Here is a 72,089-nt window from a genome sequence, read left to right as displayed (position 1 = left end):
TGATGAAATCTAATAAACTTGACTAAATGTAAGTGCCTTCCCACTTACACTAAATGAAAACAGTTGTAACAGATTCTTCCTGTAATTTATAAGGCCCCTATTTGGGCAGACCGTCTTTCTGAGAAGTGGCTGATATTCTTTTGTAAGCAATGCGAGTCACCGCCCCTCTGAAACGGGGAAGGAATGTACAGGGTGGCAGACAAAATGGTTCAAATGGCTCTGAGCATTATGGGACTTACATCTGAGGTCATCAGTCCCCTAGAACTTAGAACTACTTAAACCTAACTAACCTAAGGACATCTCACACATCCATGCCCGAGGCAGGATTCGAACCTGCGACCGTAGCAGTCGCGCGGTTCCAGACTGAAGCGCCTAGAACCGCTCGGCCACACCGGCCGGCCGTGGCAGACAGTCAAGGAGTATTCTAGGGAATTGGTTAAAAAAATTATTTCAAAGGTCACAGTCAAATCTTTACAAGTTTCCTCCCAGATCAACTTCCGATGTGCCTACATGACAGAAGTTGCTTGTCTTTCAGAAACGTGGCAGTCCTGTCTAGTTAAAGCTGCTGACAGAGGACGCCTTCAGCCTTCTGCCGAAATTGCTAGCGAATTGACGCCATCGGTTTTGACCAATAGCGTGCGTGGAAGGCGAGTCATGTGTGTGGGCTCTGGAGGGGTCTATAATGCAGAACACAGCTACTACTCTCTTTTGTGATCCAGATTTCTAGTAGAACAGATGTCTTTCTTGGGAGGCAAAGCCTCTGGCTCTGTACCCCGTGACCGGCCACCAACAGAATTTTAACATGAACCGCATCCCTTCCCATTGCCTACTTTAGTTGTTCGACCTCCAAAACTAGCCTACACCTGGTAACTTCTTCGATAGGTGCGACCTTTGTATTTCGTACACTGAAATATATTCTCTTTATTTGACCTGAGTTCCTGTTTTATCATTTAACGCCAGCCCTGGGCGCTCACTCAAAGGTCCGGAGGGCTCGACTTCCTGTACAGCTGTATGACGTCATTGTAAAATTCTGATGCCTCCACCCAAATATACTTTACGTGTAGCACAGCGTTACAAAAACATTCCTCTAGAGATAGGCGAGCAGTATCTGCAACAACCCCTGTCCAAACCACCTCACAGACTGGACTGCAGATCACCCCCCTCACATTCCGACGAACGCCGATGATCGCCGACGCAGTGTACAGCAATTGTTGCAGATGGTTCTCAGCACTGATGGTCGAGAGATTTCGCGCTCCCGGAAATAGAGACAAACGTTCCAAGTCGTAGCAGGAAATACCAAAAACAGTTCCAAACACACACACCTCTCCCTCCTGTATTCGCCATATACTGCCGATACGGTATAGTCGTCCGATCGTGGCCACAAGGCTGCAAACGGGAGAGATCAACTTATCTGTCTAACACTATACCAGACCATCTATCCCAGACGTGGCAGAGAAATTTGCAAGTATACGTATGAGTAAGCACCTCCGATCTAATAGCTGACACAAATGACGCTCATAGAGATGGCGTCCTGCCACAACAAAACCTGTCGTAACCTGTCTTCGCCTTTGCAGATAAACACTGCTGCCAAGTACTCCCCTCTCCATCCCTCGCTACCTTCACTATGGAACACCCAGACAAACATGTTGTAACTTGCAGACTCCTTTGCGAATAAACGTTGCTAACAGTTTAATCGCCAATTACATCCCTCCCAACCACTCTTTCTATCTCAACAAACCGACCGTCATGCTTTTAAAACTAGCGTTTCAGCTAGGAGGTGTCCCTGGTAGAAAGAAGACTCTTAAGAAAATAGATCCTACAAGCATAAGCGACAGTACCATAACCCTATACATTAACCTCAGGGTTATCCAATTATGGTAATTAATTTCGACTGGCACACGTGTTGGACAGCTAGCACACTGCTGTATTTGCCACGAAAACTGATACACTCCTGGAAATTGAAATAAGAACACCGTGAATTCATTGTCCCAGGAAGGGGAAACTTTATTGACACATTCCTGGGGTCAGATACATCACATGATCACACTGACAGAACCACAGGCACATAGACACAGGCAACAGAGCATGCACAATGTCGGCACTAGTACAGTGTATATCCACCTTTCGCAGCAATGCAGGCTGCTATTCTCCCATGGAGACGATCGTAGAGATGCTGGATGTAGTCCTGTGGAACGGCTTGCCATGCCATTTCCACCTGGCGCCTCAGTTGGACCAGCGTTCGTGCTGGACGTGCAGACCGCGTGAGACGACGCTTCATCCAGTCCCAAACATGCTCAATGGGGGACAGATCCGGAGATCTTTCTGGCCAGGGTAGTTGACTTACACCTTCTAGAGCACGTTGGGTGGCATGGGATACATGCGGACGTGCATTGTCCTGTTGGAACAGCAAGTTCCCTTGCCGGTCTAGGAATGGTAGAACGATGGGTTCGATGACGGTTTGGATGTACCGTGCACTATTCAGTGTCCCCTCGACGATCACCAGTGGTGTACGGCCAGTGTAGGAGATCGCTCCCCACACCATGATGCCGGGTGTTGGCCCTGTGTGCCTCGGTCTTATGCAGTCCTGATTGTGGCGCTCACCTGCACGGCGCCAAACACGCATACCACCATCATTGGCACCAAGGCAGAAGCGACTCTCATCGCTGAAGACGATACGTCTCCATTCGTCCCTCCATTCACGCCTGTCGCGACACCACTGGAGGCGGGCTGCACGACGTTGGGGCGAGAGCGGAAGACGGCCTAACGGTGTGCGGGACCGTAGCCCAGCTTCGTGGAGACGGTTGCGAATGGTCCTCGCCGATACCCCAGGAACAACAGTGTCCCTAATTTGCTGGGAAGTGGCGGTGCGGTCCCCTACGGCACTGCGTAGGATCCTACGGTCTTGGCGTGCATCCGTGCGTCGCTGCGGTCCGGTCCCAGGTCGACGGGCACGTGCAACTTCCGCCGACCACTGACGACAACATCGATGTACTGTGGAGATCTCACGCCCCACGTGTTGAGCAATTCGGCGGTACGTCCACCCGGCCTCCCGTATGCCCACTATACGCCCTCGCTCAAAGTCCGTCAACTGCACATACGGTTCACGTCCACGCTGTCGTGGCATGCTACCAGTGTTAAAGACTGCGATGGAGCTCCGTATGCCACGGCAAACTGGCTGACACTGACGGCGGCGGTGCACAAATGCTGCGCAGCTAGCGCCATTCGACGGCCAACACCGCGGTTCCTGGTGTGTCCGCTGTGCCGTGCGTGTGATCATTGCTTGTACAGCCCTCTCGCAGTGTCCGGAGCAAGTATGGTGGGTCTGACACACCGGTGTCAATGTGTTCTTTTTTCCATTTCCAGGAGTGTATATGCATCAACAGTGAGTACCCCTTAAAAGTGAGCAGGACTGGTGCAACAGACATTCCCTGTACTACACATGAACGACTAGCGGGAATTTAGCGACAAAATGCAATCCTAGGTCCACGTCGATGTGGGTCTAGATCTACAAGACATCAAACTCTAGCAATATTACGTCACTATAAGACTCGTAAATAGATGCGGAAATAATAATTATACGACATTGTCACATGCAAAACAAGGCTGAGAGATGGGCGCAGTGCAGCAAAAGATAAATAAATAAATAAATAAAATAAAAATAAATAAATAAATAAACTCTTCCTACACACAAAGTCATAGACTCGCAGACGTTGCGTTACTATAAAATGTGACCTTAGAGACTCAGAATCGTCTACCGATAAACTGATTCTCCAAAGACCAATTACCAACGTGATTCAATGATCGCTGTAAAAGCGAGTTGCACATATTTATGACGAGATACTGCTCATATGCGTCACCGCTACAGATCTAGGATGCACCAGGGCCGACATGTCCACTGTGAGCTTGCACACAGAGTGCAACCCATCCCAATACATTCAACCACCAGTCACAGAGAAGAGCGATCTCACTAGCCCCAAGTGAGCGCGCAAAGCTAATACGTGAAGGGGAATCACCGAGGAGTAACGATCCAGAATTCTTTTCCAGCGGCTTTCTTCTGATGGTTGGAACTGCCCTGGTCGCATAGTGACCGTTTAACTGAGGATCGCCCACGCGCTGGCAGTAACCTCCAGTGGTCTGCCTGATAAAGCTATCATCGCAACGCCTATAGAAAAAGAAGCAGACAGCAGAGACTGTCAGAATAAAAATGTTCTAAAATTAATTTTTATTACACATCTGTGAGTTGCTGCATACAGTCTTATTCACAGAAAAAGCAAATATTTACTAGCAGTAACTCTTGTACTGGTTGCAATACTATCAGCAGGTGTGGAATGTTAAGATTCTATTACGAATCCATCTCATATGTCGTTAGAGCTCCAAACACATTGCTTCGTCGTCGTCGGCGAGTCTACCTGCACAGCGAGATTTTATTGAGTTGATTTAGGAGAAAAACGTTCTGAGACAAATATGTTGTAAGTTGTGTCGTGTGTGCTAGCGTCATGGGACTGATTAAAAAAAGGCGATCTGACAACGTATGTAGTGTTACATTACGACTGATATATCACAAGACAGACTCACACACTGTTTTCTCTGAAGAAGAAGAAAAAGAGCTATGATCAACCAACGTGTTTTATAATATTGCTGGTCACACTTGGTTGCAGTGACTCTTTGCCGGTGTAGCACACTCCTTACTAAGCGGATGACTTCTCCAAAAAGCAGTAGAGTAATGCTGGATTTGTTACTAGTACGCTGAATCAGCACGCTCGAAAATATTATTGAGAACCAACAATCACGGCCAACGTAATATAAAGGAAAACAGACATTGTATAGATAGACACTTTCCTCTCTCTAGCTCTGGTTGTAGTGAGTGGCACATGGTACCATAAGGAATATGTGTCTGTTTGTATGCTGAAAATAAAAAAAAATTTGGAGGATACGTCGTGGTTGAATGATGCTTTTATAAGCGACCTAGATTTAGGATAACCATTAAAAAAACACAATCGTAACACGTCTGGAAAGAGTATGGATCTGCCATCCATAGCTGCGAGGGCATAATAAAGCACGGTTCCAGTCTTGGGTCTATAGGAAATAACACAGCAGATGAAATTATTTTCAGTCATCTGGCAGAGTAACTTGAATTCCCCCATAAGTTCGGCTGCCATATAGCTGAAATCGATTTCCGTCTTAAACTGTATGTATACACTACATTGTTTTATAACCATTATAAGACTGTCGTTTCTTTAAGTAGAGCATCGAGGTATTGCATCATACCATTTCCAAATAATCCATTGCACTACACACCGGAAGCAGCTACTAGGGTAGCAGAGTACGTGTGGCGTGCACACGGGGGTTTTTTAGGTTAGAGGGACCCCCCCCCCCCCTGGGCGAAACGATAAAATACCTGATGACTTACCAGAGAGGACATTATCATCGTTGATAAAGAACGTCCGTCCTCAGAGGCCAAAAACAGGAAAAGTTAACGTAATATTGGTAAACTGCAGGAGTATCCAGGGCAAGGTTCCTGAATTAGTATCTCTTATTGAAGGAAATAGTGCGCATATAGTATTAGGAACGGAAAGTTGGTTAAAACCGGAAGTGAACAGTAACGAAATCCTAGACACAGAATGGAATATATACCGCAAGGATAGGATAAACGCCAATGGTGGAGGAGTATTTATAGCAGTAAAGAATTCAATAATATCCAGTGAAGTTATTAGCGAATGCGAATGTGAAATAATCTGGGTTAAGCTAAGTATCAAAGGTGGGTCAGATATGATAGTCGGATGCTTCTATAGACCACCTGCATCAGCAACCGTAGTAGTTGAGCGCCTCAGAGAGAACCTGCAGAACGTCGTGAAGAAGTTTCGTGATCATACTATTGTAATAGGGGGAGACTTCAATCTACCAGGTATAGAATGGGATAGTCACACAATCAGAACTGGAGCCAGGGACAGAGACTCTTGTGACATTATCCTGACTGCCTTGTCCGAGAATTACTTCGAGCAGATAGTTAGAGAACCAACTCGTGAAGCTAACGTTTTAGACCTCATAGCAACAAATAGACCGGAACTTTTCGACTCCGTGAATGTAGAAGAGGGTATCAGTGATCATAAGTCAGTGGTTGCATCAATGACTACAAGTGTAATAAGAAATGCCAAGAAAGGAAGGAAAATATATTTGCTTAACAAGAGTGATAGGGCACAAATCGCAGAATATCTGAGTGACCACCATCAAACGTTCATTTCTGCGGAAGAGGATGTGGAACAAAAATGGAAAAAATTCAGAAACATCGTCCAGTACGCCTTAGATAAGTTCGTACCGACTAAGGTCCAAAGCGAGGGGAAAGATCCACCGTGGTATAACAATCATGTACGAAAGGTACTACGGAAACAAAGAAAGCTTCATCATAGGTTTAAGAGTAGTCGAATCATAGCTGATAAGGAAAAGCTGAACGAAGCGAAAAAGAGCGTAAAGAGAGCAATGAGAGAAGCATTCAACGAATTCGAACGTAAAACATTGGCAAACAATCTAAACAAGAACCCTAAAAAGTTTTGGTCATATGTAAAATCGGTAAGCGGATCTAAATCCCCTATTCAGTCACTCGTTGACCACGATGGCACCGAAACAGAGGACGACCGAAGAAAGGCAGAAATACTGAATTCAGTGTTCCGAAACTGTTTCACTGCGGAAAATCGTAACACGGTCCCTGACTTCAGCCGTCGCACGGACGCCAAAATGGAAAATATTGAAATAAACGATATCGGAATTGAAAAACAACTGCTATCACTTAGTAGCGGAAAAGCATCCGGACCATACGAGATACCCTTAAGATTCTACAGTGATTATGCTAAAGAACTTGCCCCCTTTCTATCAGCAATTTATCGTAGATCGCTGGAAGAACGTAAAGTACCTAGCGACTGGAAGAAAGCGCAGGTCGTTCCCATTTTCAAGAAGGGTCATAAATCAGATGCGAATAATTATAGGCCTATTTCGCTTACGTCAATCTGTTGTAGAATAATGGAACATGTTTTGTGTTCTCGTATTATGACGTTCTTAGATAATACAAATCTCCTTCATCATAACCAACATGGATTCCGCAAACAGAGATCATGTGAAACTCAGCTCGCCCTATTTGCCCAAGAAATTCACAGTGCCGTAGACACTGGCGAGCAGATTGATGCCGTATTCCTGGACTTCAGGAAGGCATTTGATACGGTTCCGCACTTACGTTTAGTGAAAAAAATACGAGCTTACGGAATATCGGACCAGGTTTGTGATTGGATTCAGGATTTCCTAGAAGAAAGAACACAACATGTCATTCTTAACGGTTCAAAATCTGCAGATGTAGAGGTAATTTCGGGAGTACCGCAAGGAAGCGTGATAGGACCTTTATTGTTTACAATATACATAAATGACTTAGTTGACAACATCGGTAGCTCCGTGAGGCTATTTGCAGATGACACGGTTGTCTACAAGAAAGTAGCAACATCAGAAGACTCGTACGTACTCCAGGAAGACCTGCAGAGGATTAATGCATGGTGCGACAGCTGGCAGCTTTCCCTAAACGTAGATAAATGTAATATAATGCGCATACATAGGGGCAGAAATCCATTCCAGTACGATTATACCATAGGTGGTAAATCATTGGAAGCGGTAACGACCGTAAAATACTTAGGAGATACTATCCGGAGCGATCTGAAGTGGAATGATCACATAAAACAAATAGTGGGAAAAGCAGGCGCCAGGTTGAGATTCATAGGAAGAATTCTAAGAAAATGTGACTCATCGACGAAAGAAGTAGCTTACAAAACGCTTGTTCGTCCGATTCTTGAGTATTGCTCATCAGTATGGGACCCTTACCAGGTTGGATTAATAGAAGAGATAGACATGATCCAGCGAAAAGCAGCGCGATTCGTCATGGGGACATTTAGTCAGCGCGAGAGCGTTACGGAGATGCTGAACAAGCTCCAGTGGCGGACACTTCAAGAAAGGCGTTACGCAATACGGAGAGGTTTATTATCGAAATTACGAGAGAGCACATTCCGGGAAGAGATGGGCAACATATTACTACCGCCCACATATATCTCGCGTAATGATCACAACGAAAAGATCCGAGAAATTAGAGCAAATACGGAGACTTACAAGCAGTCGTTCTTCCCACGCACAATTCGTGAATGGAACAGGGAAGGGGGGATCAGATAGTGGTACAATAAGTACCCTCCGCCACACACCGTAAGGTGGCTCGCGGAGTATAGATGTAGATGTAGAAGTACAATCTTCCGCAGCAAGTACACAACCACGTAAAAACACCGTCTGTGGATGGTTATTGCACATTGACATCGATCATAGGAGGTGGTCACATTATTGTGACTGGATCATGCGTTAAGCCCCCGGAGGACATGGACGAAACAGGGAGAAGACGTTGCCTGAGGTCTTCCAAGCGTGCACAGAAAGCAGGACATCATATGCAGCTCAGCGTGACTATAGCGGCAAACGGAGCTGGCTTCACAACACGAAGCAGTTGAAGGAAGGGGAAAAGACGGTGTGAGTCAATCAGTGAGCGGTTACGTTGCACTCTGGTGGTGTTTTCTATTACAACATAACCGAAGGCAACGTATGGAAGACTTCACATGAGGAAAGTGGATACAACTGGCGGGCCTAGAAGGATTCGATCTTACATTCCACAGTGGCAGGGCGACTTCATAGTGGGGTGGTCTCTTTGATCAATCACTAGTATTCTGCATTCCGAGGACACCCGTACACCGGAAATATCGTTTAAAATATTGTCGAGAGTACAGAGACAGGAATAACGAGAAGAGTGGTCGCGGGCTTTTCTCAGATGAGAGCAGATTCAGCTTGAGTAGTGATTCCGGAGGTCTTCTCTTATGGCGATATGTGGGAACACTTCATACTCTCAGCAGTATTGTCGAACATGATCGTTATGGTAGTCCATGTGTTATGCAGTGGTGAGGAATAACGTTGCATGGGCAATTTGTCATCTATTTATTTGAACATGGACAAAATTAGTGTGACACAGTACCCCTTCCCCAATGCGTGTCTCTTCAGGGGTGCATTCTGGTTTGGCATCACTTTTAAGGATTACAATGTAAGATCCCATCGAACAGCGTAGGTGGAGAAGCTCTTCTAACAAGGTGATATTCGAGAAATGAATTGTAACCACCTCCCCCCCCCCTCCCCCAGCTTAAATCCCATAGAGTAAATGTAGTATGAGTTTGGGAGACGTACTGCATCAAGTCTACATGCACATACATCAGTTGTCAACAGCGCTGATGGAGAAATGGAATGCATTACCAGAAGAATTTCTTGTCAGACTTGTGCCCAGCATGAGAGCACGTTACAGAGCACGCGTTTCCTGTCAGTCTGTGTTAGGGTTCGTAAAAGTGCAGGACAAACACTGGACTGCGTCATAACATAGCAGTATGACCACCAGCAGCACATGCTTCTTACTGATTGTGATTATTCACTGTAGTAGCAAAATACTATCTGGTGTAGGTCATGATGGAGACACTTCCAGTCAGATGAACTTCGAAATGCGATTGAACTCACACTATATTGTGTGTGATGAGATGTGGATGTCCAGGAGTCATGTTGTGGGGGTGTGGAGTCCAGCAACGGTGAGCGACACACATAGTAGCAAACACGACTCAACTTAAAGCATGTTTGTGTCAGAACATTTTTCTCCTAGTACAATTGACTCAATAAAATCTCGCTGTGCAGGTAGACTCTGCTACCGGACATTCCAGAAGTGTTAGGCTCCCGATCTGCAATTCGTCAACGACGAAATTGTGTTGTGGGAGCTCTAACGATATGGTAGAAGTGGCTTCTTGGTAGAATCTTAACGTCCAATACCTGATGATAATAGCCAGTGCATGTATGTAGTGTTATTGCTAATAAATAATGTTTTTTTGTTGATAAGACTGCATAACAACTCACAGGGGTGTAATAAAAATTACACTACTGGCCATTAAAATTGCTACACCAAGAAGAAATGCAGATGATAAACGAGTATTCATTGGACAAATATATTACACCAGAACTGATATGTGAGTATATTTTCACGCAATTTGGGTGCATAGATCCTGAGAAATCAGTACCCAGAACAAACACCTCTGGCCGTTATAACGGCCTTGATACGCCTGGGCATTGAGTCAAACAGAGATTGGATGGCGTGCAGAGGTACAGCTGCCCACGCAGCTTCAACACCATACCACAGTTCGTCAAGAGTAGTGACTGGTGTATTGTGACGAGCCAGTTGCTCGGCCACCATTGGCCAGACGATTTCAATTGGTGAGAGATCTGGAGAATGTGCTGGCCAGGGCAGCAGTCGAACATTTTCTGTATCCAGAAAGGCCCACACAGGACCTGCAACATGCGGTCGTGCATTATCCTGCTGAAGTGTAGGGTGTCGCAGCGATCGAATGAAGGGTAGAGCCAGGGGTCGTAACGCATCTGAAATGTAACGTCCACTGTTCAAAGTGCCGTCAATGCGAACAAGAGGTGACCGAGACGTGTAACCAATGGCACCCCGTACCATCACGCCGGGTGATACGCCAGTATGGCGATGACGAATACACGCTTCCAATGTGCGTTCTCCGCGATGTCGCCAAACACGGATGATACTGTAAACAGAAACTGGATTCATCCGAAAAAATGACGTTTTGCCATTCGTGCACCCAGGTTCGTCGTTGAGTACACCATCGCAGGTGCTCCTGTCTGTGATGCAGCGTCAAGGGTAACCGCACCCATGGTCTCCGAGTTTGCTGCTGCAAACGTCGTCGAACTGTTCGTGCAGATGGTTGTTGTCTTGCAAATGTCTCCATCTGCTGACTCGGGGATCGAGACGTGGCTGCACTAATGATACGAGGCCGTTGGGATGCATCACGGCGTTCCGTATTACCCTCCTGAACCCACCGATTCCATACAGTCATTGGATCTCGACCAACGTGAGCAGCAACCCCGCGATACGATAAACCACAATCGCGATAGGCTACAATCAGACCTTTATCAAAGTCGGAAACGTGGTGGTACGCATTTCTCCTCCTTAGACGAGACATCACAACGTTTCACCAGGCAACGCCGGTCAACTGCTGTTTGTGTATGAGAAATCGGTTGGAAATTTTCCTCATGTCAGCACGTTGTAGGTGTCGCCACCGGCGCCAACCTTATGTGAATGCTCTGAAAAGCTAATCATTTGCATATCACAGCATCTTCTTCCTGTCGGTTAAATTTCGTGTCTGTAGCACGTCATCTTCGCGGTGTAGCAATTTTAATGGCCAGTAGTGTAATTTTAGAACGTTTTAATTCTGCAGTCTCTGCTGTTTGCTTCACATTCAACAGGCGATACGCTGGTAGCTTCATCAAGCAGGCCTCTGGAGATTAGCAGCAGTAAGTAGGCGACCTTCGACTCAGCTGCCGCATCGTGACCGAGGGGGTGCGATTTATCAGACGAAAGCCGCTAGTAAAGAATTCTGGACCGCTACTCCTCAGTGAATCGCCTCCATATGTCAGCTTTGCACAGACCCTCAACACCCTTACTTGATGCCAATGAGATAGCTCTTCCCCCTGACTGGTTGAAGCATGTATGGGGATATGTTCAACAGTTGTCTGTAGGCTCACAGTGGAGATGTTAGCCCTCATGCTTCCTAGATCTGTAGTGCTGACATATACGAACATATCGTCATAAGAATGGTGTTGACGGCGCTGTTATCGGGTATGTGCAACTCACTTTTTCAGCGGTAATTGTGCGTGTATTGCTCACATTTTTAATGAGGTTGCTAACTGGTCCATGGAGCTTGGTTTATCTACACACATCAAAAAATTTTGCATCACCCCGGTTCCCAGAACTCCTGAAGATAGACGTTGACTGTGGTTATTGTATCACACACACAGTCCCTTTGACTGTCCAGAGGTGTCACTAAACCCGCCTAAAGATGTAAAAAAACCATACATGAGCAGCACCTATTAGACGGAGGGGGTGCGACAGCCTATCAATTCCAGTCATTCCACCTCGTAGTAGATACACGGCTCGAGTTGTCTATAGTTCAGCCACGCCTAGGCGGTCAATTCCGCGGTTCGATCGCGTCCGCATTGTTACAAGGTGTACAACTTTGCTTCCGCCGTTTTTTCCTCAACATTTGAGGCTTTAATGAAACAAATTGGTTACACATGTATCATTCAAAGTATTTTCCATCGCTGTCCACTACTTTCTTACATCTTTCGGGCAGTGTATGAATCCCGCGTCGAAAAAATTGTTCATCTTTTGAAGCGATCCACGAATCGATCCAATTTGTGACTTCTTCACGACATCGGAAGTGTTGGTCAGCCAAGCCATGCACCATTGACCTAAACAGGTGATAGTCAGTGGGAGAAATGTCTGCAGAATACGGCGGGTGGAATAAGACTTCCCATTTTAACGTTTCAAAGTACGTTTTGACCTCTTTTGCAACGTGGGGTCGAGCGTTGTGCTGCAAAGTCATTTTATTGTGCCTCTCGCTGTATTGCGGCCTTTTGTCTTTTAATGCCCTGTTCAAACGCATTAAGTGCGTTTGATAACGAGCACCTGTGATTGTTTCACTTGGTTTTAACACCTCATAGCACACGACACCGAGTTGGTCCCGCCAAATGCAGAGCAAGCTCTTGGAGCCGTGAATATTCGGTTTGGCCGTCAACGTGGAAGCATGGCCGGGATATCCCAATGATTTTTTTGCGTTTAGGGTTATCGTAATGAATCCATTTTTCGCCCCCGGTCACAATGCGATGCAGAAATCCCTTCCGTGTTTGCCTCTGAAGCAACTGTTCGCAAACGCCATTCAACGTCTCTTGGTTTCAGCTCACACGGGACCCAAGTTCTTTCTTTCTGAATCATGCCCATAGCCTTGAGACGTTTTGAAATGGCTTGCTGTGTCACTCCCACTAATAGTGCCAATTGACGCGAGTCTTCATTCAGCAATGTCTCCAGTTCTGCATCTTCGAAAACATTCTCAGTTCCCCCACTATGCCAGTCTACGACGTTAAAATCACCGTTCTTAAAGCGCTGAAACGACTCACGACACGTTCTTTCACTAATAGAGTCCTTACCATACCTACTTGAGAGCATTCGATGAGATTCAGCCGCTGTTTTCTTCATACTGAAACAAAATAGTAACACCTCCTGCAAATGAGGAGAATTAGGCTCGTAAACTGACATTTTCAATCAAGAACAACTTTATGATGCAGACACAAATCGACTAATGTTTGAATGAGGTTATGTTTACAGAGGTCAATGCTAACTGCCTGACGTCTGCGATCTGTTTCTTTCGACCGCTACTTAGCGTTGTCGCCACCTATCGGCAAACGGCGGAAGCAAAGTTGTACACCTTATACTTTGTGCCATAAAGGGCTCTCAACAAGGGAAGTGTCGGGGCGTCTCGGAGTGAACTAAAGCGATGTTGTTCGCACATGGAGGAGATACAGAGAGACAGGAACTGCCGATGACATGCCTCGCTCAGGACGCCCAAGGGGTACTACTGCAGTGGATCACCGCTACCTACGGATTACGGTTCGGCGGAACGCCGCAATGTTGAATAATGCTTTTCGTGCAGCCACAAGACGTCGTGTTATGACTGTGCGCAAGAGGCTGCATGATGCGCAACTTCACTCCCGAGGTCCGGTGTTTACAGCAATTCTGATGCCTCCAACCAAAGATACTTTACATGTAACTCAGCGTTAGAAAACATTGTTGCATATACACACTGCCCTCCCACCTGTACTTGCGAGATAATGCCGATACCACATAGAACTTCTCGTTTGATCGTGGCCACCATGTCATGAATAGGAGAGACCCACATATCTGTCTAACACTTGTCAGTTGATCTCCCCATGTGTGGTAGAGAAATTTGCAGAATATCTGTGTAATTACCTCCAACTTAACAACTGACGCCAATTACGCTCAGGGTAATGATGTCTCACTACAGCAAAACCTGCCGTAACTTGTCAATGCCTTTGCACTCCCCTGCCACATCTACATAATTTCTCTAAGGAACACCAAGATAAACCAGTTGTAACTCGTAGGGTCCGTTGCAGATAAACTTGGCTAACAGTTTAAGTGCTAAGAACGTCACTCCACACTAACCTTTCTCTCTGGGCCAATAAGACACACACACTCCTCGTCCTTCCACCCAAAGCTAGCGCGGGTGAACCCATTTTGAGGAAGAATCGTAACAAAATAAACCCTACAAGTGTAAGTGCCTGGCACTGCAGCCAAACTATTTGACGAACAGTCGCTGCTGATCAAGAACGATTGAAGATTGATAAAGTTGAAGATCGCCCATTGTTTCACCATCAATAGTCTTAGACTAGGCTCAAATCAAGGAAAAGTTTCCTCCATGCATCAAAACTTTGGCATTACCTCCATATAAGGTAAGACTCATTGTGAAAATCTAAGCACGAGAGCTGGATGCAGCCATGTCATCTTCTGGCTGGCTATAACGACGACTGGGATGTCTGGAGGTCCCTTAACCCAATCAGGTGTCAGCAGGGGTAAGTCATCGCTTAAGTCATGGGGCTTCATGTCAGAGGACAGCAATTGTTAGTGTGGCCAAGAGCAAACAGCCAGCCATATGTGCTAATGCGCTCTCTGCCCATTTTTATGCTCACAACAATATCTACAGCTTGCCAGTGGCGATGCCCTAGGTGTGGCTCGGTTTTGGAAAAATGTTATCTGCATGCAGATTTGATCAATTACTTTGTCCTGTTAATTTGTTTTGGTAATCTCTGTACATATAATTGTGATTGGTATGCAATAATGTACATATTTAATTGTATATACTGTATTTAGAATGCTTCTGCAACTAGCCAGTAACAATGTTTCAAAAATTGTGCATTACTGTCAAGAAAAATCCTTTTGCGAACTCTACACTCATTATCGTAATATGCAGTAAAAATACACGAGTATAATTACTAACGGGGAACAATCCGAGGGCAGGAAATGCTATATCCGCTGGATACTGGTGCACACGTCAGCAAACTGGCGAGAAACGATGACGACGCAACGTGGGAAGACCGCCTGAAGTCGGGACTCAACCTCAGGCCGGAGTCGAGCAACAGGGCAGACAAATGGCGGACCCAACACAAGAAGAGCAAGGAAATCTCGGGTACAACGAAGTGCGACAGACCTTCGACGCAACATTGTCAACAGATCAAGTACAACAACAATCCAAAACGAGACCAGAGACAAAAACGAAAACCAGAGCGAAGTCTTCGGCGAGTTATTACTAGTACGGTGGATATAGAAAGCGAACACTATTGGGCGAGGTACACGACTGACTGAGCGGAGGAGATGCGGCGGCATTTATGCCAGCCGCGAGGGGCACTATTGGCCGGTATATTCAAGAAGCGAGACAATGGCGCACTCACTAGGCGAGTGCAGCACTGCGGCGACACTGTCCTCTATCGGCCATCGAGTCTGATACCAGATCACAGATTTCCACCCCCACCCCTCCCTCTCGAAACTGGAGCATATGGGTGGAAATAGCCCGGATGTTGCCATGATAGGAGAAACGAAGGTACATGCAAAGATGCAGTCGGGTCGACTGTAGGCTGTACGGAGGAAGTGCGGACGTCCACAGTAGCTGCCCGGGGTTTCGGTCGTTGTGGCACGTTGGCACCAGAAGGCGGTGGAAGAAGGAGCAGAAAGGATGCTTGTGACTGTGGTGCTCGAGCCCCTTCTGTGTTTGGACTGACGTAACTGGTCGCCTGTGGGTGGACACTACCGTTGCTGGTGTCCAAGACTCAGCACTCCAGTAGGAGCGTGCCAACACTGTCGCGCCAGTGGTGTAATGTCTGGAGGGACGTGAGTGAGGTTCTGACAATGACAGTGACAGCAGGTGAAGCAAGATCCGAGGCTGGCGCCCATGGGGGAGGTCTGCAGGGCTATGATTGTTAATCGGTGTGGTGCAATAAGTGATCAAAAACAAAGTAAGAGCCACCATAGTGGCAGTTCATTTTCTGCTTAAAAGACATTGAGGTTCACCATTGGAGGAAGGGTGAAACAGAGGACTATTAATGTGTCTGATGCCACTGGTGGCACAGAAGTCCTCGAAGGCAGAGGCCATTTTCTACTTAAAAGACATTCAGGTTCACCATTGGAGGAAGGGTGAAACAGAGGACTATTAATGTGTTTGATGCCACTGGTGGCACTGAAGTCCTCGAAGGCAGAGGCCATGAATTGTGGGCCATTGTCAGAGACCAACATGCGAGGCAACTATTTGATAGCCAAAACTTGGGCTAAGGCAGTAAGGGTGGTCTCGGTCATGGTGGATACCATACAAACAAGAAAAGTGTACTTCGAATAAGCATCCACAATGAGCAGTCACATAGCACACAAGAATAGGCCTGCAAAATCCAGGTGGATGTGGTCCCAATGGAGGCGAGGAGTAGGCCAGAGGGCACTGCCTGGTGATAGGAGCATGCTGCACAACTATGGACCATCTTTTTTGATGTCGCCGTTGATCCTGCGCCAGTATACATGGTGCCGCACCAGCATTTTCATGTGGGACATGCCCCAATGAGCCCAGTGGAGCAACCTCAATACCCAAGAATGTAATTCCGCTGGAATAACCACTCCCTGTACATCCATCTCAATATCCATAAGGATGACGCCATCCACAACTAAGTCAGGGCGTGGATGTCAGCATAGTTTTCAATTTGACAAAAGCTTGGTCACAGGCAGTGGTCTAGGTATAAGCGACTCCTTTTCTGCGCAACTGCTTGAGAGATTGTGCAATGTTTTCTGTGTGGGGTAAGAATCTAGCATAACAGCTGAACTTGCCAAAAAGTGCTTGTAATTCAGGTAAGTTCGTCGTGCGAGGTAAAGAAGTGATGGCGGCAACATTCCAATTGGTAGGCCAGATCCATTATTTGGGGAGCCAGTGCTCCAAGTAAGACACCCTTGACTGAAAAAAAATCTCCACTTCTCTAAGCGATAACGTAGGCCTGCGTCTCGCAGAGTCATGGATATGGCAGTTTTCCAGGTACTCTTGACGGATGGATCCAAGTAATTGGTACAAGCTGGAATATGCTGTATCAGTGGTTCAAGAAATCGTTAGAAAGTTGCAGGGGCTGAGGAAATTCCAAAGTGGAGTCGCATGTTAAGGACGACAGTGTTCTGAGATGCCACATCTAAGGGCAGCTCGAGGTACACATCAGTGTGGCTAATCTTGGAAAGATATTCCCCCCTCCCCTCTCCTCTCCCAGCAGTTTGGTGAGGAGATCTTCTTGCTGCAAAGTTTGTCCGCTAAGAGCTGAAGTGACTTTTGTAACAAGTCGGTCTGTATCTATTGCTTGTACATCAGCTGCTGCTGTTGCTCGAGCAAACCTACCAGCTTACCTTCCATGTTACGAAACAACTTCCTTTTTCCTCGTCGCCAATTGCTATAGCCTCGAGTCGCCAGATACCGGTGCACACGTCAGCGAACGGGTGAGAAACGATGACGACGCAAGGTGGGAAGACAGCCTGCGGTTGGGACTCAAACGCACGCCGGAGTCAAGCAACAGGGTAGAAGAACAGCAGATCCAACACAACAAGAGGAAGGCAATCTAGGGTTCAAAGGAGTGCGACGGACCTTCGACACAACACTGCCAACAGGTCAAGTTGTAAGTAGGCTGTTTAGGTTTTCTCATTGGTAACGCCACGTAGCGCTCTGTATGAAAATCACTGGCTGTGCTGTGTGCAGTCTGTGGCTGTTTTGCATTGTTGTTCGCTATTGTAGTGTTGGGCAGTTGGCTGTTAACAGCGCGTAGCGTTGCGCAGTTGGAGGTGAGCCGCCAGCAGTGGTGGATGTGGGGAGAGAGATGGCGGAGTTTTGAAATTTGTAAGACTGGATGTCATGAACTGCTATATATATTATGACTTTTGAACACTAGTAAGGTAAATACATTGTTTGTTCTCTATCAAAATCTTTCATTTGCTAACTATGCCTATCAGTAGTTAGTGCCTTCTTTTATTTAGCTGGCAGTAGTGGCGCTCGCTGTATTGCTGTAGCTTGAGTAACGAAGATTTTTGTGAGGTAAGTAATTTGTGAAAGGTATAGGTTAATGTTAGTCAGGGCCATTCTTCTGTGGGGATTTTTGAAAGTCAGATTGCGTTGCGATAAAAATATTGTGTGTCAGTTTAAACACAGTCATATTTAAATTTTCTAAGGGGACGTTTCAAAGTACAACCACAGTCTAAAACAAGAACACAGAGGAAAACCAAAATCAAAGCGAAGTCGTCGGCGCGCAGTCAGTAGTACGGTTGAGGTAGAAAGCGAATGTTACCAGACGAAGTACATGACTGACTGAACGGTTTTCTTCCTTTCTTTGCTTTATTGTTATTTATTCCCTGTCCCCTGCATAATCCGCCGCTCTTCAGCAGAGATATTACAGGAACTACAAAACATGACACGAAACATATAACAAGGCGATAAAAAGTGAAATATAACGACATAATAAGGGGGGAGACAACGGGGGTTAAAAATTTGCTGACATGGGGACGTTCATTTTCGGACACAGTTTAAGAAAAGTCCACATAAAGATGAAAACACATTTGATGATACGTGGAGCATGCAAAATACATTGGAATCACAAGCACAAGATAAAAGTAGGCCACACTATATTAAAAGTCCACACCAGAACGACGGCATTTCACAAACACTGCACTAGACATAGCACACATGACGAAGATTAAAACTGCTGGGAGGGACATGCCGAGGGAGGGGAGGCCTGAGAGGAGGGAAGGCAAGGGTGAGGAGGGGCAGCGGTGGAGAGGGGTGGAGAGCATGGCATAAAAATGGGGTGGGGTGGTGGGGTGGCACACAAAGGGGCAGGAGACAGTCGGGGTGAGAGAAGGATAGCAAGCCAGGAGGGAGTGCAGAAACTCGAAAGGGATTTGCTGGAAAAATAGGGGCATAGGAGGGAGGAAAAACTGCTCCAGGGAAGGGAAAGAAGGATAGAGGGAGCCCTGGGGAGGGGGGGAGGAAGGTGGGGTTAGAGTTTGTAGCAGGGGCAGATATTGGGACGAAGCTCACCGTCCTGGATGGGTAGGTGCTGGAAGTTACCTTGGTAAAGAAGGTGGAGGGCGTGGAGATGGAGAGAGGGTGGGACACAACGGCAAGGGCAAGCCATCAGGCGCGGGGCTAGAGAGGATAGGAGACACCAGAGGATCAGGAGGATGAAGTCTGCTGAAGATGTACAGGATTTGGATGCATCAAAAGATAAGGGGAGGATGTGGGGAGGGCATGAGGTCACATAGGATACGTGTGGGGTACGGGAGGCGGATAAGGAAAGCGAGGCAGAGTGCATGGTGTTCGAGTATTTGGAGGGCTTTATAGAATCTGGGTGGGGCAGAAATCCAGACGACGCTGGCAGAGCAAAGTATGGGACAGATTAAGATTTGTAGGTGTGAAGGATGGTGGAAGGATGCATTCCCCATGTCCTGACCTGTAGGAGTCTCGAGAGGCAGAGTCTATTGTGGGCTTTGTGCTGGATCATAAGAAGATGGGGAGTCCAAATGAGGTGACGGCCGAGGGTGAGGCCAAGGTATTTCAGGGCAGGACTGAGTTCGACAGCAGCACCATAAATGGTAAGGTAAAAATCGTGCTGGGAGGAGTGTACTACGTGTATGCGATTGCCTGCGTCTTGGAAGGGTTGTTGCGAAGGAGCCACTGGTAGCACCTAGCGGTGAACTGATCGAGGTGGGTTTGAAGGGTACATAGGACTGAGCGATCGAGATGCGGAGGTATTTAAGCCGGCCGCGAGGGACACTATTGGCCGGTGTATTTATGTGGCGACACTGTGGCGCACTCACTGTGCGAGTGCAGCGCTACGGTTACATTATCCTCTACTGACCATCGAGATCGATTTGTTCCTGTGGGCATTCCTCTTCCGCGCCGCCCAATACCAGAGGAAATGTATTTATACATTATCCACAGAAGCAAATGAAGAATATTAAGGAATACTCTCTATTTCTAAGGTTGCTTACGTTACCGATAAAGCAGCTACATGGAGTGTGCCTTTAGTTCCAGACAGCCTTAGAAACTAACTTCATCTAGATGAGGAAGACAGTGTTTCCCCTGGTAACATAACTTTTCATGTTGAAATCTACGACCAGTAGATCGTTTCCCAGAAGTTTATGGGTTTGTTTGGAAGGTGATAAAAATGGTTCAAATGGCTCTGAGCGCTATAGGACTTAACTTCTCAGGTCATCAGTCCCCTAGAACTTAGAACTACTTAAACCTAACTAACCTAAGAACACCATACACATCCATGCCCGAGGCAGGATTCGAAGCGACCGTAGCGGTCGCGCGGTTCCAGACTGTAGCGCCTAGAACCGGTCGGCCACTCCGGCCGGCCTTGGAAGGTGAATCCGAATAATAATGCAGCTTGTCATTCTCGATATTGTTTACACTTCTTCTGATATAAAGTGACGTAAAAATCGAATACAAATCTGAAAATCCAATGTGTCCACAGAGACATACGCAAAAAAAATTGTTCTTCAGGGATCAAGATTATGTTAAAATGGAATGCAACTGTAATAATATTTTGATGCCCATAATACATTCGAAAGAGAGACACTTGCTAACAAACAAGAACCTAGTCAAGATGTAGTTACGTGGTAGTAATCGTGTATTACATTTCCGCAAGTAATCTACACTCTTATTTCTGTATATGGAACTCTGCCAATGTTGTACCAATGCTGACACGGCGTTGTTACCCATTATAAAAACTGCAAGATTCATCGATCCATAATGCATTTTATGACATTTAATATAAGCCGAACAGATAACGCGATAGGCTAAGGGACATTGCCTGAGGGAACACAAAAAATGCGATACCAAGGTAAAACTCATGATACACTTTCAAATTTAGCACAGTTTGTTAGAAGAACGCGTCTTTCAGCTGATCGTAGTTATTGACCACGAACATGATCGTGAATCGCATTAAATCAGCCTATTGCCATGATAATATACATGCTGGTCTGTTTGTGATAAGCCGGCCGTAATGGCCGAGCGGTTCTAGGCGCTACAGTCTGGATCCGCGCGACCGCTACGGTCGCAGGTTCGAATCCTGCTTCGGGCATGAATGTGTGTGATGTCCTTAGGTTAGTTAGGTTTAAGTAGTTCTAAGTTCTAGGTGACTGATGACGTCAGAAGTTAAGCCCCATAGTGCTCAGAGCCACTTGAACCATTTGTTTGTGATAAGACACAACTACTTTAAATACTTCAAAATTAATGATATGGTTTTATTTCTGTCAGAAATATAGGTCGTGTAACAAATAAATATATTTCATACATACGGTCGCAGGTTCGAATCCTGCCTCGGGCATGGATGTGTGTGATGTCCTTAGGTTAGTTAGGTTTAACTAGTTCTAAGTTCTAGGGGACTAATGACCTCAGAAGTTGAGTCCCATAGTGCTCAGAGCCATTTGAACCATTTTTTTATTTCATACATTTGACATAATTTTTACTGACACATACCAAAGACTATGGAAACCCCCTAACAAACAGCAACACAACAAAAACAATAGAGTGCTTCAATCCGCCGACTGAAATCAAGTTTACAAATGGTAACATTAGATGGTTGTAGTGTTAGTACTAATTAAAGTTGTATGTTGGAAGCAATACATAATTCTAACCTACGACTGGTCAACAGCCATATTGTACAAAACAAAAGCAATACGAATCGTGCGTATAAAGATGAAACGAGCCTATCAATAACTCAGCTGTTTACAGTGTGAGAAGGCGTACTGTGGCAATTATATACATGATTCCTTTTGTTAACTTCAAACACGTCACAAACTGAAGTATGTGGTGGCGCAGGTCAAAGTATCCCGCCTCCTCTTTAACTGAGAATGCAATATTTAGACTTCTGAAATAGACTAAACACCTATAAAAATTAACGTTTTTATGCAATAATCGATTGCTAGCATTCTTCTGTCAGCATTTCAGTTTATCTCATCAGCGAAGTTGGACGTTTCTCTTTGTGGTCTGCAAAATAACTTTCTGGATAGAAGAAAGAATTGAAATTGCGGAATTATATGTGAAAACATGTTCGACTAAGGAAACTCGAAAAATTTTTGTGGTCAAGTATCCAGATAGAGGACTACCAGCAAAGAGAACAACACACAGTCCGTATAGAAACTGGCGATCTGTGCAAAATGTAAAACTACAAAAAATTCCTTGAGTTCGCACAACAGAAGTTATTACAGACATTCGCCGGAGAATTATTCAAAGTCCAAAGGAATCTACACGTAAACTGGCCCAACAGGCGCATGCAAGTAGGAGGATTTGCCAGCGTACATTGAAAACTCTTAATCTGAAGCCATATCGTGTAACGGTTGTGCAGCAGTCGGGAGGATGACAGTCTGGAACGTGTAGATTACTGCATGAGAATTTTGAATAACATCAACGATGGTTTGTTAGACCCTTTTCATTACATCATGAGGGATGAAGCATGGTTTCACCTTTCCGGTTATGTGGCTTCACAGAACACGAGATACGGAGCAACCGAGAACCCTAAAACTGTGTGTCAGCACCCACTCCAGGAAAGAAAGAAATCGGCATTTGGTGCTGTATAACAGGAACGCACATCAATGGACTGATGTTTTTTAACACAACCTTCAACAAGGTTTGCATAAATGGAATTTTTTTATATATTTTGTGCTCAACTCACTGAATATGAAAGACAATACTGCTTTTTCCAGCAATATGGGGCAACATTTCACACGTCTAAGTTTTCCCTGGAATGAGTCTATAATGTCTTTACTGAGAAACGGACTGTCAGCAAACATTTGTGGCCATCACGTTCGCCGGATCTAGCACCATATGATTATATGATTTTTCCTGTGGGGACACTTGAAGAGAAAAATCTGTGAAAAAAATCCACATAAAATACAGGAACTGAAAGACAACATCAACCGTGCAGTTGCCGAATTCGATATCCGAACTTTACGCCGGGTATATCTGAATATGTTTAGACGTGCACGGCTGCGTGTTGATGTTGGAGGGGGTCACTTTCAGTATCTTCTATAAATGTATAATAAATGTTATAAATAATATAACATACAGTCACCATTGATCTTTATTTTACAATTGCCATTTCCAACTTTGGCCCATATAAACAAATACTCATCAGCATTTAATTTCTTCTTCTTCCTCGTAGACAAAATGAATGGCATGCTGGGAACCAATGTACCATAGGGCTGTTTAGCCAACAGTCCTGTAGTCTCAGCAATACTCCGAGTCTTCCAAGCAATAGTATTGGCATCTGGAAATGCTTCAAGGCCACCATAGTCTGCATGATTGCCCCAAACAACAGCCAAGGTAAGCCATGTTGAGCCTCCAAACACAGCTTGTACATCGCACGTGAAGTTCAGACGAAGTCCACGAAACACATTGGGACCTCCAGTTAATTGTTGTTTATTAAACTGCACAGCCATGTTAATATCAATAGCCTTTAACGACCTGTACGCAGGTACACTGCGCCTTCAGCTACGACGGTAACCTAGACGTCGCAGAGGCATTGCTGAGGTACGTTAACACAAGTCTGAACTTCACCTGTGATGTACAAGCTGTGTTTGGAGGCTCAACATGGCTTACCTTGCCTGTTGTTTGGGGCAATCATGCAGACTATGGTGGCCTTGAAGAATTTCCAGATGCCAATATTATTGCTTGGAAGACTTGGAGTATTGCTGAGACTACAGGACTGTTGGCTAAACAGCCTTATGGTACATTGGTTCCCAGCATGCCACTCATTTTGTCTACGAGGAAGAAGATCTGTATTTTTCATTGTTAATAAATAGTAAGTCCATTTCAGCTCTTCATTTCTGTAATTACATTCCATTTCCTTTATTCGATACTTACACAGGCTACTTTTATCTGTGCCACCCTGTATAGTTTTAAAGTTAAATGCTTCCAGTTGAGGTTCGTTACAAATGAAAGGTAATCATGCTTGACTCATCATTAAGCCTTGCACAAAAGGCTAACAATGTTGATGTAACATGCTATATTTTAAAAACAGTGAAGAAATTGAGAGCAGAAATACAGCAGAAATGTTAATTTGGAAAACAGTAAAAGCACTCCAGATGTATTTAAACTCCATCTCATTATGATACGAGATTTTCGAGTTCGCACGAAGTAATGAGTGCTGTAAACAGGGGGTCTCAAACCGATTCCATATTTCTAGATTTCCAATATACACAGTTCTAGATGTCAAACACCGTTCCTCACAGGAGACTTCCGATCAAATTTCGTGCCTATGGAGAATCGCTTCATTGTGCGACTGGATTCGTAATTTTCTGACAGAAGATTCATAGTACGTAGTAATCGGCGGAAAATCTTCGAGCAAAATAGAATTGATATCCGGCGTTCCATAAGGAAGTGTTATAGGTCCTCTGGTGTTCCTTATGTATATAAACGGTTTAGGAGACAATCTGAGCAGCCCTACCGGCCGCGGTGGCCGAGCGGTTCTAGGCCCTTCAGTCCGGAACCGCGCGACTGCTACGGTCGCAGGTTCGAATCCTGCCTCGGGCATGGATGTGTGTGATGTCCTTAGGTTAGTTAGGTTTAAGTAGTTCTAAGTTCTAGGGGACTGATGACCTCAGATGTTAAGTCCGATAGTGCTCAGAGCCATTTGCACCTTTTTATTTTTTTTTATTTTTTTTAGCAGCCCTCTTAGATTGTTTGCAGTGATCATTTACTCATTTTCCATCTAACAAAGTCATCAGAAGATCAAAACCAATTGCAAAATTATTTAGGCATTATATCTGTATGGTGCGAAAAGTGGCAATTGTCTCTGGATAAGGAAAAACGTGAAGTCATCCCCAAGAGTACGAAAAGCGATCCGTTAAATTTTGGTTACACGATAAATCACCCAAATTTTAAGGCTGTCATATACCTAGGAATTACAATTACGAACAACTTAAACTGGAACTACCACATAGATAAGGATGTGGAGGAGGCAAACCAGAGACTGAGCTTTATTGTTAGACCACTTAGAACATGCGACAGGTCTACTAAAGAGACAGCGTACTCTATGCTTGTCCGTCCTCTGTTGCACTACTGCTGCACGGCATGGGATCCTTACTAGACAGGATTGACGGAGGACATCGAAGATGTTCGAAGAAAGGCACCTCGTTTCGTATTATCGTGAAACACGAGAAGAAATGTCACAGATATGATATTCGAGTTGGGGTGTCCACCATAAAAACAAAGGCGTTTTTCGTTGTGGCGAGATCTTTTCACGAAATTTCAATCACCAACATTCTCCTCTGAATGTGAAAATATTTTACTGTCGACAATCTACAAAGGGATAAATGATCTTCGTAATAAAATAACAGAAATCAGAGTTCGTACAGAAAGATTTAAGTGTTTTTTGCCACGCACTGTTGAGGGGGTGAAACGGTAGAGAAATAGTCTGCAGTAAGTTCGAAGAATTCTCTGACAGGCACTTGAGTGTGAACTGCAGAGTAGTCGTGCAGATGTAGCTATAAAATCTGGTCATTTATAAGCTTTCTGAAAAAAATCGTCACTTGTTTCGTTTATGACTAATTATAATATCGAGTCCTCATTGCGAATATCTGCAACAACACCACGAGAATCGATATTTTCGTACGCATTCAGTAGTTACGGCTCGAAACTGCATTAAATTGTTACTCCTATAGGGTGTGTATCTCAGTGCACTGACACCTTTCTCCACTGCTTAGCTTGTGAAAGAAGCGGCTTTCTTGTTAGGCTATACCCAGTCACCATCGGCATCGCTAGAGCACAGAGGAAGGAATCGGCCATGACCTTTACGGACGGTCCTATCAAGGAAAAGGGGAAACGCCAAGGGTGGGGGAAGCTCGCAGGGAAATTTGGACCGAGAGACAGATGGTGACGGTTACACGTAAAACGAGTTCCGAGGAGCTTTCAGCTGAATAAAAGCCAAGCACAACAGTGAAAACGGGTTACGATACGTGATAGTTCCTTAGTGAGCACCAACAAAGTGACTAAGAGACAGGACGACTGAAAACACAAACTTTTATCTCGAAATCTACCAGCTGAGACTTCTAACACATTCCTATAAAAAGCAGAATGATAAGCTATGAAGTAACATGTGTATGGCTCAAAACGGATACTGGGTCCTTCTACTGACGCAAAGTTTTGTTTGCAGTCATGGTTGAAAGAACATTTTATATGCTGTGACGGATAAAAGTCGTCTTAGTGATGGGATGGCCTCTTCCACACACTAAAAACAGTGCCCCCTTTCAGTGAGAATACTCATTTGTTCTAGGGAGGACGGGCGTAGCAAACAGCGTGGTCAGGTTGTTTTCGGGTCGGTGCATTCGCTCAACCTCACTGCCTTGGATTTTTCTGTGGGGTCACTTTCACAGAGAGTCTTTATCATAGTGTCATAGGAGATGCAAAATTATTTGACACCATTCAGGATTCTTCGAAAGTGTGTGTGTGGTAATTTACGTGACACTTTTTCCTATTTTGTGCGAATAGCTCTTTCCCAAGTTCTTCCAAATATTTGTTATGTGTCCTGTATTTTGTGATACGACACAGAGATACCAATTCAAACATAGCATCGCGTTCGAAAACAGAAAGGAAGATTAAATGAGAGCTGTAGGAATAGACGGTGATTGAACAGAAAGTTGAGGCTATCCCTCTACTGGGGGAATGTGTACGTCCCGATGACGAAAATGGCACGTGAATAGGGCCGAAATTTATAAACCAAGTTCTCAAGATATAGAGAAATCATTTAGTTGCCTCTGTAGATAACGCTAAAAATTTACAATTTTTGGAATCTTGAAGAGCGTCGGACATTAATTGCCCAGCGGATGGGAGTGAATATTACGGAAGCGCAGGAAGCGCAGCTGTCAGTAGTATCTGCCGAAAACGCAAGAACAACATCGGAAATGTTTCCAGACAATATGTCTCATATTTATGTATCTGGAGCTTCTCCCGCCGTAAAAAAAAAAAGTAGATGGCAATCTGTGCCGTAACGCTGTGTTCAACGTACAATGCAGGAGAATTTAGACTTGCATCATAGCATATCACGAAAATTTATGGTAAATGGATCTCTTTAGCACCTATAACTGTGACATTGTTGACCCAACATCATCTTCTTTAACGACTAAGATGGTGGCAACCGTATAGTGATGGTTAGGACATTGCGATATGCGCCATTTGGGCATCAGCTTCAAAGACGTAGCCAGGATTTTCTGAAAGCTGGGACAGGATTTGTTAAAGAGGACCTTACGTGGGCTCATGTTTTTCGTTTGTTTATTTTTTTTAATTTTGTGTATATAATTTGCTTTTGGGAGCCTTCATACAGATAGTATTTGGTCTATAAAGTTAAGCAAGAAAAGCTTTTCTTAAAAAAGTATAACACATACTATCAACAATATGTAAGAAATACACAAATGCACAATGAAATATTTCTTTATTTGGAAATATGATAACTTTATACTTTATTACCAAACGAATTATAATGCTAATATAGTGTATTGCCTCTTTACTATCAAAACACAGCTCAGTCTTCTAAGGTTCACTACTATCTCCCCGAATCCCAGAAGCAGTACGCTAATGGGCGTAGCTATCCATGCGGGTCGGATAAAATTTCACTCATTTAAAACAAATTAGTACCATTCGTGCCATGTCCTTACAAGCCTCAAGATTTTCTCGTATATATTTGCATATTTTGACCTTACACAAAATAAATTCATGTATATTGCATATTTTGAATTTTTATACTTAATTTGACATATTTGACATTATAATCCTGCATATTAATCGTCTTTCTCTGCATACAGAGCACAATATTACACTGCTGTTCATAATAGTGCATTGTCTCAATTTTGCTCCATAAAATATGGAATTTCCGTAAAGAACGACAAACCATTTTCTTCGGCAATCATCTCGGAGCTTTCACTAAAGAGAGATATAATCTTGTTACTTCGGAGTGCTATATTTTGGCGAACTAAGAAGCAGTTACGCCCTAATCTTCCTTCGGCCTCCAGCGGTATCTTACACTCTTCTTCTTTCAGTTTCGATTTACCTGAGGAAGTGATCAGGAATCAACGAAAGTGAATTTTTTGGGCCATCAAGATTATTACCTACAAGGTTGTTGGAATAAACAAATCTGAAACAACTGTTTTGTTCCATAGAGAAGCTGGCAAAAAATGCAAAGGATCTGCAATTACTGAATCTCAAACTTTCCCAAAGTTCCTCATTTAACTGTTTATCTTTCACTTCTTGCAGCCGGCCGGAATTGCTGTGCGGTTCTAGGCGCTACAGTCTGGAACCGAACGACCGCTACGGTCGCAGGTTCGAATCCTGCCTCGGGCATGGATGTGTGTGATGTCCGTAGGTTAGGTTAGGTTTAATTAGTTCTAAGTTCTAGGCGACTGATGACCTCAGAAGTTAAGTCGCATAGTAATCAGAGCCATTTTTTAACTTCTTGGAATAGAGTAAGATTAATTTCTGCAGATAAACGCAACAGTCGAAAGTACGAGAATTCTGATTATTATTTACCAGCGGAAAAATATTTCTATCGGAGCACAAAAAGGCGTATATGCTAACTGAAAAGTTGGGTATAAGAAGCCTCAGTCAACTTTCCTCAGCACCTTTAAAAACGTTCCTGAACATTTTCGTTAGAGAACTCATTCCATACTCTTTTTAGCATGCAGCTCACTTCTAATTCCCTCAAGCTCCCCTAACTGTACCTCGCTCATACCCACTAGTCCATCGCTGCAAGTCGCTCATACGCATTCAATCCCACTTGCCCAGTCTCACGCACTTATTCACCCCAACTCATTGCATTATCTCTTTGTGTCTCAACTAATCGTCACTGTCCACTGTCTCACACCACAGTCTCCTTCGTTCTGTTCTACTTGACTGTCTGCTCTCACTCTCACTGCCTCCCTCTTGCTCCCTCTTACTTCTGCTATCGTATTTATTTCTTCCCACTGCTGCTGTCTGTTCTCACTGTCATTAACTCTCTCTTCCTCGTTGTCATTGTCATAGACTCTGTCCCTCATTACCACTGTCTCTCACCCATTTCCACTTTCTCCATCTCCTTATTCCTCCCCCACTGGAACTGTCTCTTCACTCGTTTCCTAACATTATTCTGTCTCTGTGAACTATGTTCCATTGCTATTGTGTCCCCCTCTCTGTCTCGCAATGACATCGTCTTCTTCTTTCTTTCTATAGCACAACCACTGCTTTATATCGTCCAGTCTTTATGTCTTCTTCTCTCTCAGCAAAAAAAAAAAAAAAAAAAAAAAAAAAAAAAAAAGAGCGCATTGTGCGCATACTAAACTTTTGGGAAAAATTTCGAAGGTGCTGAGGGAAGTAGAATGAAACAACTGGTACCCCAACTTTTCAGTCAGAATCTTTTAAAAGTTAGCATATTCGCCTTTTTTGCGCTCCGATAGAAACATTTTTCCCCTGGTTTCTTTCTTTTTGCTGCTACATCAAGGCACGTCACTCGTATAAAAAGAACTGCGTGGGTGAATAAAATTTTTATAGTTTACTTACGTGAAATTGAATATCGCGTGCACAAAAATTTTGCATGTACTACAGCATGTGGTTCCCAAAACCACTCAGATGATAAAAGAGACGCTTAACAGCATATTTCTACGTGCTACGTCACTTTATAAACTACGTTTTCGCCTCACTCCGGATTTTACGTTGCATTTTACGTTTACAAATACGGTAAATTTCAGCCTGTGTATTCCGGAAACGGATGAAGATATCAAGGAAATTTTCAAGTTTTTTTGAGATCGGGATCTTAGGAATATATAGTGAAAATTACACCGGTTTGCTGTGCATCGCCGTCTTGGAATCTGCAGCCCGGTTTTGATACTCAAAAACCATGCTTTTGGCTTTTTGGATAATGGATAAAGATTTTTGAACCAGGTAAGATGACACTTCTAGATAATTGCCTATAGAATATAAAGTTAAAATTCCAGCAGTTTGCTGTTGTTATTTATTATTTGGATTTCGCCTCACTTCGTATTTTATGTGTACATGTAAGGTAAGTTTGAACCTCTGTGTCTCGGAAATGGATGCTGATGTCAGCAAAATTTTCAAACTTGTTAGCGATCGAGATCTTAGACTATATCGTAAAAATTCTAGCCATTTGCTGTGCATAGCCGCCTTCGAATCCACAGCTGCCCGCATCTCGTGGTCGTGCGGTAGCGTTCTCGCTTCCCACGCCCGGGTTCCCGGGTTCGATTCCCGGCGGGGTCAGGGGTTTTCTCTGCCTCGTGATGGCTGGGTGTTGTGTGCTGTCCTTAGGTTAGTTAGGTTTAAGTAGTTCTAAGTTCTAGTGGACTTATGATCACAGCAGTTGAGTCCCATAGTGCTCAGAGCCATTTGAACCATTTGAATCCACAGCTCGGTTTTGGTACGAAAAAATGGTAAAAAATCATTTTATTGGTATTTTTTAAGGAACCACCCATGAACTAATGATGAATACGAAACCCCTTAAGGCCCACTATATACCACATCAAATGCAAAAGGAACCGACTGATCTGCTCCATTGGCCGAAGCTGGAGTATGTATGAAATATTCATGATTTGACTCTGTACTGTAGGATAAGGACACGAAGACGATCCTTCCGTTCCGTGTACATATAGTCCCTAGTCCAAAGGCTATCCAAAACACTTGACCCTACCATCCTATCAGCAATAGAACACGAGATGTGAGCCATGGAAGAATTCCGTTTTTATGAGTGGAGTTTTCGAATATATCAGGTAGGGCATTCTGTCGCATACATACCTGTTTATCGTGTGGCTTTTAGTGCTGGGAGCCTCTGAAGCGACACCTTGTTGGCCTTCGATGCAGCTCTTTTCACTTAAGCTACGAGGCTGCATCGTTAAGAGAACTAGAATCTGTCAAGAAAGAAAGGAAGTTGGAAGGAATTGACTGCGACCTATAGTAAGGCACCAACACTGGCATTCGCCAAAATGGAAAATGGGAAACCACAGAAACCCATTTTCAAGGTTGCCGGCGGATAGACTCGAACCGCCACGCCTCTCGAATCCAGGGTTTGCTAGCTCAGCACCTCTATGCGCAGATCTACGCTGGTCGCTGGAGAATTTGAAAAACTGGTCGTTGTACATTGTTTTAAAATAAAATACAATGAATCACAACAAAAATTCTGGCATTGCATGTTTTTCCTTTGATTGTGCCTGTCTGGTTATTTGATAGTGCACGAATGCATGCATATACAGGGTGTTACAAAAAGGTACGGCCAAACTTCCAGGAAACATTCCTCACACACAAAGAAAGAAAATAGGTTATGTGGACATGTGTCCGGAAACGCTTACTTTCCATGTTAGAACTCATTTTATTACTTCTCTTCAGATCACATTAATCATGGAATGGAAACACACAGCAACAGAACGTACCAGCGTGACTTCAAACACTTTGTTACAGGAAATGTTCAAAATGTCCTCCGTTAGCGAGGATACATGCATCCACCATCCGTCGCATGGAATCCCTGATGCGCTGATGCAGCCCTGGAGAATGGCGTATTGTATCACAGCCGTCCACAATACGAGCACGAAGAGTCTCTATATTTGGTACCGGGGTTGCGTAGACAAGAGCTTTCAAAGGCCCCAATAAATGAAAGTCAAGAGGGTTGAGGTTAGGAGAGCGTGGAGGCCATGGAATTGGTCCAACTCTACCAATCCATCGGTCACCGAATCTGTTGTTGAGAAGCGTACGAACACTTCGACTGAAATGTGCAGGAGCTCCATCGTGCATGAACCACATGTTGTGTCGTACTTGTAAAGGCACATGTTCTAGCAGCACAGATAGAGTATCCCGTATGAAATCATGATAACGTGCTCCATTCAGCGTAGGTGGAAGAAACTAAAATGAGCTCTAACATGGAAATTAAGCGTTTCCGGACACATGTCCACATAACATCTTTTCTTTATTTGTGTGTGAGGAATGTTTCCTGAAAGTTTGGCCGTACCTTTTTGTAACACCCTGTATTAAGATTTAATTTGCGTGGTATTCCTGGCTTCAGTTATTATAGTACTACATGAGCGTAACAGATTTTGGGCGAAAGGGTGGAGAGGAGGGGGGGGGAGGTATATAGGTCGCAGTCTCGGCTCGGACGAGTTCAAGCAGCCCGCTGAAAAAAGCTTTTAGAAACGAACGAGCCATAGATCGTGTTCTCATGACATACCCGCCGCTCTCCAGAAACCCCTCCACATCGTTTCGTACTGGAAATGGCTTTCATAATTAAGCATCGCTCGGATGACCAGATTGGGTGATATTTTGCGTCTGGGCTGTTAATGATACAATTTTGAGCAAACTTGTTAAAGAAATACAACCATCGATATTTGGGCGTTATTTTTGTTGATGAACGCGATTTTTGGGCGGCACATGCAAATCCAAGTGCATTTTTATACACTGATTTCAATCTAATATTATTTGTAATGTTGTTTACCGCTCCGCTGCCTTGTGAAATACGGAATTATAGCAACCCCAAAGTTCTACCAGTCTCCAAATAAAAACTGCAGTGCTAACATTAAACAGCTATGGATAGATAATTAGGCTATTATGGTAGTGCGTACATAATTTTAACTTATCGTAACGCTAGTGGACGAATCAGAATCGGTTATCCTCTTCTTTCTTGTTACAAAGTTATCCATAATAAGAAATTATCACAACAGCACACAGAAAAAAAATAAACCGCAGCACTTACATTAAATTCAGCTACATGTAACAACTGAACTGATTAATAAACCGACAACTGAATTCAAGTAAGGTCAACAATGTATAGTAGTTGGTCTTGGTTAACTTATGTATCGCCGACAGCCGACAGAGGTATCGATATATCGATAGTTTGAATCTATGGGATGCCTTGTAGACTATCGATAGTGCATACCCCTTTTTCGTCGCATGATTGAAAATCAAAATGTCTTTCTGTTACGTTAGACGGCCACTACGTTGTGTATAACTTCATTTAGGTGATCTTTTTGTGGAGGGGAGGGGGGGGGGGAGAGGGTCCGGACACCTCGGGCCCTCCTGACCCCTCCTTTTGCTACGTCCTTGTCAGCATTCCTGAGGTACACATCTGGGGATGCCATTACATCTGTGAAAGGGATTCAGATTTTTTTCCGCTATCCACCACTACTGTGTCTAAGACAATCAACAAGTGATGTCGAGTCAGTTCCAGAAGATTTTCAGCGACACGTTTTTTAGTGCGTAACCAACAAATTTTCGCATTTTTAGTTCTAGGCTAGTATGCACCATTCCGTTTTATGATTTATCTAGAAACACTCACAGTTCCTTTTCAGTTTTTTGTTGTTTGCACACACTCTCCTCTTTCTGTCTGTCAATTTTTTCACAACGTTAGAAGGTCATTGAACAATATTTTTATGTTCCTACGTCAAAGGGAAATGTATCACAGCGCTCTCGTATGATCACGCGACGATCATCTCTAAACATATCATTCCCTTATGTCCGTTCACATTCGTCATTTCGGTAGTTTGTTTCAATTCTACTTATTCATTTACTCTTAGGGAATTTGAAAATTAGGAAGCAGGTATCTACAAGTTACGAATTCATAATAGTACTAATTAAGAAACGCTATTAACTCAAGTTAAAATTATTTAGGCTACTAAAGAAGATACATATTGTTCTGACTGCCCTTGGTATTTACTCACAATATCTAAAACAATGTGCCCGCCTCGATACTCTTTGAACTTTCATCAGTCTGTGCAATGTATACGCCGGCCGGAGTGGCCGTGCGGTTCTAGGCGCTACAGTCTGGAGCCGAGCGACTGGTACGGTCGCAGGTTCGAATCCTGCCTCAGGCATGGATGTGTGTGATGTTCGTAGGTTAGTTTGGTTTAATTAGTCCTTAGGCTTGTTAGGTTTAAGTAGTTCTAGGCGACTGATGACCTCAGAAGTTAAGTCGCATAGTGCTCAGAGCCATTTTTTTGCAATGTATACAAAGTCGACATACAGTGTTACATTAAAAATATGTATGTGGGCCACCCCGTGTATTCACATACATTCACGTGAAATAGTTTCAACTGTTTGAAATTGCATTTACTAGAGATACGTATACCAAACTCTCTAGAAGAGCAAGAGAATCCTCTTCTAATATTGCTCAAGCCTTTCTTTCGCCTTCAGAAGTAAAATTACAGTGGCAAAAAGTCACAGGAAGGCACTGTATATCATGTCGATCGTCGGCTGCTGAAGCGTATGCGGTCCGTACCGCTCTGATAGGAAAGAGTTCCTGACGTCTCACATCCATCTCTCTCCGTCGATCGGCGCACATGGCTCTCATGAGACGAAGTGACGTCCAATCGTGAACCCCTTGTCTTCCTGCGCGGCGGTTTACGCACTTACAAAGGAAGGCGTCGAGAACGAGCCGCATTCGCACCGATCGTCAATAAACACAATCCTGTACAAAATCGAATGATAGCGGCGGAAGCTGTTTTTCAAAATGATAGCAGATAGCAGGAGAGTTGAAGATAAACAAAGACAGTGTAAGCATTATTGTTCATGAACACTTGAAATGGCGGAAGATTTGTGCCCGGTTTGTACCGCACTCGCTGACAGACGAGAAGAAGCAAACTCGGATGGAAACATCTGGAGATTTAATCGAAATGTCTGTCCAAAATCCGCAGTTCTTAGAACCATAATTACAAGAGATGAGACCTGTACTAACGATCCGATCCGGAGACAAAGCGAAAGTCAATGACATGGTGTTTATCGTCTTCCCAGCCTCCCAAAAAGGTCGGCTGGCAAAATCGAAGATTAAGACGACGTTGATCGCCTTTTCCGACAATAAGGTCGTGATCCATCATAAATTTCTACCCGATGGTCAAACTGTAAATGTAGAAGTTTACGAGGGAAATATGAAACGCCAGCTGCTATGCATCTGTCGGTTTCGGCCAGAAATATACCGGAGTGGAGAGCGGAATTTGCTCCATGACAACCCCCATCCGCACACTGCGATCTGCAACTCAACTTTCTCGCTCAACGCAAAGTAACTGTTCTTCAACACCCTCCTTATTCTCTAGATCTGGCGCCAGTAGCCTTCGTTTTGTTGCCTCGCCTTACATTAACAGTGAAAGGCTTGTGCTTCGTAGACGTTGCAGATATCCAGCAACATGTGACCACGGTCTTCGAGGAACTCTACAAGAAAAATTTGCTGACAATATCCAACAACTTTACAACCGATATCAGAAGTGGGTTGTAGCTAATGGTGATTACTTCGATGACCATTAAATATATTTTGCTTGTGACTCTCGTTTCATTTATTTTCTGAGACTATCTACCTCACTTTCCAGACGCACCATATATATACTAGCTGGATACCCGGTTTTGCCCAGGTATGTACAGTACTGGCCATTAAAATAGCTACAACACGAAAATGACGTGCTACAGACGCGAAATTTAACCGACAGGAAGAAGATGCTGTGATATGCAAATGATTAGCTTTTCAGAGCATTCACACAAGTTTGGCGCCGGTGGCGACACCTAAAACGTGCTGACATGAGGAAAGTTTCCAACCGATTTTTCATACACAAACAGCAGTTGACCGGCGTTGCCTGGTGAAACGTTGTTGTGATGTCTCGTGTAAGGAGGAGAAATGCGTACCATTGCGTTTCAAACTTTGATAAAGGTCGGATTGTAGCCTATCGCGATTGCGGTTTATCGTATCGCGACATTGCTGCTCGCGTTGGTCGAGATCCAATGACTGTTAGCAGAATATGGAATCGGTGGGTTCAGGAGAGTACGCCGTGCTGGAGCCCAACGGCCTCGTATCACTAGCAGTCGAGATGACAGGCATCTTATCCGCATGGCTGTAACGGATCGTGCAGCCACGTCTCTATCCCTTAGTCAACAGATGGGGACGTTTGCAAGACAACAACCATCTGCACGAACAGTTCGACGACGTTTGCAGCAGCATGGACTATCAGCTCGGAGACCATGGGTGCGGTTACCCTTGACGCTGCATCACAGACAGGAGCGCCTGTGATGGTATACTCAACGACGAACGTGGATGCTCAAATGGCAAAACGTCACTTTTTCGGACGAATCCAGGTTCTGTTTACAGCATCATGATGGTCGCATCTGTGTTTGGCGACATCGCGGTGAACGCACATTGGAAGCGTGTATTCGTCGTCGCCATACTGGCGTATCACCCGGCGTGATGGTACGGGGTGCCATTGGTTACACGTCTCGGTCACCTCTTGTTCGCATTGACGGCACTTTGAACAGTGGACGTTATATTTCAGATGTTTTACGACCCGTGGCTCTACCCTTCATTCGATCCCTGCGAAACCCTACATTTCAGCAGGATAATGCACGACCGCATGTTGCAGGTCCTGTACGGACCTTTTTGGATACAGAAAATGTTCGACTGCTGCCCTGGCCAGTACATTCTCCAAATCTCTCACCATTTGAAAACGACTGGTCAATGGTGGCCGAGCAACTGGCTCGTCACAATACGCCAGTCACTACTCTTGATGAACTGTGGTATCGTGCTGAAGCTGCATGGGCAGCTGTACCTGTACACGCCATCTAAGCTCTGTTTGACTTAATGCCCAGGCGCATCAAGGCCGTTATTACGACCAGAGGTGGTTGTTCTGGGTACTGATTTCTCAGGATCTATGCACCCAAATTGCGTGAAAATGTAATCACATGTCAGTTCTAGTATAATATATTTCTCCAATGAATACCAATTTATCATCTGCATTTCTTCTTGGTGTAGCAGTTTAATGGCCAGTAGTGTACTTACTCCAATTTTCTTTGGGTCAGTCTCATTCTTCCTCCTCTTTGTGTGTCCATATCCTCCTGCCCCCTTCTATCTCCATGTTATCACCCACACTCCAATAGGAGTCTGGTGGTTCTTACCTCACAGTATTTCTTTCCAGATCGTACCTAATATGTGTACCAAATTCTACACCTACATCTACATCTACATGGATACTCTGCAAATCACATTCAAGTGCCTGGCAGAGGGTTCATCGAACCACCTTCACAATTCTCTATTATTCCAATCTCGTATAGCGCGCGGAAAGAACGAACACCTATATCTTTCCGTGTGAGCTCTGATTATCCTTATTTTATCGTGCTGATCGTTTCTCCCTATGTAGGTCGGTGTCAACAAAATATTTTCACATTCGAAGGAGAAAGTTGGTAATTGGAATTTGGTGAGAAGATTCCGTCGCAACGAAAAACGCCTTTCTTATGATGTCCAGCCCGAATCCTTTATCATTTCAGTGACACTCTCTCCCATATTTCGCGATAATACAAAACGTGCTGCCTTTCTTTGAACTTTTTCGATGTACTCCTTCAGTCCTATCTGGTAAGGATCCCACAACGGCAGCAGTATTCTAAAAGAAGACGGACAAGCGTAGTGTAGGCAGTCTCCTTAGTAGGTCTGTTACATTTTCTAAGTGTCCTGCCAATAAAACGCAGTCGCTGGTCAGCCTTCCCCACAACATTTTCTTTGTGTTCCTTCCAATTTAAGTTGTTCGCAGCTGTAATTCCTAGGTATTTAGTTGAATTTATGGCCTTTATATTTGACTGATTTATCGTGTAACCGAAGTTTAACAGATTCCTTTTAGAAAATGTGTTCAAATGTGTGTGAAATCTTTCTGGGACTTAACTGCTAAGGTCATCAGTCCCTAAGCTTACACACTACTTAACCTAAACTATCCTAAAGACAAACACACACACCCATGCCCGAGGGAGGACTCGAACCTCCGCCGGGACCAGCCGCACAGTCCATAACTGCAGCGCCTGAGACCACTCGGCTAATCCCGCGTGGCGGATTGCTTTTAGCACTCATGTGGATGACCTCACACTTTTCGCTATTTAGGGTTAACTGCCAATTTTCGCACCATTCAGATATCTTTTCTAAATCGTTTTTTAATTTGTTTTGATCTTCTGATGACTTTATTAGTCGTTAAACGACGGCTTCATCTGCAGACAACCTAAGACGGCTGCTCGAATTATATATATATATATATATATATATATATATATATATATATATATCGCCAGGAAACACTTCCGTTTTACTCGATGACTTTCCGTCAATTACTACGAACTGTGACATGATATTCCATAAGCACGCAATTTCTGTATAAGCCGCTTGTGTGGTACGGTGTCAAAAGCCTTCTGGAAATACAGAAATACGGAATCGATCTTAAATCCCTTGTCAGTAGCACTCAACACTTCATGTGAATAAAGAGCTAGTTCTGTTTCACAAGAACGATGTTTTCTAACCTCATGTTGACTATGTGTCAATAGACCGTTTTCTTCGAGGTAATTCATAGGGTTCGAATACAATACATGTTCCAGATTCCTGCTGCATATCGACGTTAATGATATGGGGCTGTAATTAAGTGGATTACTCCTACTCCCCCCCCCCCCCCCCCACATGAACCATGGACCTTGCCGTTGGTGGGGAGGCTTGCGTGCCTCAGCGATACAGATGGCCGTACCGTAGGTACAACCACAACGGAGGGGTATCTGTTGAGAGGCCAGACAAACGTGTGGTTCCTGAAGAGGGGCAGCAGCCTTTTCAGTAGTTGCAAGGGCAACAGTCTGGATGATTGACTGATCTGGCCTTGTAACAATAACCAAAACGGCATTGCTGTGCTGGTACTGCGAACGGCTAAAAGCAAGAGGAAACTACGGCCGTAATTTTTCCCGAGGGCATGCAGCTTTACTGTATGATTAAATGATGATGGCGTCCCCTTGGGTAAAATATTCCGGAGGTAAAATAGTCCCCCATTCGGATCTCCGGGCGGGGACTACTCAAGAGGATGTCGTTATTAGGAGAAAGAAAACTGGCGTCCTACGGATCGGAGCGTGGAATGTCAGATCCCTTAATCGGGCAGGTAGGTTAGAAAATTTAAAAAGGGAAATGGATAGGTTAAAGTTAGATATAGTGGGAATTAGTGAAGTTCGGTGGCAGGAGGAACAAGACTTCTGGTCAGGTGACTACAGGGTTATAAACACAAAGTCAAATAGGGGCAATGCAGGAGTAGGTTTAATAATGAATAGGAAAATAGAAGTGCGGGTAAGCTACTACAAACAGCATAGTGAACGCATTATTGTGGCCAAGATAGACACAAAGCCCACGCCTACTACAGTAGTACAAGTTTATATGCCAACTAGCTCTGCGAAATTGAAGAAATGTATGATGATATAAAAGAAATTATTCAGATAGTGAAGGGAGACGAAAATTTAATAGTCATGGGTGACTGGAATTCGAGTGTAGGAAAAGGGAGAGAAGGAAACGTAGTAGGTGAATATGGATTGGGGCTAAGAAATGAAAGAGGAAGCCGCCTGGTAGAATTTTGCACAGAGCACAACTTAATTATAGCTAACACTTGGTTTAAGAATCATGATAGTAAGTTGTATACATGGAAGAACCCTGGAGATACTAAAAGGTATCAGATAGATTATATAATGGTAAGACAGAGATTTTGGAACCAGGTTTTAAATTGTAAGACATTTCCAGGGGCAGATGTGGACTCTGACCACAATCTATTGGTTATGAACTGTAGATTAAAACTGAAGAAACTGCAAAAAGGTGGGAATTTAATGAGATGGGACCTGGATAAACTGAAAGAACCAGAGGTTGTACAGAGTTTTAGGGAGAGCATAAGGGAACAATTGACAGGAATGGGGGAAAGAAATACAGTAGAAGAAGAATGGGTAGCTTTGAGGGATGAAGTAGTGAAGGCAGCAAAGGATCAAGTAGGTAAAAAGACCAGGGCTCTCAGAAATCCTTGGGTAACAGAAGAAATATTGAATTTAATTGATGAAAGGAGAAAATATAAAAATGCAGTTAATGAAGCAGGCAAAAAGGAATACAAACGTCTCAAAAATGAGATCGACAGGAAGTGCAAAATGGCTAAGCAGGGATGGCTAGAGGACAAATGTAAGGATGTAGAGGCTTATCTCACTAGGGGTAAGATAGATACTGCCTACAGGAAAATTAAAGAGACCTTTGGAGATAAGAGAACCACTTGTATGAACATCAAGAGCTCAGATGGACACCCAGTTCTAAGCAAAGAAGGGAAAGCAGAAAGGTGGAAGGAGTATATAGAGGGTCTATACAAGGGCGATGTACTTGAGGACAATATTATGGAAATGGAAGAGGATGTAGATGAAGATGAAATGGGAGATACTATACTGCGTGAAGAGTTTGACAGAGCACTGAAAGACCTGAGTCGAAACAAGGCCCCCGGAGTAGACAACATTCCATTGGAACTACTGACGGCCTTGGGAGAGCCAGTCCTGACAAAACTCTACCATCTGGTAAGCAAGATGTATGAAACAGGCGAAATACCCTCAGACTTCAAGAAGAATATAATAATTCCAATCCCAAAGAAAGCAGGTGTTGACAGATGTGAAAATTACCGAACAATCAGTTTAATAAGTCACAGCTGCAAAATACTAACACGAATTATTTACAGACGAATGGAAAAACTAGTAGAAGCCGACCTCGGGGAAGATCAGTTTGGATTCCGTAGAAATACTGGAACACGTGAGGCAATACTGACCTTACGACTTATCTTAGAAGAAAGATTAAGGAAAGGCAAACCTACATTTCTAGCATTTGTAGACTTAGAGAAAGCTTTTGACAATGTTGACTGGAATACTCTCTTTCAAATTTTAAAGGTGGCAGGGGTAAAATACAGGGAGCGAAAGGCTATTTACAATTTGTACAGAAACCAGATGGCAGTTATAAGAGTCGAGGGACATGAAAGGGAGGCAGTGGTTGGGAAGGGAGTAAGACAGGGTTGTAGCCTCTCCCCGATGTTATTCAATCTGTATATCGAGCAAGCAGTAAAGGAAACAAAAGAAAAATTCGGAGTAGGTATTAAAATCCATGGAGAAGAAATAAAAACCTTGAGGTTTGCCGATGACATTGTAATTCTGTCAGAGACAGCAAAGGACCTGGAAGTGCAGTTGAACGGAATGGACAGTGTCTTGAAAGGAGGATATAAGATGAACATCAACAAAAGCAAAACGAGGATAATGGAATGTAGTCGAATTAAGTCGGGTGATGCTGAGGGAATTAGATTAGGAAATGAGACACTTAAAGTAGTAAAGGAGTTTTGCTATTTGGGGAGCAAAATAACTGATGATGGTCGAAGTAGAGAGGATATAAAATGTAGACTGGCAATGGCAAGGAAAGCGTTTCTGAAGAAGAGAAATTTGTTAACATCGAGTATAGATTTAAGTGTCAGGAAGTCATTTCTGAAAGTATTTGTATGGAGTGTAGCCATGTATGGAAGTGAAACATGGACGGTAAATAGTTTGGACAAGAAGAGAATAGAAGCTTTCGAAATGTGGTGCTACAGAAGAATGCTGAAGATTAGATGGGTAGATCACATAACTAATGAGGAAGTATTGAATAGGATTCGGGAGAAGAGAAGTTTGTGGCACAACTTGACCAGAAGAAGGGATCGGTTAGTAGGACATGTTCTGAGGCATCAAGGGATCACCAATTTAGTATTGGAGGGCAGCGTGGAGGGTAAAAATCGTAGGGGGAGACCAAGAGATGAATACGCTAAGCAGATTCAGAAGGATGTAGGTTGCAGTAGGTACTGGGAGATGAAGAAGCTTGCACAGGATAGAGTAGCATGGAGAGCTGCATCAAACCAGTCTCAGGACTGAAGACCACAACAACAACTCCTACTACCGTTCTTGAATATTGGCGTGACCTGCGCAACTTTCCAGTCTTTGGGTACGGATCTTTCGTCGAGCGAACGGTTGTATACGATTGTCAAGTAAGGAGCTAATGCATCAGCAAACTCTAAAAGGAACCTAGTTCGTATACAGTCTGGACCAGAAGACTTGCTTTTGTTAAGTGATTTAAGTTGCTTCACTACTCCGAGCATATTTACTTCTACGTTACTCATGTTGGCAGCTGTTCTTGACTCGAATTCTGGAATATGTACTTCGTCTTCTTTTGTGAAGACATTTCGGAAGGCTGTAATCAGTAACTCTACTTTGGCAGCACTGTTTTCAATAGTATCTCCATTGCTATCGCGCAGAGAATGCATTGATTGGCTATTGACGCTAACATACTTCACATACGACCAGAATCTCTTTGGATTTTCTGCTAGGTTTCGAGACAAAATTTCGTTGTGGAAACTGGTATAGGCATCTCGCATTGAATTCCATGCAAAATTTCGAACTACTGTAAAAGATCGCCAATCTTGAGGATTCTGCATCTGTTTAAATTTGGCATATTTGTTTCGTTGTTTCTGCAACAGTGTTCTGACCCGTTTTGTGTACCAAAGAGGATCAGCTCCGTCTTTTGTTAATTTATTTGGTATAAATCTCTCAATTGGTGCCGATACTATTTCTCTGAATTCAAGCCACATCTGGTTTACACTTATATCATTAATTTCGAAGAAGTGGAGATAGTCTCTCAGGAAGGCGTTAGTGAATTTTTATCTGCTTTTTTGAATAGGTATATTTTTCGTTTATTTTTGGAGGATTTGGGGGTTACAATATTCAGTCTCGCTACGACAATCCTGTGTTCACTAATCACTGTATTCGGTTTGATGCTCGTTATTAACTCAGGATTATTTGTTGCTAAGAGGTCAAGTTTTCACAACCGTTTACTATTCGCGTGGGCTCATGAACTAACTGCTCGAAATAATTTTCAGAGAACACGTTGAGCACAATTTCGGATGATTTCTTATGAGTAGCTCCGGAATTAAACGTATATTTTCGCCAACATATCGAGGGTAAATTAAAGTCACCACCATGTATAATTCGGCTGAAATCATTCCAGGAGTTTAGGATGAGCTTCCTAGACGCGGCTTTACTCTCGTACACACATGTCAAATATATTTCACATATATTTAACATATTTCACACGTATCTATACACATTTTCATCTCTATCTCTAGCGAACTTCGTCCTGCAGTTTGATTTTCACGCAGCTCAATGTTTATGACATTGGATCTCCTTAACTACATGTCGTACAATAGTATATTTTTGTAGGTATATTCAGATGCATGTGAAGATACTGTCTGCGAAATACGTTGCGAATAGAGATAGTAGTAAAGAAATAATTAATAAAAACGTCATGCATGATGAGACGGTTTTTCAAGCCTCCTGTTGTTTATGATATCATATATCCTAAGCTATGTGTGGTACAATGATACAAGGTACGTCCAGTAAGCAGGGCAACACATTTTTTGCTGAAAGCAGGTTGATTTTATTCGGGGTCCCAGTATTCTACATTATTCCCCAGCCTTTTAGCTACGAAACCCTATTTCTCTAAATAATCTCTGTTAAGTGCGACGGCGGAGTGCATCTTTCATTGGGCAAAACCGATGGAAATCGGAAGGTGCCAGATCCAGGCTGTGCGATGCATGAGGAACAACAGTCCAATGAGATATTGTGAGCCCCTCTCGTGTGCGCAGACTTGCGTGAGGCTTTCCGTCGTAATAGTGACTGAGAAGTACGTTTGCATTTATCTGGCGAAGAACACGCTGAAATCCCAACATTGCAGCAGGCACAGCTGCGTGTGGCCCGCCACCACGCGAGAGGTAGAACTAGTTTGTGCGAAGTTGTTGCGATGATGGCAGACTCGTCGACCAACGAGTTCAAATGGTTCAAATGGCTCTGAGCACTATGGGACTTAACTTCTAAGGTCATCAGTCCCCTAGAACTTAGAACTACTGAAACCTAACTAATCTGACATCACACACATCCATGCCCGAGGCAGGATTCGCACCTGCGACCGTAGCGGTCGCGCGGTTCCAGACTGTAGCGCCTAGAACCGCTCGGCCACCGCGGCCGGCGAAAATGACTGTCTGTATGGCTCCGTATGATCCCTAATTTCTCGGTTCTTATCTGGCCGGCCGACCAACGAGTCACCGTGATCTTGTTCATTGCCAGGTCTCCGTAGACATTTTAATGCGCATATGAATATCTATGATACTCTGGTTTTCCGCCAATAACCGCTTCTGCTTGGAACGCATCTCCGTTACAGACGCCATTTTCATGGCTACGTACAGCACCACCACCCATCGCAACTTCACAAAACTACAGGAACTGAAGTGTCAATATTTCACCATGTCCCAACAAAATCCCACATTTTTTCAACCGAAACTGGCATGACAAAGAGAGAAATATGACGCATTACTCACCTAACGTCCCTCGTATAATTTTGCTGGTATATTCAGTGGTAGACGTGAATACTCTCTGAAAATGTTTCGCGAGCACAGGTAATAGCAAAGAATTAATTAATTCAAACGCAATGTTCCATGCTGAAGTTTTAGTACATCATTTCCGGCGGGGGGGGATTGTCAGTGAGAAGAAGTTCTGTAAAGGTTTGAAATTGTGTCGTGGGCTACACTGATTTTTAACCCTCGCCTCCACCCATTTTATAGGTAAATGGTTCTTACCCTCACAGCGATTATCTCCAGACAGTAAATGATATGTGTACCAATGGCTGAAACCGGTCCAGTGAATGATATGCTACACGATTCGCTATATTCCTATTAACTCAAGTTACCATGCAAAACAGAATACACAAATTGACGCATTTGTGTTGTTAGTATACATTAGTAGTCTCGTGCCATTAATGTTGTACATACCTTGCGCAACCACAGAAGCAGCTTTGAAAGGCTGTTCCTAGCTGCATGGATTAACATGCTAAACTTCATTATCTACCGTAATATCCAAGTAAATACAGCTTTTCTTTCATGGGACTAATATAATTTTAAGGGCCAACGATAACTGATGGGCCGGCCGGAGTGGCCGTGCGGTTCTAGGCGCTACAGTCTGGAGCCGAGCGACCGCTACGGTCGCAGGTTCAAATCCTGCCTCGGGCATGGATGTGTGTGATGTCCTTAGGTTAGTTAGGTTTAATTAGTTCTAAGTTCTAGGCGACTGATGACCTCAGAAGTTAAGTCGCATAGTGCTAAGAGCTATTTTTGACAACTGATGAAATGGAAATCGGTGTGGGCTTGCAACAACTTAAGTGAAGAAATTAGATGCGCATTTTTATCCCGTTAATGAACTTTTCCATAAGTTATTGATCTGTTATTTCCTGTATCGCTTATTTAATAAAACACAGTTTCAGGATCTTATCGCATTGTCATGTTAGTGAGATGAATCCTTGCAAATTGTTCTCAGCTTCAGTAAAACAAGTAATTTTCAACGTGGCAGCAATGGAAGTGCAGATGTCACTTAAAACTCTCTACTGATGACACACTCCTGTACGGTTTTATAGGGGAACGAGTCGATAGTTAGGAAGCGACCGCAACGCCACCGTCATACTCGCAGAATTTTAGGAGGAAATGAGGCACTGACGTAACTAAAGTATGCAGTTCTCAACATTGGACTCCTACTCCCTCCGTTTTTATCTCTACTACAAGTGGGGCATCGCATGCCGTCACTTCTAGCCACTCAGTTTAATATGCAAATCAGATTCACTTTCGTCATTAGCCACATTTATTAGAAGAACAGGCAATGTTAGCTCTCTAATCAGAGGTACCCCGACAAGTTGCAGAGCTCTCTTCTGAGACTCTATGTGCACTTGCGTCGAGTGAGAATTCGGTGCCCTTAGTATCACAGGCGCGATGGTAGTTAAAGTATATCGCCCGAGCGTGGCCATGTTGACAGCGGTCCGGGCCACGAGCAATAACGCACGTCTATGCGCGAGGCGCCAGCCGGCCACGACGAGTTGCAGATAACACATTTATGTTCGTCTCGCGCTTGCGCAGCTACAAATTTGAAGATCCTTTACAGACAGTGCGAACACTACCGCGGATTCATTACGCCAGTAATTTCACGGACCTGGAGACATTCTGCTAATCTCGTAAAGCGACGCGGAAGGTCGTCCGCCCTGCGCAGCTGCTCCGTACACGGGCAAACACACACAGACACGCGCAAACACGCGCGTGCGCACGCGTGCCTATATTGTCCGCTATAAACGGCTTTAAAAAAAAAAGAAAACGCGTCCCGCTGGCCAGTGGCGATTCCGAAAGAATGCAAGGAAGGCAGTAATTAGAATTGATAGCACCGGCAGAGAGGACACAGTCGCGGGACTGGCCTACGCTACCTGCGATTGAGCCGAGTCGTAAAAGTCATCCTCCGAACTGCAGCGGTCTGAAATACGGTGACCGCTGTTGCAAATTGCATTCCTGGCCGGTTGGCGAGGATAAAACTGGCGCCACGCGCCCTCGTCAGCTGTCGTCGCCGCTGTAAAAGCCACGCCGGCGGACGGAGTTTATAGATCGCGGCCGCTGCTTATCTCGGGAATATTTCGGCCGTCCCTGCGGCCGTTGTCCCGCCGCCATTACGCTTTTTTCACGCTTATTGTTTCCTCCCGTGCCATTCGTTTCCTCTTCTTTTACTAGCGGCCACCACCCTCTGCGCAGATAGTGACCGCCACCTGCCGTCAACAAACAAGAGGCGACCCTCGTCTCTCCCACTTTACGAGCTGAGTTGTTCAACGTTTGAGGCGCCTAGACAAAGGACTGTGGCATCCTGCATCAAGTCACATACACCGCGGCCCACGAGAAAGACAAGCCGTGGCACGTAAGTCACAGCACGAGTGCCAGCAGCTGTCTCCGGTGAGGAGCGAGTAACTATTTCAGACGAGCTTAACAATTCTCGATTGCGCGTTTAAATGCTCGCAAGCTCTCGATGGAACACGGCAAAGTTAAGACGCTTAGCGAGTACCTTTCCAGTTATATGTTCATTTACCGTGCGCCCTGCACGGAACCGAGGGTTCGCGAAGTGTGTCGGACAAGCCGACTAGTGTGAAGTTACAAGTTCGTTGCGAGGTCTGTATTTCTCGTGGGCCCCGACATAGACACACATGGTATTCACCACCTAACAATAGGAACCTTAGATCTTGAATAAGCCAGCCGCGGTGGCCGAGCGGTTCTAGGCGCTTCAGTCCGGAACCGCGCGACTGCTAAGGTCGCAGGTTCGAATCCTGCCTCGGGCATGGATGTGTGTGATGTCCTTAGGTTAGTTAGGTTTAAGTAGTTCTAAGTTCTAGGGGACTGATGACCTCAGATGTTAAGTCCCATAGTGCTCAGAGCCATTTGAACCATTTTTGAACCTTGAATAATATTTTTAAAGCTGTTGTGAAGAGCTATACATACACATCTCCATCCATATTCCTCAAGCCACATTATGATGTGTGGCGGAGTGTGCTCTGTGTACAACTGCCACTTCCTCCATTCGCTGCTGTGGTCGCGAATGGTTCGCGGGAAGAACGATTGTTGGTAAGCCTCCGTATGAACTCTAATCTCACTAGTTTCACCTGCATTGCCTATTCACCAAATATTCGTAGGAGGGACCAATATACAGGGTGGTCCATTGATCGTGACCGGGCCAAATATCTCACGAAATAAGCGTCAAACGAAAAAACTACGAAGAACGGAACTTGTCCAGATTGAAGGGGGAAACCAGTTGGCGCTGCCATAGGTCAAACGGATATCTACCGCGTTTTTATAATAGGAACCCCCATTTTTTGTTACATATTCGTGTAGTAAGAAAAGAAATATGAATGTTTTAGTTGGACCACTTTTTTGGCTTTGTGATGGATGGCGCTGTAATAGTCACAAACATATGGCTCGCAATTTTAGACGAACAGTTGGTAACAGGTAGGTATTTTAAATTAAAATATAGAACGTAGGTACGTTTGAACATTTTATTTCGGTTGTTACAATGTGATACATGTACCTTTGTGGACTTATCATTTCTGAGAACGCAAGCTCTTACAGCGTGATTACCTGTAAATACCACATTAATGCAATAAATGCTCAAAACGATGTCTGTCAGCCTCAATGCATTTGGCAATACGTGTAACGACATTCCTCTCCACAGCGAGTACTTCGCCGTCCGTAATGTTCGCACACGCATTCACAATGCTCTGACGCATGTTGTCAGGCGTTGTCGGTGGATCACGATAGTAAATATCCTTCAACTTTCCCTGTTGTGGGTTGGAAGGAGAGCCAACACCGGGTACTAGAGGAAGCCGAAAGGCACGCGTTTTAGCTCACGCAGGCTGGCGTGAGGTCTGGAACAGGACAAGGAATTTAGACTTTAGAAAAACGGACATAGCTGGTGGAATACTTAACTTTAATCCATTAATGATGAGCGTCGCTCTTGACGGTACATGATTACAGTATCAATAGTAACTGGTAATGGCGCCTTGCTAGGTCGTAGCACATGACGTAGCTGAAGGCTATGCTAACTATCGTCTCGGCAAATGAGAGCGTATTTTGACAGTGAACCATCGCTAGCAAAGTCGGTTGTACAACTGGGGCGAGTGCTAGGAAGTCTCTCTAGACCTGCCGTGTGGCGGCGCTCGGTCTGCAATCACTGATAGTGGCGACACGCGGGTCCGACGTATACAAACGGACCGCGGCCGATTTAAAGGCTACCACCTAGCAAATGTGGTGTCTGGCGGGGACACCACATTCCCCACAGAAAGAAATCCGGAGACGTCAGATCCGGTGAACGTGCGGGCCATGGTATGGTGCTTCGATGACCAATCCACCTGTCATGAAATATGCCATTCAATACCGCTTCAATCGCACGCGAGCTATGTGCCGGACATACATCATGTTCGAAGTACATCGCCATTCTGTCATGCAGTGAAACACCCTGTAGTAACATCGGTACAACATTACGTAGGAAATCACCATACATTGCACCATTTAGATTGCCATCGATAAAATGGGAGCCAATTATCCTTCCTCCCATAACGCTGCACCATACATTAACCCGCCAAGGGTGCTGATGTTCTACTTGTCGCAGCCATCGTGGATTTTCGGTTGCCCAATAGTGCATATTATGCCGGTCTACGTTACCGCTGTTGGTAAATGACGCTTCGCCGCTATATAGAACGAGTGCAAAAAATCTGTCATCGTCCCGTAATTTCTCTTGTGCCCAGTGGCAGAACTGTACACGACGTTCAAATTCGTCGCCATGCAATTCCTGGTGCACTGAAATATGGTACGGGTGCAGTCGATGTTGATGTAGCATTCTCAACATCGACGTTTTTGAAATTCCCGATTCTCGCCCAATTTGTCTGCTGCTGATGTGCGGATTAACCGCGACAGAAGCTAAAACAACTACTTGGGCATCATCATTTGTTGCAGGTCGTGGTTGTCGTTTCACGTGTGACTGAACACTTCCTGTTTCCTTAAATAACGTAACTATCCGGCGAACGATCCGGACACTTGGATGATGTCGTCCAGGATACCGAGCAGCATACATAGCACACGCCCGTTGGGCAGCGCGCTCCATTCATAGTTGTCGACTGTGTATGACTTGGGAATCATACAGTTTGTTTACAAAATGGAAGGGCGGAAAATTGCTACGTCACGTCCTTTAAAACGTACATTTCCTCCCTGTTCAGTTTAAATATCGTGCTCGTAAATAAACGAGAAGACGGTGCAATTTCATAAACTCACCGAATGTATGAAGTTTATTTCCCAATTATGATTCTTACGGTAATTATGGTATTGAGCAAATCTTAGTCTGAGATGAATATATGTGCATAAAGTTTAACTATCTAGCAAATTTCGTTATTATTTATTAAATGTTTGTTTTTCCATTTAAATTTTTGACTGTGTGCATAGTAAAATACTTCTATAGATACTTAATGAATAGATGCCTTTTATTTGTATTATAAATGATTTTCTTGTCACCTAAAATAACATAATTGGATGCTTGATTTAACCCAGTGCTACAACGTTAGCCATTCTTACAGTCCTTGGTCACACACTGATAGAAACGGAAGGTGTTACAGCGTGAACACATTGGACGAGCGCTAACTGATAATCCACTGTTTCTGTGTCTGTATGATATGTTGATTGAAGTTTGACTATAATCTCATCCTTATGTCCCATCATTTTCAGTGTTTTTAATACAGAAAAAGTCCTTCCAACAGACGAAAAATGGTTTGAGTACATTATGGCTACTGGGAGAGTCTAAGATTGCGGAAACTTTTCAGGTGGAGATCAAATGGTTCAAATGGCTCTGAGCACTATGGGACTTAACATCTGAGGTCATCAGTCTGGAACCGCGCGACCGCTACGGTCGCAGGTTCGAATCCTCCCTCAGACATGGATGTGTGTGATGTTCTTAGATTAGTTACGTTTAAGTACTTCTAAGTTCTAGGGGACTGATGACCTCAGATGTTAAGCCCCATAGTGCTCTGAGCCATTTGAACCAAGTACCTTAGACAACAGAGACTTGCATGATGTACAGTCAGACCCAACTGGGACACTGAGAGGAAATTTGTGGTCTTCAGTGATGAGCTTTGCATTTGTTTGTTCGGTGATATCGACATCGACGTGTCAGCAGACGATCATGTGGAACGTCACAAGAAGCAACGATTCTCGAGACTCACACCTCTCCAAATTCTTAGAATTGAAGTATGTGGAGCCACTGAATCTGAAAACAGGACTGATTTGGTAATTGTTGAAGGAAGGCAAAATGCTTGCTGTAGCAAGAATGTCAAATCATGTAGTCAAAACCTTCATGATCAGTTTACTAAATGGTATATTCCAGCAGGATAATGCTAGACCTCACATAGCGTTTCACACCACAAACGCCTTGGTGAGTGTTCGGATATCTGACTAGTCTATCATGTCCCCAGATTTGTTACCCTTACAAGGGGAGGCCGGCAATTGTGAAATTCAGATTCGATTCATACTGCGCATAATAAAAGCTCGTGGCCAGAGGTGTAATGTGGCAAAGCACCAAGATGCACTTCTCAGCCATTGTCGAGAAAATCGACAGTTAAAAGAAACCGTTGCGGTGAAATACTCTCTACGATAACAACTTTCTACAGCGTCGTGGTGCAACGGTAAGCGCTCGGGTTCGTAATCCGAAGGTCGCCGGATCGAATCTCGCGCCATGCAACCTTTTTTTTTTTAGTATTCGTTTTTTGTAATTCAAATATATAATTCCCGGAAATCAGTTGCAACAATTATGCATATAATAAATTGTTGAAAGTCGTTTGTCGTGGAAAAACTGGTGACTTCGAACATCATTATGTTTTCCGTAAACAAAGTTGTATTTCACAAATGTTATTAATTGTCTTCGTAATGTTAACCACGTTTAGTTAACGGAAGACGTAGAAACGATATTCCGAAACGAATACGTGTAGCGTAAGTCAAACGTTCGAATTAGAATAGAGACCCCACGAACACAAACTTGCTGTGGCAGGTATGAAATGTAAACTCCGTTACTCGCTCGTTACACTTGAAGGACAGATGTTGAATTGGCCGAAACGAGCCGCCGCATAACAGCGTAGTTGCGTGCTAACTTCGAAAGAAGGTAGATGCGGTCCCTAGCGCAACTTATAACATCGTCGAAAATCAGTGCGGACGGGAGAGCTTTGGTACACACTGTTAAACAAACGGAAAAATGGAGGCGGTACAATTGGAGAGCGATCCGCCTTCACCAACATGCATAAGCAATACATTAAATATATATATATATATATATATATATATATATGTGTGTGTGTGTGTGTATATATATATATATATATATATATATATATATATACACATATATATATATATATTTGAATTACAAAAAAATAATAATAAAAATAAATTGCATGGCGCGAGATTCGATCCGGCGACCTTCGGATTACGGACTCCAGCGCTTACCGCTGCGCCACGACGCTGGAGGAAATCATTAAGCGTAGAGAGTATTTCACCGCAAAAGTTTCTTTTAACTGTCGATTTTCTCGACAACGGCTGAGAAGTGCATCTTGGTGCTTTGCCACATTACACCTCTGGCCATGAGCTTTTATTATGCGCAGTATGAATCGAATCTGAATTTCACAATTGCCGGCCTCCCCTTGTTAGAGCACATCTTGAATAACTTCATATCATCTCTCAGCCAGAAATCCTCGAGAACTGGTACCGCTTGTGGCTCAACCATAGCAATAAATTCCTCAAGATTACATTCTGAGGCTGTGTGCTTTCATGCCACAACGAATAAATGGGTATGTACGTACCTGTGGGGTGCATACGATATGGGGTCTTCTTGCCAGTTTACAAGTTCCTAAGTCATCACACCTCTCAGTTTCTCTGGTCTATGATACAAATATTTGCGTTCCTGCCCTTTTGACAAATTTGTATAAACACCACAGCTGTCGAACGAGGGTTTTGTAAGCTACCTTCTTCGTGGGTGAACTAAACATCCTCAGGATTCTTCCAATGGAGCTAAGCTGTACGCTGTCTCCTGTACCCCCTCATCTGTTCACTTTTTTCTTTCATCTCTTTTGCTGTCTCTTGTACTTGCCTTCTTGAATTGTTTCGCCTTGTAAGCCTTCCCTCTTCATAATTTTGTTTCTATATTTCGTTCTGCGTTTATTAACTTTCCTGCTGGATCTGTGTGGTGTCACCGCCAGACACCACACTTGCTAGGTGGTAGCTTTAAATCGGCCGCGGTCCATTAGTACATGTCGGACCCGCGTGTCGCCACTGTCAGTAATTGCAGGCCGAGCGCCACCACACGGCAGGTCTAGAGAGACGTACTAGGACTCGCCCCAGTTGTACGACGACTTTGCTAGCGACTACACTGACGAAGCTTTTCTCTCATTTGCCGAGAGACAGTTAGAATAGCCTTCAGCTAAGTCCATGGCTACGACCTAGCAAGGCGCCATTAACCATTTCTAGAGAGAGTCTCACTTGTATCATCAAGAATGCTGTATACAAATGATGGATTAAAGTTAAGTATTCCAGCAGCTACGTACTTTTCTTTATAGCATTCATTACATATCCTGTTTCAGACCTAAGCAAGCCTGCTTGAATTTAACGCGTGCATTTCGGCTACTTCCGAGTGGCGTGGCTGTCTTGATACGCCACAACAATCTGCATGCATTTTCTAAGCCATATGGATTTTCATTTTAGTTTTTCAAAATATAGCACTTCCTTTTTTTTCAATCTGCTAGGACTAATTCTTTTAATGTACCCGTGTAACACTAGTCTTCTTTTACATGTTTGTATACTGCTGTATTATTTCTTCATTTAAATGCGTATGTTCTTTTTTTATTTCCTAGTATCCTTATCTTCTTTGTAGTGCTTCCCGCTTTGGCGGACACTGTGAAAGTTGGTTGTTACGTTATTATATTGGCAAAATACCTTCAAATAAGGGTTATCTGCTAGATCTGTTATTCGGGAAGTAAGTCGGTGAAAGAAATACCTTTGTTAACTCGGAAATATCTCTCTGCCTTTTCATTACTTTCTCGTGTCAGCTTCCTTACCTGTTGCTTAGTGATCAGCAAGAAACAACTAAATCATGGCTCAGTGAAACTGTAATTTAATTTTGCGCACTGGAATAACGACTTACAACCAAACCGATGGTAGAAAGTGACGTGGTGGAGTGCATATAACATCTGGACGCAATGCACAAGATTCAATTTTGACGTGATTGATTGCTGAAAGTCCACTCTTTCTCATAATGCAAGTTATGGTATGAGAAAGGTCTCGGGAATGTTCGGGAAACTTTTGTAGATGCGGAGAAATGCTCCCATAATTTACGATGATAGTATTTTATTTCTTAAGACAAAGTCATATTATTCAACATGTATTTTATAACTACAATCAGAAAATTTACTGCGAATGGCCTCCGCAGCCCACAATAGTTTAAGATTCAGTTAAAAATGTAAAAACAGTACATTTAATAGGTAGGAACTGAGGTAATTGTTTGTGATAAAAGAAAACATGTTACTCTCCCTCGTTCATCGCAGATACACATGGAAAACAGATTTTCCTATTAACTACTACACACTACGGCATAGCAGTGGTGCCAGAGTAAGGAAGTAGCTCTGTGTAATAGAGAACTAAAAGTCCTACACTCTTATCCAGAATTACCGTAAAACGGAATAACCATAAAACGTTTCCCTAACATAACTGAGCTAAAGTAAATTTAATCGGAAACGAGAAATCACAAAACTAACATAATCTAATATCTTCTTCCCAATATCAGGCGTAGTGACCGAGCGGTTCTAGGCGCTAGTCTGGAACCGCGCGACCGCTACGGTCGCAGATTCGAATCCTGCCTCGGGCATGGATGTGTGTGACGTCCTTAGGTTAGTTAAGTTTAAGTACTTCTAAGTTCTAGGGGACTGATGACCTCAGAAGTTAAGTCCCAAAGTGCTCAGAGCCATTTGAACCAATATCAGGCAGAAGTGCTTGGTAAGCTCGTCTGAACGTTTACCCAGTTCAACTAGAACCGATTCGTAAAAACCCCAGCTAGAGCAACGATTCCTCTGCTCATAAATGGTAGGGGAGAGATTCATTAAGTCTGAAGTAACCAACCAAACTCTTTCGCTCCCGTCCTAAGTTTTTCCTCCTTGTGCAATCCTATCTCCTTCTCTGTCGTGTCCTCCACCACCACGCAGTACACAGAACGGTTACCCTGTTCGAATAATAGAGGGGATGGATTCGTTGGATTAGAAATGTCTAACCACTCTATCGCTCCAGTCTTCGCGTTTTGCTGTCTCTGTCCCTGCTCCTTCTGTATCGTATCTAAGAACACGTTGACTAGAAACGATCCCTCTGTTTAAAAAATAGTGCGGGAAGAGATTCGTTAGGTTTAAAACTCCTAACTAACTTTCTCGCCTCATGCCTGTTATGTCCCATTCCCTTCCCTGCTTCCATGTTACGATAATTTTCAAATATCCACATACTCATTCAACGACAGACACTAATTAAATATGTGTTAAAGGCAATTAAAATAGCATCCATAGGAATAAATGAAATAAAACACCTTGCTTGGTCCACCTTCTCCCCAGACGTTTTAGTACAATCTTGCGAGGGTAAGTATTTCGCGTATCAGGTTCGATAACGGCACAATAAACATGACTCGCAAGTGAAAAATTTAGTCAAGTTATAAGAAACGAACTGATGGGTACACTCCAATTGCATATGATGGACACTTGCTCGTTCTGTTCCTCTCGTCACAATGTCTTTTAACCCAAAAGAAGAAAACTCAAATATATCAGACCCATGCCAATTGTGTTTTTAAATATTTTAACTTCTTGTAAATTTGGTATCCGAACTGAAAATGGGGAACTAATTAGACATCTTCCGTAATAATCTGAAAAATAAATATCACAATCGATAACCAGTGTAACAAAGCCAGACACCATCAATCCAGTGTAGATAGCACGAAGGAATATGTGTCAAGTTAGCACTACGATGTCTGACATGGACCACGGCATAAACGTTTTTAGAAATATTGATTTTTGCCAAGATATTTCAACTGATTTGGTAGATGTAAAGCGTAAAACTTTTTGCTACAGTCGTAGTTCTGGATGACTATCCAAATGACGAAAGAAACGAAATTCTGTTGTAGACATCAATCATTCTGTTGTTGGCTCAGTATAGATTTTCCCCCCAGAATAAAACTACATGGAGTCCAATTCTAGACCACCGGGTGAGCATGCGATACGTCACTCCCTTCTAAATTGGTCAGTCGTTTCGCTCCGGAAACCTATGAAACTCTGTTTCTAAAGTAATTCACCGAGATTATATGTTCCTTTGGTCTCATATAGCTTTACCTTACATACCTCTATTCTTGATTACGTAGCGGCGGTATAACGCGAGACAAAGCTTAAGCGCCCGAGAAATCTGAAACAGCATCAAAGCCAGAGAATTTTTAAGGACTCGCCAGAGTGGCACTGAAGGTGTAATATTAACAGAGACAGCGTCTCCGGTTGTTCACTGAAAGATGGCGGACTTTCTGCGTCATACAATTTAATTATAGCAGCGAAAAAGATCTCTCAAGCTATTTTTACACTTTTGAGGATGTGTCCTCGCAACTTTATTGAAATTACTCCTCGGATATTAGCACTCGCAGCACTGTTGCTTTCATTTTTTGACGCGGATGAGCTTGCGAAATAATCCCTCGCTAATATCAACGACGCAGACACAGAACTCCGAACTGTAGTCTTATGGGAATTCAAATCCGCTTATTACACAAACAACTCTTCTTTTTACTGCCCAAACACGTCTCGGACCTTTGTGCCTTCGTCATTTGGAGCTTTTACACAGATCTGTAAAATACAACACGTCTTAAGTAAATGAAAATTAGGCCTAAAATATTTTCTGTCTATTGTGATTATTACTTTATTAGACTGATAGGTTCTGTAGGACTATGCAAACATTATTATATAGCTTGCCATTTGCAATCGTGTTTCTGTGACGTTAGTTGGCAAATTAGCAATTATTTTATCTTTGAGTGCAATTTTATTGCCTTACAATATTTCGCTACAAAATTCTGTTGTTGATTACAGTTCCTTTCTTGGTTCCTGGTAAGATTTTGATACAAGCTGTGGCAGTATTTTAGAATTTTTTTTGTCAACTTTAGTTGGGGGATGACTGGACTATTAAGTGGTCATAACTGTTCTATGTGAGCACAAGTTTTTTTTTAATTTTCTACACTATTTTCCTATCTGTACTGGCTGTCAAAGTTGCAAGTACGTTGCTGTTCACTGATCTGTTGATGGTGTTGGTGGTATGTACAGGGCGCACAACAGCGAGGTCATCAGCGCCCGCACTCAGAATACAAATACGGTTATGAGTTGCTAGAAGCACGCAACAAAATGTAAATTAGAAAATGTAATCCGCAGTAAACACCGTATGCGTCAAGGCACTGTGTGAGTAAAATACATAGACAATAACCATACAACATGTCAAATAGTGGAGCAAGGAACTGTGCCTATACGATAAACAGGAAAAAATGATAAAGCAACCACCCTAGAAACACATTACAGACTTCTACCTAAGACACCACTGAGAAGACCAGACATCATACAGAATCTTAAAACACGAACCCCGTTCGATCCATCATCACCTAAGATAGAGGGCAGATAAGTTCAGAAATCTTAACTTCCAAGCAGACATTCTTGGCTGCTTCATCTACTGCTTCATTACCCTGAATGCCCACATACCCTGGTATCCAGCAGACTGATACATCCTTTCTCTCCCTCTGTAAGTGGGAAAGGGTGTCGTGGATAAGCTGAAGATTCTTTTCGGCTGGAAATATGTGAGCGATAGCCTGATGGACAGTTAGGTGTCGGTGCAGATTATGAATTTGGTAGCAGGAAGGCACCGCATCTCCTCCAGTGCCATCAAGATCGCATATAACACAGCGTCATATACTTGAATGTACCTGGTAAGAGAATCGTGATTATAAAGTCTAGACATAACACTGCGTAGCCGATGGAATTACCCTGCTTAGATCCATCAGTGTAAACAACCACACAGTAACAGTGCTCGGCTAAAATTATCGATTGAAAAAAAGAGCCCGGAGTGAAAATCTTTTCACACTGACAGATCTAAAGTAATTCTGGGTCTCTGTATTAACCAGGGTGATCATCGACTCCAGCCTCGATGAAGTACCGAAATATTTTCTCCACTCAGTCCTGCCGCACGCGAATTCCAAATCGCCCCGTCCGTTGAAATAGCGCTCCATTGGAGGGTGAGAAACAGCATGGAATCCTTTGGAGTGAAGAGCATTATCTTAAGTTCGGATGGTCGAGCTGAGTCACGGCGGGATCACACAAACGCCTTGTAAAACTGAAGCAGACACGTTCGGTCTGCAACACGTGATCTGTGGCTTAGGCATTTTAACATATTCAGTTCCTTTAAATCTTTGGCCTTAATAGGATTCTGATGTGGTAACCACGTAAGGCATTAATCGATCGTGAGACCCAAAAACTTTTAAAATTAAGAACAGTGTCCCTCACTGTAAGAAGTGGCAGGTTACAAAGGTGACAAGAACGACTAAAATTAACACAAACACATTTCTCTGAGGAAAATTTAAAACCTGTACTATTTTTCCACTGCTACAGTCGCCATACTATAAGTTGCAACTGACGAATGGTCGTTTCAAGGTTGGAGGAGAATCAAAAGATGACAGTCGTCCAAAAACAATGAACATTGACCAATTGCCAATAGTTACATAAAACAGATCCTTGAGAGACACTGTTTTCTTGCTTGAAGCTTTCGGAACGAGCATCACCGATCCGATGTCAATCAAATCGTGTGGAAGGAAAGTACCGTATGAAAATTGATAAACTACCTCTAAAGCCCCATTGGTGAAGCTGTCCCAGGATGTGATGCCTCTAAGTAGTAGCACAGGCCCTTTCGAGATCGAAGAAGACACTTACGAGGTACTGTATGCGTAGGAATGGTTGCTGGATTTCCACCTCCAGCAGGGTGAGGTGTTCAAGGGTTGAACGATATCTCCGAAACCCACACTGGGAGCCACTAGTGGGTCCCGCGGTTCTAGGACCCCAATCAGACGGCAGTTGACCATTCGTTGTAGTGTCTTTCCCACGCATGCAGTGAAGACCACGCTATGGTAACTACCATACAATATGTGCTCCTTCTCTGTAACACTTATATCTTTTAGACAATACGCTCTGTATTTTAATATGTACTTATTGCTCTGTTATAACCTTCACTGTATAGGCCTGAACATGACATAATGTATTGTCGAAACTGGTAGCCTAAAAATAACAATAAAACCTAAATAACGGCGATTGTTATTGTATTATTGGAAATTGACCATCCGTAGTCCCACACTCCAGACAGAAGATGGAGTTACATTTATAACGATTGTTTCGCAGTTCTTGTACCTAGACGCTGGCCGCAAATTCTAAGATTGCAGTGAGAATTAGGTCCTGACAGAGTGTAAGCTGCTGCAAAGGGATCTTAAAGTCAATGTTGGCCAGTTTTTCCAATTTGCGCATAACTTTGCTAACTTTCTGACATTTCTGAGACATACTTGAGTGGAAGTTACGCTTCTCGACCACGTGTATGCCCAAATTCTTACTTCGTCACGCCTAAGTGTAGGTAGTCTTGCATGATGCGATTTGAAATTTATTAGCTGAGAACCACTTCTGCAACTGAGCAAGCAGGTCACACATTTTTCTTTCCAGCAGAGCTCTTGAGTCCTCTGCCACTACAATCAATATGTCATCAACATAGGCTATTACTCCTGACGAGCGTTTTGATGCAGAGTTGTTAGCAATGCCTCAGGCGTAAGGTCCAAGAAAACTGATCGACATATGTAAGGTGTCAGACAAATCCAACACCTTCCATGAAAACCCTGACGTGATAAGCAAATCCAGTAATATGTCACATAGCCCCGAATAAATCGTGACATTAAATTAACCTAAGTAATACGAGTAACGAGTGAGCAAATGGAATACCACAGACTAACACAAGAATGCCTAAATGAATGTCATACCTTCCCACCGTGAGACAGACGCAGTTCCGAGGGGAGAAACGAGAACAGAAGCCGAGAGCAGAACAGTGTTAAGCTGGAAGGCCCTACGATATGGGACGGACACCCACGTCGCCAGCTAACCGCTAGGATCACACCCCAGCCGCAAGTTTTAGCGTGAGACTTTTTCGCGTCTCTGTTACGTCAGGACCACCCCCCAGCCCATGTTAAAAGACAGAGCCCTCCAGAAGAACAGTATAGATCTTACGATAACACTAAAAGGACCACACCAACTGCAAGTTTTAGCGTGAAACTTTTTCGCGTCTCTGTTACGTTGCAAACTTTAAAAACATTGCCGCACCACGAAAAGTATAACGTTTCTCATTGGATAGACAGAATTTTTGTAGGCAGAGCTTAAGGTTAACATTGAGACCCTGACTGGTCAGATGAAAACGCAGCTAGATAGTTTTTTTAAACCAACTTCGGTAAACTGTAGTAAGGAGAAGTTAGGAGAGAATTGCTTCTGAGACGGCGAGGTGAGCGGAGCTGTGCTGCCTGCCGCCCCCTGACGAACACCGACAAGGTAATGAACGCACGCGATGCCGCATAACAGTGCATAAAGCTTCACTCAGAACTGCAGAGGTCCCATCTGTTACACCCCCTTTTTGCGTAATACTAGTGTCGATCGTCAATTAAAGCTCATGGTGTTCACATTTGCCACCTGAAGTAAAAATCTGAAACGCGATGATTTTTCTGTTATACGGTTATTGAGAAGCCACATCAGCCACTGTAATTTACGACAAGTTACATAAGTAATCAAAGATAATTGAGGGTCACTGTAGACCACTTTGTTAGTTTTCTCTTTTGTGAAACTTAATTTAAACCTAGATTATAGATGTGATATGGCATAGGTCATCCTTCGATCCATTGTAGAACTTGGAAACCCACTCAGGGAATATTCGTTCACATTTTTGTTGAACGCAGTTGGTTTTTATCATCCTGTATTAAAACATTTCCTTTTATCAATAGTGAAATTTATAAACAATGTTTTGTGAGTAGAATAAAATTTCCAATGGTAAACTTAACTGCTTTTTCGACGTTATTTTACCAGCTAACTAAAAATAGGAAAGCCTTGAACCCCTTCCACTAAATTTAGTTAGTATTAAGATTCTTTTACAGGGAGTGCAGTGGAGCTGATGCTGAAATCATTAAGTATTTGGTTATATCATCGCCAGTCTCACTGAACTCTTCTGAACTCTACATGTCATGTGTGGTCTGACGTCTCCTTACCAGCAACAGGTCCCAGGTTCAAACTAGTCAATTCCCTAAAAAAACACGCTCAGAGCGTCGTTGCGCGAAAGTGGTAGGGAGACACGATATAGAACAACAGACACCACGCAGAATGTTAGACATACAGATTCTAGCGGACAGCTCTTAGTAATTCACCTCTACTTTACTGGTTGTTGCACCCAACGCTACAGTGTGACTTTCACAGTAATATAGGAAGCTCTGGTACAAACATTTTGGGACATGTAGTTGTCTCAAACGGGCAAACAATGCGGTTCATCACGAGTTGTCAAAAGCGCCCGCAGTGTCTACCATGATATCTACAACGTATTTGCTACTACAGTTGCCTTCATTGCTGAGAGCATTGCGTCGTATATTGATCTGCATCAGTTGGTAATGGCTGAGATTGTAGCACCCAGCTGCACACCAAGCGCCGCTGTACTTTACCCAGGGTGCTAAGAAGACAGATTGGTCTGTAGCTCTTAGGAACCGATAGACCTCTGTCCACTCTCTTCTGGATTATTACAACTCACTCAGACTTCCCCGACTGTATGAATATTTCCGTGTCTTAGTGCCTCATTCAACAAGTTTATGAATAAATGAGCTATTTTATTCTTTGCTGCTGTCAGTATCTCGTTATGAATGTAATCATGGCCGGCAGCTTCTACATTCTTTAGCTGAGTGCTAGCAGCTACAACTACTTCTTGTGCAAATCGTAGAACGACACTTGGGCTTTCATATGAGGTTCTTTTCTCACATGATATGCTAAGAACTATGGATGAAGGGCAACAGGCAGATTCTGTATTGCTAGATTTCTGGAAAGCGTTGGACACAGTGCCCAATTGCAGAATGTTAACGAAGGTACGAGCATATGGAATAACTTCACAGATATGTGAGTGGCTCGAAGACCTCTTAAGTAACATAACACAGTGTGGTGTCACCGCCGGACACCACACTTGCTAGGTGGTAGCCTTTAAATCGGCCGCGGTCCGCTAGTATACGACGGACCCGCGTGTCGCCACTGTCAGTGATTGCAGACCGAGCGCCGCCACATGGCAGGTCTAGAGAGACGTCCTAGCACTCGTCCCAGTCGTACAGCCGACTTTTCTAGCGAAGCTCCACTGACAAATACGCTCTCATTTGCCGAGACGATAGTTAGCATAGCCTTCCGCTACGTCATTTACTACGACCTAGCAAGGCGCCATTACCAGTGTATACTGAGATTGCACTTATGTATCATCAAGAGCGATGTACAACAATTATGGATTAAAGTTAACTATTCCAGAAGCTATGTACTATTTTTGGCTACTATAATTCCTTGTCATTTTCCAGATCTCACGCCAGCCTGCGTGAGCTTTAACGCGTGCATTTCGGCCTCCTCCAACAACACGGTGTTGGCTCTTCTCCCAACACATCACACAGTACGTTGGCCTCAACAGAGAGTGTTCATCCGAGACAAGGATATCGTCAGGAGTGCCCCAGGAAAGTGTGATAGGACCACTGTTGTTCTCTATGTACATAAATGATTTGGTGGACAGGGTGGACAGCAATCTGCGGTTGTTTGCTGATGATGCTGTGGTGTGCAGTAAGGTGTCGAAGATGAGTGACTATAGGAAGATACAAGATGACTTAGACAAAATTTCCAGTGATTTGATGAATGACAACTAGCTCTAAATGTGGAAAAATGTAAGTTAATGCGGATGAGCAGGAAAAACAAACTTGTAATGTTCGAATACAGAATTACTAATGTCCTGCTTGACACAGTCAGGTCGTTACGTTACAGAGCGACATGAAATGGAACGATCATGTGAGGACTGTGGTAGGGAAGGTGGATCGTCGACTTCGGCTTATTGGGAGAATTTTAGGAAAGAATGGCTGGCTCTGAGCACTATGCGACTTAACTTCTTAGGTCATCAGTCGCCTAGAACTTAGAACTAATCAAACCTAACTAACCTAAGGACATCACACACATCCATGCCCGAGGCAGGATTCGAACCTGCGACCGTAGCGGTCACGCGGTTCCAAACTGAAGCGCCTTTAACCGCACGGCCACACCGGCCGGCAGGAAAGAATGGTTCACCTGTAAAGGAGGACACATTTAGGCCGCTGGTGCGACCTATACTTGAGTAGTGTTCGAGTGTTGCGGATGCGTACAAGGTCGGATTGAAGGAAGACATCGAAGCAGTTCAGAAGCGAGCTGCTAGATTTGTTACCGGTAGGTCTGAACAACACGTAAGTGTCAAGGGTTTGCTTCGGGAACTCAAATGGGAATCCCTGGAGGGAATGCGACGTTATTTTCGAGGAAAACTATTGAGAAAATTTAGAGAACCGGCATTTGAAGCTGACTGCCGAACGATTCTACTGTCGCCAACATACGTTGCCCGTAAGGACCACGAAGACAACTAGCGAGAAATTAAGACTCATGCGGAGGCATATAGATAGTCGTTTTTCCCTCGCCCTATTTGCAAGTGGAACAGGAAAGTAAATGAGTAGGAGTGGTACAGGTTACCCTCCGCCACGCACCGTATGATGGCTTGCGGATTATCTATGCCTATTTTCGAAGTTCGTCATCATGTTTACGATTATCTTCTGGAATACGCGACTTCAGCAGGTATTCAGCGAAGTCTCTCCAATCTCTAGTAATAGTCTCATCCTGTTTACGTAATGTATACAGCACAGATGCCGTTTTTAATTCTCTGTTACTATTCAAAAGGGAGAACCCCATGTACCGGTAATGTACCGGTTATTAGTTGCCTTTGAACGTATTGCTCCTAATGTCTTTTCTTCGTGATATCTATGAAAGCTTTGTGTTCAGCTTTAACTAATCTGTGCAACAAGATGAAACTTCCTGGTAGATTATAACTGTGTGCCGGACCGGGACTCGAACCCAAGATCTTTCCCTTTCACGAGTAAGTGATCTACCAACTAAGCTACCGAGCGCGACCCACGACCCGTCGTCACAGCTTTACTTCCGCCAGTACCTCATCTCCCAACTTACAAACTTCAGAGATTCTCCTGCGGAAGTTGTGGGGCTAGCGCAACTGGAAGAAAGGATTTTGGGGAGACATGGTTTAGCCAGAAAGAATTTTCATTCTGTAGCGGACTATGCGCTGATACGAAACTTCCTGGCAGATTAAGAGTGTACGTCGGACCGGGGCCCGAGCCTAGGACCTTTGCTTTCGTAAGCAAGTCTTCTTACGTTTCGTACAAACTTACAAACTACTGATCTCCAGTAACCTACTGCGCCCTCTGCGAGTAATCTCAGACAGCTAAACACGTCTCCGCGTCGTTTCTTTCCATCTCGAATAGTAACGGTTCTATCACATTTTCTATACGTACACTGGACGCAACTTTAGCTTTTCCCGAAAAGACTCTACGGCGATTCGCCGATCTGATAGGCTGCAACTATAAGATTAGAAACGCCGAAAATATTTTGGCGTAACTATATAGCATGCTGCTTTAGAGATGAACGGAGTTTCGGTTGAAAGCTTAAAAGCTGGCCGGAGTGGCCGAGCGGTTCTAGGCGCTACAGTCAAGAACCGCGCGACCGCTACGGTCGCAGGTTCGAATCCTGCCTCGGGCATGGAATTGTGTGATGCCCTTAGGTTAATTATGTTTAAATAGTTCTAAGTTCTAGGGGACTAATGACCTCAGAAGTTAAGTCCCATAGTGCTCAGAGCCATTGAAAGCTTAAAATATCAGCTGCTCGTGTTGAAGAAACGGAAAAAAACTAAAGAACATCATCAAAAGATTCCGAAAGAAGCGCAAGCAGGATTCGTTACAAAAATTGTTTTCGGTTACGACGCGTGTTATTTCTTTAGTAGCTCCTACCATTTATCACGCCCCCCCAATTCCGTGCACGAATGTGCAAAATGGTCAAAATGAGTTGTGAACTGGGATCAGGAAATTCTCCAAATGCTATTTTTAAATCTTTTCGGATGAAGACAGTTATGATATTACAAGAGGGAGCGTTTCAACATCGGTCCAGTACGTTCCGTGAGATCCCAGGAACGCCTCAGCAGTCGCACTTGAAATGAACGCGTGTCTGCTCCCAGTCACGAGTGCGGCGCCACCTCACTCCAGCCCCTAGGCGCAGGCCGAACATACTCAGCCCTCCAGCATTCCTCGGAAATTCGTCCATTGTTCCGCAATTTGTGGCGCAGAGGTTTCGAGCGATTTCCCTTTCAGAACAGGAACTGCGTCCCGAGTACCGCGGAGTGCAGGTCGCCTCGATGTAATGCTACAGGCGGTTCCCACGCCGCACGCGACTTCCTCCACTGTTCGAGTGCACTCTGTGTCGAGGGCTTTAAAGAGTGAACTTTCATCCACTCACCGTTCACGAACAGGGGAAACCGTTTTAATCCCGAGCGCAATTCAAATATGAAAGGCGCCGCAGATTTTCGTCTTCTGAAACTGAGACTCCATTAAACGAACGGCGATTGATGCGTTTGAATGTAAGTCTAACGATTGTTTCAACATCTAATACGGCATAAGTTTATGACCGCTGAGAAATATTCCAATAATTTTTGTAGATAACGGAATTATGTTATGGATACGCCGGTTCTTCTGTTTCACAAAACGAAGTTAGAATTAAAGCTAGCGCGATGATGTTCAATCTAAGGTACGTTTAGATTTTCTTCTGTTTCCAGTGAAAATAAATCAAGTTTTCAATTGCGTAATCTTAACATTGACAAAGGCCTTCGTGGACACTCTTCTCTGCGTCGATCGTCGAAAATTATTTTCTGTGTGTACTTTTTGCAATCGATTAAAGTTTTGGCTAACTTTAACGTCCTAGAGTTTTACAAAGCTGAATTTTTCAGATATATTTTAACGTACTTTGACAGAAGTTGCATTACTGTGGATTCTGTCCTCTAGACTGCAGACTGCAAAAATTAGTAAGTGAACGGATGAAAAATGAATGGTTAAAAACAGTTGGTAAGTCCTCAGTTACTATTAATATACATTAGGGATTTTGAGGTTACATCTGAGTGAAACTGATTAAACGCAGTTTATGGTTTTCCACATACATTCCCACATATGTTATTCTAAACTAAGCGTAATAACATGGTGAAAAGGTGTATTTACAATCTGTCTGCTTTGCTGACAAGTTTTTATAAAGGCGGAGATGGAAGAACAGCTTCACCAGCAGGAAAGCAAGGACATGTAGAGCAATATCAACATTCACTGACACTAAATATGCTTCAGTAAACTGTGGCGAAGCTATAGGATTTACTTTCATTTTCATTTAGAATTTAACGATCCGTTAATCGACATATGCCAAGTAATTAAAAACAAGGGTGTATTTACTTTTCCAGTCATTACATTTATACCTAACATTATAAATAGGAAAGGGCTTGGTCCTATAAGATTAGGAAATGGAAGAAACTGTTACACCCTTGCCCGCATCTCGTGGTCGTGCGGTAGCGTTCTCGCTTCCCACGCCCGGGTTCCCGGGTTCGATTCCCGGCGGGGTCAGGGATTTTCTATGCCTCGTGATGGCTGGGTGTTGTGCGGTGTCCTTAGGTTAGTTAGGTTTAAGTAGTTCTAAGTTCTAGGGGACTGATGACCATAGATGTTAAGTCCCATAGTGCTCAGAGCCATTTGAACCATTTGTTACACCCTTGCAAAGGAAACCAGCAGACATTCGACGGAAGCGAATTTGAGAAATTACTCAGTATTCAAAAATGGCTCTGAGCACTATGGGACTTAACTGCTCAGGTCATCAGTCCCCTATAGCGATTCGATTTTTGGCGGCGGAGGGTGTTGGTTCAAATGGCTCTAAACACTATGGCTCACTTTAACGTTCTAGAGTTTTAAAAAGCTGAATTTTTCAGATATATTTTAACGTCCTTTGACAGAAGCTGGATTACTGTGGATACTGTCCTCTAGACTGCAGACTGCAAAAATTAGTAAGTGAACGGATGAAAAATGAGTGGTTAAAAACAGTTGGGTAAGTAATCAATTACTATTGATATTTACTTGAGGTCGTCAGTCCCCTAGACTTAGAACTACTTAAACCTAACTAACCTAAGGACATCACACACATCCGTGCCCGAGGCAGGATTCGAACCTGCGACCGTAGCGGCCGCGCGGTTCCAGCCTGTAGCGCCTAGAACCTCTCGGCCACCGCGGCCGGCTTACTCAATGTTAATAACATGTTTACAAGCGGGGTATGGCAAGAACCGTATCACGACCGTCTTAAATACTTCTTAAGCGTTTACTGCTGCTTCGCCTGTCTCGAAAACAAACACCAGTGAGGTGACTGCAAAAGTTAGATTATGATAAAATAAATACATTTAATACTTTGGAATAGACGGCCTCGTTTACTAGTAGGTTAGTGTCAGACAAAGAATCCCAAGGACCTAAGGCTTTTCTCTTTAATCATATGTGAAACATCCAAGTGGTACGATACATTAAACTGTAGTTCTGCATTCAGTTCCAATAACGCTTAGTTGAGTACTGTGATGTTCAGCCGTCCGTACTTCAGGGTTAACGAGCATGATCCGCAGCGTTACCACTCTAATTCCAACCGTACACATAACGTAATAACATTCGCATGATGATAACTGCTTAATTAAGCAGGAAAATTGACAGAACACGGTGACTGTTAGGTTTCGCATTACATATTTGTCTCGAGTCACAGAAAAAGAAGTCCTCAACGAAGTGAGTAAGCGTTCTGAAGATATATTCAGCAGCACGCGTGTGATACCATCAGGGCTTAGGCGATCACACGGCTGGAGGGAGACGGTTTTGATGGCGCTGTCGGGAAGCCATGACAAATATAAGCGGAGCTGTACTGTATCGATCTCTCGACAGCGGAGAGGGAGGCCGGCCCGCCTGTGTTCCACCCACGCCGTGAGCGCTCATCACTGTTGCCTGCCTGCGAAAAAATCCTCCAGCCCAAAGAGGCTCACATTGTTTTCTCCTGGTAAAACTTCTTTTCATCGACTTATCGAAATACGCTCAACAACAAATGACTTATAAGAGAAATTATGGCTCGTATAGAGGCACATAGTCGTTTTTTCTTTCTCTCTTTGCGAGTGGAAAAGGAAAGGACTACTAGAGGTGCAAAGTACCCTCCACCATGCACTATGCAGTGGCTTGCAGAGTATGTATGTATATGTACTCATGTATCAATGTATGCACGTGTGAAATCAAAAATCAACACACTTTATTCAACAATATAATGGAAAATGATCTTTGTGTATCGTCAATAGTGCAACGAATGCATCCGTTCAGTTTCATAAGTTCAAATGCGAACCGCTTGCTGTCTAAATTTCAATCGGATCCATTCTGAATACAGACTCGTTTCTTGTAGTAACCGTTACATCATACCAAATATCTTATATTGTTCTGAGTAGTTCAGGAAATCTCATTTTCTCTAGTTGTTAGTTTGGCGATGTTTTCGGAGAAAACTGTGAATATCTGAAAACAATCGCAGGCGAACGCGTCAACAATAAGGAGAAATTAAATCAAACTGCTGGAAGGCGGGACCTTGAATGCCCTAGATGTCATTATAGTGTTGTACATGAGACGCACGATGTAGAGTGCATTTTATCCATTTTGAATCGATAGGAGCTTATAAAACGGAAAAAGATGCTGAAGTCATATACTGCCAGCACCCATGTTAACCAGTGGCTTCCATGTTTTTTTGGTGATTTTTATTTTTGTGCTTCGAGGCCGCTTCAAAAATTAATTTACACATTATTATGGCAGGTCAAGTAGATTTTACTGAATGCTGCACTACACTTCAGAAAGACATATACATGACACTCTGTTTCAACATAGTCACCAAGTTTCTGTAAACAATGGTCGCAACATTTTTACCAATCGTTCAGTTCTTCGACGACAGATATTCGCTCCTTGATCACAGAGACAATTGCGAACCACTTTGTGAACATCCTCTGTTGTGGCGTATCAAGACAGCCACGCCACTCGGAAGTAGCCGAAATGCACGCGTTAAATTCAAGCAGGCTTGCTGAGGTCTGAAACAGGATACGTAATGAATGCTATAAAGAAACGTACGTAGCTTCTTTAATACTTAACTTTAATCCATCATTTGTATACAGCATTCTTGATGATACAAGTGAGACTCTCTCTAGAAATGGTTAATGGCGCCTTGCTAGGTCGTAGCCATGGACTTAGCTGAAGGCTATTCTAACTATCTCTCGGCAAATGAGAGAAAGGCTTCGTCAGTGTAGTCGCTAGCAAAGTCGTCGTACAACTGGGGCGAGTGCTAGTCCGTCTCTCTAGACCTGCCGTGTGGTGGCGCTCGGTCTGCAATTACTGACAGTGGCGACACGCGGGTCCGACATGTACTAATGGACCGCGGCCGATTTAAAGCTACCACCTAGCAAGTGTGGTGTCTGGCGGTGACACCACATCCTCATCGTTGAAAAATCTCTTTCCCTCCAGACGTTCTTTCAGCTTGCCGAAAAGATGGAAATCAAGTGGTGCAGTATCTGAACTTCCCGGTCACCGTCACAAACGTCTGTGTGTCCTTGGTCAAATTATTGGCGCTATTCCCCTACGGCTGGATGCCATATTGTATTTGGTCCATATTCCGGCAGAATTGATTAATCTGCGTACAGTTTAGACGTTTTACTCACAATAATCGTTCTGCCCCGTTTACATCAACTTTGGAGTACATTTCTAGTTGCCGCGCCATTTCACACGCACACCGTGATGCCCCTGTCAACCGTGTAGCAGCAGAATTGTGTCTTCAGGAAACCTGCAACATGTACTTTCTTCAGACAATGCGCCACCCTTGTTGTGCAATGGTCTTAGAGAGGGACAACATGTGTAATGTAACATCCGAAGTCCCTTCGTATCATGCAACTGCTACCTTGTTTGATCTACTCACACATTGATTTCCAGTTACACCTCGACATCTCAGTCTAATACCGCCAGCAAATTTGCTGTAGCATTAGATGACCAAAACACTACTATTCATATATAATTTTCGTCATTCTTTAATTTAAAAGCTCTGAATTCATCTAGAGTTTTAGACGAGACGTAGCTGTTTCATTTACTTAGAAATATGTAACACGTAGTCATCGCAGTGATTCAAACGAGAAAAAAAGTTTCCTAGAGCAAAAGTTTGCTCCTCGTTTCTCATAAATGACATACAAACAGTCAGTGCATGATCTACTATAATCGTTTTAAATGATAACGTATTAACGTATTCCGTCCTACGAAGTTAATGTCCTTGCTTGTGCAAGGGTTCACCCCGCATTCCTTTACATACTCGTGTATAACCGACAGTTATAAAAAAAAATTACAACTTATATAGCCTCGAAATTCTAAGAACGAAGTTACATTTGCATCTTTAAGAATTCTCTTTCCTGTCCCATTAATCTTACAGTAAATTATGCTACAGTAAAAGAAACACCTATTTCTCAAAAACAAATAAAACTTTCTGTGTTTGGTATGGGTGTCTCTGTTATTATCTTTTCTACCGTCAGGGGCTTTGAAAAGAATTTGGTTCTCTTTAATGCATGGAATCTGTAAGGTCTAGAATTTTTCATGGGACCTGAAAGTCGTGGACTATTTGCCAGTAAATTCTTACCGCGCTTTCATGTTTCAAAGAATTCTCGCGAGTATAATCCAAAGTAGCGTCTTAAAACATTGTAACATTTTCGAAGTTTTATATTGTATTATGCACGGTTATTTATACTCCATTGGCATTATAAATGGCTTAAGCTTTGGTTACTCTCTTGAAGTAAATTTAAAAATTGCCACGTGGTGAGATTTGTATTTATCTGTAGACATCAACACTTGCAGTTAAAACTGAGCAACTCATACGTAGTTATCATAAATCGTGGCACAACTGTGAAGGTTTGATGGCCGCCCCTCTCGGGTTTAGCAAGACGAGCAGCCGGAATCGTGTCCGGATATTCCCTGGAGGTTTCTCTTATACGACTGCATGCGCCCGTAGAGGGAATTCTTTGGTTCCTTTAATCATGCGCCTTAGTGTTTGGTCTGTCGTTAGATGTGTTTGTTTGTTTGTTTCCAGACGCAATTCCGCGAGCAACAGCGTCTTGTGTGGACAGAATGCCACATGTTGACCAAGCTTTCTCCATCTTGGTCCACAAATAGACTTCCTTTGTGGGGACTGTCTCCTTCGCCAGCATCAAAGTCCTCGACCTGTGTGCGTACATTCTTTTCACTTTTGTTTATAATTCATTTCGCATGCATACATTCTTTCCATCTTTGTTTATAATGCATATCATGAGGTTTACAACAAGAATTCTTTTGAAATACGAGAGATCTTCAAAATATACGACAGTGCAATGAAATGTCAGTTCGGAACTCAGTTTTCACTTCAGTTATACGAAAAATATCGCGACGGGTATCCGTATCTGCCGAAATACGCAGCAACGTAACAACTCATTCATATGGAAACATTATATTTCATATCCATGACGTGCTGGAGTGGAACTTCTATTCTGTAACAGACAAAGGAATGTAAATAAAAACTAAATTAATCTGGTGTGAACTATCTTTTGAAAAAATGACACCTGTAAAATCATTCATTAGTTCGAGAAATCTTTTGACACTATTATATTATGGCGTTTTACCTTGTCAAAATAAAAAAGAACGCGTTTAGTAACATTCCGACCGCTAGCGGAAATTCTCAGCAAAATTTTCTGTGCGAGTACGCAAGAAAAAGTGATTCGGCAGAAAATTAGAGATACGCCACGCTTGGAGATGAAACGTTCACTGACAATTCTTAGCTGCTGCTTATTTTCTGACCGGTTATGTTTACGAGTAACGAAAAAAAGCATCAAATTTCTAACAACTTATAAAAAAAACAAGATGGAATAATATTCCTTAATGTCTGTGTCTAAGAATTCTACTGGTTAAACATTTCACCTCGCTCGATGATGTGAGATATCTCCCAGATGATTAAATTGCTTCGTTGCGACTTCTTATAGAACAGCACTAGTTATTTTCAAGGAAAGTAATGCTTAATCTTTTACGAAAGGACGAAAACAAATGCAACAACAAAATATGTCAAAGAAGTACGTCAATGATAGTGGACTGACGGACGCATTGGTTCGAGCTGCAGAGAGAACGTAATTAATTTAAACTTTCACGCACAAATTATGGCGTGCCTCGTTCGTATGAAATCCAAAGCGTTTATCTTTTTGCTATGCAAAGCTTCCATAATCTTTGCTGAGCGCAGCGAAATTCAAGTTGTCGCTCGTCTACAATCTATAAGTAATGCAACATAGTTTTATTAACTTGAACCAGAAAATCAAAAAAATTTCTGAGGGTGTACTCCATGAGATTGTCGTACCTAGTCTGTAGTAGGTGCATGCTGGAAACGGAACCAGTCGTACATACGGTGTGAGTACTGAAAACTACTTGTCAATTGGCTAATTTAGTGTAAGGTTCGCTGAATTGGCAATGGTCATCTTGCTTATGAATTTACCGTGACTGTGTCCACATCAAAAATTTTAATAATTTACAACGCAACCAATCACGTCTCATACCTATTTTTACTTATTT

The sequence above is a fragment of the Schistocerca cancellata genome, chromosome 4, assembly GCF_023864275.1.
Source record: "Schistocerca cancellata isolate TAMUIC-IGC-003103 chromosome 4, iqSchCanc2.1, whole genome shotgun sequence".
Taxonomy (NCBI): domain Eukaryota; kingdom Metazoa; phylum Arthropoda; class Insecta; order Orthoptera; family Acrididae; genus Schistocerca; species Schistocerca cancellata.
This window is presented reverse-complemented; position numbering follows the sequence as displayed.